The 72,089-nt window shown below is 42.0% G+C and overlaps 1 protein-coding gene across 1 annotated transcript; it reads right to left on the reverse strand.

Moving 5' to 3' along the window:
* Positions 1–23,954: 23,954 nt before the first annotated feature.
* Positions 23,955–56,840, reverse strand: LOC137357206 (golgin subfamily A member 7-like). The gene is made up of 6 exons (XM_068023364.1): positions 56,804–56,840; positions 47,426–47,551; positions 44,609–44,761; positions 43,000–43,101; positions 32,378–32,442; positions 23,955–28,450 (listed from the first exon to the last, which is right to left on the reverse strand). The coding sequence occupies exons 1-5, from the start codon at positions 56,810–56,812 to the stop codon at positions 32,395–32,397; spliced, it is 438 nt and encodes a 145-aa protein (XP_067879465.1). The 5' UTR covers positions 56,813–56,840; the 3' UTR covers positions 23,955–28,450; positions 32,378–32,394.
* Positions 56,841–72,089: the final 15,249 nt, after the last annotated feature.

The following is a 72,089-nucleotide window of genomic DNA, read 5'->3' on the forward strand; positions in this document are numbered from 1 at the left end:
ATTCTTATTCGTGCCATAATATGAGTCGAGAATCTCATTAATTTCAGAACAGTCCATACTACTGGGGTTTCGTGGACAACATTGGTTCGACACCACTTTGAAAGCACCTCGCCCCATCATGATGAGGGAAACATTTACTTCATCCTCATCTCCTATCTTATTTTCTTTCAGCCAGATGTGTAAGCTTGGTTTGTAATTAAACCAGTCCTCTTCGTTAGGGTTGAATTCACCATTATCCCAAAATATGTCTTCAGTGCTTTTTGTTTTTATTTTACTTACTGAAAGGGAGCCTGAGGACTGAAAAGTTTAGTATAAGTTGAATGAGAGACTTGGGCAAAAACACGCAAGGGTCTCGTTTATAGAAGAAACATAGGATGTCAGCAGTGAACATAAGGGTCATATGAAGTAACTCCTCCAAAAAACAAGAATGCAGAACTAAGATTAGCAGATGTCCTTAACAGCAAAGACACATAATGGAAGGGCAAAGGGCTATAGACAGGAGATGCTATAGAATGCTCATTCAGCAGAGACAGGACAATAAGACAATGTCTAGTCTGTATATATATAGAAAATAAGCACCGAAAAACAGGAGACATCTGATAAGTATTAACGAAGAACTAACCGTCATTACAGGAAACCGCGTACTAAAAGTTAACTCCCGACAGGATAAGTCCGATCTATTTTCAGAATTGTTTAACCACAATGTACGTCCACAGTGATTGAAGGATTGTAATTTTTGCAAGGAATGATGTAAACCAATCACCATGATTGGATATTGATAAGCCGATGTTTGTACCGGATTGATGAATAGAGTTTTAGCAATTTATTTCAATGTATACTTCAAACCATGTCTGTAAACGATCGGGGAACAGTTGGCAAGGTCTCTGACTGAGCTACTGTTCCCCTGCATATGCATGATTAAACCAGTCAAGGAAGAAACTTCTGTCTTGTCTGATTGCTGTGGGGCAGGGAGAACGAATTCTCCGCTTCACTTCCCATACTGCTGACTCACTCAGTTGTACCTAAACACAATCTGCACACATGGATCAATCTTTCAAATCACCCCAAACTTCCTCAAAATCAACTTTAGTTGTTCCAAAAAGTGTGTCAGTGTTCATCCAACCATAATTGCCCAAATAAAATGTAAAAAAGAATTCAATCCATTCTCATTGTCATCTTTCTGTTGTATACTGCACTGAGATAAACATGTGGACCTATGGCAAGCTGCTATTATTGAACTACTTTATTTACACCTCCCCAACAGAGAGGGCAGCACAACAAAATGCTCAGCTATTATAACATACTACAGATCATGTTAAAAGGAAAATACTGTAGATTCTGGAAGTTTATAAAAGCAGGAAATGCTGAAAGCAGGTGAGTCAACATTTGTGGAGAAACAGATCAATTGTTCTATTGTTACAGATCAGTCCAAAGCTGAAGAGGTTGATGGTCATTTAATACAATCAGAACAGGCACGGTGGAGAAAGAACAGTGAAATGTCAGTTCACATTTGCAAACATTTGCTGAGACCGACCAATGCTTTCAGTGTCAAACCACAATTACCACTATCCACATTGTTAACCCATGGTGTGGCCCGCAACTGTACACAAGCTGACTGGTCTTTGAGCTGATCTTTAATCCATGGTATGATCCTGAATTGTACACAAGGTACTGGTCTTTGAGTTGGTCACAGTTGTCCTGTGAGCACAAGGCTAATGGTGAATGGGGAAGCCTGCTCCTAATTGGTAAGTTGTGCTTGTGACTGAGAATGATGGGTGATAAAGGATTGGACTCAAATGACCTGTCCTCTCCCATTTGAATGTTTCACCAATATTTATCAATATATTTTAATGAAGGTTTAATACAAAGACTCAATGCTCAAAACAGCCAAGGAAAGATGGCGAGAAATTGGGATAGTGAAAGTGAGTGACACCAGTCACCACTTCTGGAAACCTGAAGGTTGTAGGAAGACAGCAGCCAATCGTACAGAGATGTTGGGGCAAGTCATTCATACAGTATCTCCAATTATCTCACCATGTCACAAAACAATTTACAACCAATGAAGTACTTTTGAAGTATAGTCACTGTTGTAATGTAGGAAATACACAGCAAGCTCCCACAAACAGCAAGAGATAATGACCAGATAATCTGTTTCAATGATATTGGTTAGTGGATAAATATTGGCCAGGACACCAGGGGGAATCTCCCCTGCTCTTTTTCCAATAATGTCACAGAATATTTTACATCCAGTTGGGAGGGCAGAAAAGGCCTTGGTATAACAACTCATATGAAGGCTGATACCTCCAACAGTGCAGTACTCCCTCAGTAATGTACTGCAATATCAGCCTTAATTACATACTCAGGTCCCTGTAGCGGGACAGGAACAAAAGATGTTTTGGAGTCCGGAACTGATCAATTCAGACAAGACCCGATGTCAAAAAAAGGTGATGCTAAGGAAATAGGACAGACACACCCATGTGGTTCAAGAGCACAAGAAAATCCTAGGTAAGCAGAGCATGCAGTATTCAACTCTGACCTCCTCACAAAAAGGTAAATCCTATGTCCTCTTCACAGGAATAGCTGCATTTCACACAGAATAGAGAACAGCTTTAGCAATGCAGGAGGAAATGAGAGATTCATATAATATGAAAGGTGTCGTGTATAAACATCAGGAGGTTTAGGGATGAGTGGAGGCCAGTGATCTGAGCAAGAAACAAAGTTGGGAAGAAGACAGATCCTTAGGAAACAATGGAATTCATGGGGGACTGAAGTGTACAAGTAGGAGTCATAAACACAGCAGAGGACCAGCGGAATAAATGAGAACCAAGCTTAGTTTTGGGGAAAGGTTATTGAATGGGGGCTGATTTGGAAATTCATTGCACCATATCTTGTCGAAAGATTCAAGGAGAAATCAAACACAATAACAAATGATTTACCCTCGTACAAAGGTCAGGATTAGCACTAATGCAATGATAGCCGAGAAGCCAAGAACGTTCAAAGGGATGAATTATTTGTGTGGAATATTTGAGAGTTATCAACGCCAGTAATACAAAATGCCCATGGAAGGACAACTTGACAGTGACAGGGCCATAGATGGAGAAAGGTTTCTGATTAAGTGAACACAGACCAACTTAGAAGTGTAGATTGGTAAATCCATGGTGCAGTACTGAAAGCATTGATGGGCTTCAGTAACCATTTGTAACTGTGAACTGAGATTCCATTGCTCATTCCCCGTCCTCCTGTTGTGATTGTATTAAATGACCATCTATCTCTTCAGCTTTGGTCTGATCTGCAACCAAAAGACCAACTGATCTTCTCCCCACAAATGCTGACTGACCTACTTCCAGCATTTCCCACCTCTTTTATAAACTTCTAGAATCTACAGTTTTTTCACTTTTAACCATATCCAGATTAGATGCTTCCAGAAACTGATAGTTCATGGTTTTTAAATGGTTAAGCAGAATTCCGTTTTATGTGAATCAAACTGTTATACCATCATTTCCCACTTGAGTGCAGCTGTGAGCACAGACCACCCCAGCAGCTGATAGCAAGGTGCAGATGGAGTCATTCTTGTTGAAAACAATATTAAACTGGATTAGAAACTTCATTATGTCAAGATTAGAAGCAACATTGACCTCTATGCAAATCTGAGTAATTATGTAAATGTAGCAGAAATGAAAATGGACAAGGAAATTCATTTAACACACCTGTCTTATCTCTCTCCAGATAGCTACAGAAGTCCACCACCACCACTCCCCCCCCCCCCCCCCCCCCACCCACACCTTCCCCACAACACAACCCCAGTCACAGTACCACAGTTCTGGTTAATGAGTGATTGCAGAGTTTTTCCTTCTATAACTCCATCCAGAAATCCAGTCGAGCAAATGATTGTTCATTATGACATTTGTTCCAAACCCTTACAATGAATCGCAGCCTCCAGTTGGCTGGCTGACTGTGAAACCAAATCCATCACTAGATTCACTGCTCCACAGTCTCTCCCTGACAATTATAAACTTCTAGAATCTATAGTTTTTTTCCCCTTTGAACCTTATCCAAATTGGCTGTTACCAGAAACTGATAGTTCGTGGTTTTAAAATGGTTAAGCAGAACTCAGTTTTATTTGAATCAAACTGCTATACCATCATTTCCCACTTGACGGCAGCTGTGAGAACAGACCACCACTGCAGCTGGTAGCAAGGTGCAGATGATGCAGTCATTCTTGTTGAAGAGAAATTACGTTTGACTACAAACTTCATTATGTTCGAATTAGAAGCCCTCTGTCCTATCACACACCTTCCCTTATGTTCTCTTCCCACCCCGCTTTACTTGCTTAAAACCTATTACATTTCTAACCTTTGCCAGTTCTGATGAAAGGTCACTGACCTGAAACGTTAAATCTGCTTCTCTCTCCACAAATGCTGCCAGACCTGCTGAGTATTTCCAGCACTTTCTGCTTTTATTTCAGATTTCCAGCATCCGTAGTATTTTGCTTTTATTCCAGGAATAACAGTGCCTGGCTATGCCGATGCAGTGTGTTACCAGGCCTTTTGGCTTTAACCTGGATGAAGAATCAGCTAACTGCATTACACAAGTTGGCAAATGGATTATGAAGAGAACTAACCTGGCATATATACAGACAGCAAAGCATTGTGTTACTACGAACAAAGCGCATTACACATTGTCATTTCGCTTTACAGCTGCAATGTCTCAATTTGGGGATAATGTGACCAAAATAACCTATTTGCCCCTTTGCCTTCATTTTAGCATGTTTCTGCATTTGTTTTATTCATCCTAGTAATCCCTTTGCTTTGGTTTGTAACATAGAATCATAGAATGATAAGCTCAGACTTACTGTTCTTGTTTTTTCACTTTAATCTGTGTGTTAATACAAAGGCTGCGTTTGCTGACAATGCTACCACTAGGTGGCGCTGCAGTGGCACATGCACAAATGCAGCATGTGCCACTAAAACATCACAGTCTGCGACTTCAGGCAGCTGCCAGGACTAAAGATGGTGCTGCTCAAATAATCACACGAAGGCAACCTAACAAACACATGGCAGCACACAACGGCGGGAGGGAGAGAGCAAGCGAGCCAGCCGGGGGATGTGGGGAGGGGGGAGCGGAGAGGTCTTGGAACGGTGGAGGGTAGCGAAGCGGGCCAGGGGTGGGGGGAAGCGGAGTGTACTGGGGCCGGGGTGGGGAGCGCAGCGGGCCGGGGACGGGGGTGGGGGGGAACGGAGCGGGATGGGGAGGGGGGGGGGTGGGGGGAGTGGAGCCGGCCGAGGATAGGGGTGAGCGAGTGTGCCGGGGATGGGGGGGGGGAACGGAGTGGCCGGAGAGAGCAGCCGGGGGTGGGGGAGGGGGAGCGGAGCGGCCAGAGAGAACAGTGAGGTGGGTGGGGGGGGGGGGGGGGGGGGGAAGTGGAGCGGCCGAAAAAGCGGAGCAGCCAGAGAGAGCAGCGAGGGGGGAGTGGAGCGGAGCTTGACGCATGCGTGAATTTCCATTGGTGTTGCATTGATGTACGCGTAAAGCGCATGCGCAGAGGCCGACCAGGCGCGTTGCCTGAAGATGCACACGTCATGCGATGACGTCATCGGCACACGTGCTAACCAGTCCTGGCAAGTCGGAACGCGGCGCATGCGCAGAGAGCAGGAGCCCATCTGCACACCTTGGCGTAGCCTGCTGACGTCAGTGGCCGGCTGCGTTGTCAGGAATCACTTTGTAATACAAATAGGGTCACATTTGTTTAGACTGTGCTTGTTGGTTTTAGGACTATATTTATTCTACATGTTCAGTATTCTTCCTTTAAAGGTATTCCACATTATCCCTGCTGAAGTTTTGTGCATCCAATGCATTTGTTCTTGTTGCTCTCTAATTCTTTTGAATTTAGCCCTTTAAGAATATAGGAACAAAAGAAATAAGAGCAGGAATAGGCCAGACAACTCCTTGAGCCGCCTCCACCATTCAATAACATCACGGCTGATCTTCGATCTCAATTCCACTTTCCCGCCCGATCTCCATCTCCCTTGATTGCCCTCGCGTCCAAAAATCTATCGATGCTGATCTTGAATATACTCAATGACTGAGCATCCGCACCCTCTGGGGTACAGAATTTCAAAGATTCACAAGCCTCCTCTGTAGTAAATGGCTATCCTCTTATCCTGAGACTATGACTCCAAGTTGCAGACTGTCCAGCCAGGGGAAAATGCCTTGCAGCATCTAAAAAGTATATTTGCTAAATCCCGGTGTGGGGTATTTCTGAATACCAAATCATTCTGATTGCAACATTAACAAATGCCGTGTCAAGATGAGAATTGCATTTAGTGGCTTCCATTCTACAGTTGCCCAATGACACCTTTACTACTCAATGGTTGAATGAATATTCACTCGTTTGCCCATAACTCAGCAGTGAATGCAGCTCAAGTCACCCTTTGCTCTAAGATAGTGGTTCTGACCATTTTGCTTCTGAGGCCCCCACTCATTTCACAGACGCCCTGCAATACAACACAAGTACATTTTCCATACAAAATTTAGTTATGCAATTAATTATATATATTATTTTCTATTTTATTATTGTGAATTGGGACCAATACTTTCAGTGCTTGGAAATACAGCATCATGATCCACAAGAAGCCTGAAATACCTGCTAGATCAGAGGGTGCACTGGAAAACAGATCCCCTCACTTGCACGGCTGAGCGCAAAGCACCCGTTGTTTTTCTGGCAATGCCTGCTCAGCCCAAAGCAATAACTCCTTCTCTCCCTCCTCCACCTCCACCCCACTTGCGACCCTTTGAAACCTCTCCCCTGGTTGAGAACCCTTGCTCGAAGAAAGGGTGGAGCTTCACCGTGGCGCCGACATTCAGCGTCCCACTGTTGCCGCGACCATCCTGGATCTAATGCTGTGCCTTAACTACACCAGCCTAAAATGGTAAATGTACACTGTTGCTGGAAACATTGACACAGATCAAATATAAAGTATCTTGCTTGTCAGACAGTTTCAAGGGCTTCAGCTGTGAAATGACTCACACACAAACAGCAGATGGCGGACAAAACCCGACAATGGCTCTATGTACCGAACAGTCCGTGAACACAGTGATGGAGCATAACGTCTAGGATACACAGTTAGAAACTTCCCATTTACCAAGTGGATTTTTTTTTTATTTAATGCGACTTCACGATTCTTATAATTTCTTGTGTTTAAGCAGAATGGCAGTCAGGGAACTTTATCACAGGACCAATTTCTATGTGATAGTCAATTCACACCGATGCTCTCATTGATTGTGCAACCCATCGGAATGAGGCCGAAGTGTCAGCTTGTTCACCCGCTGATAGAGAATATCAGCTGGGTTCAGACCATGTTGAGGCAGATTCCTTTCAGCCTCCTGATGGTGAGTTACTGCGAATACCAATCCGGGGTGCATGAGGCACTATGTCCAGAGACTGAACAAAACGTCCCACATCCTCACAGACTGTACAGGGAGCAAATGTCATTTGAGACTCTATCAGAGGAGTTGTGTGCGCAGACTGTGTTTCACCAGGGGAGCAGCTGCAACAGAAGCTGGGATGTTCTTAGAGCAGAGAAGATTAAAGGGAGATTTCATCGAATTCAAAATTATAAGGGGTTTTGATCGAGTCAATAGGAGAAAATGTTTCCACTGGCAAGGGGGTCAGTGACCAGAGGATACAGATCGAAGGTAATTAGCGAAAGAACCAGAGGGTACGATGAGAATTTATTTTATGCAGCAACTTGTTATGTTCTGGAATGTACTCCCTGAAAGGTGGAGGCAGATTTAACAGTGACTTTCAAAAGGAAATTAGATACATACTTGTGAAGGATAAATATGCAGTAAGTTAGTGAGACTCACTGAATAGCTCTTTCAAAAGAGCTGGTATAAACACGATGGGCCAAATGGTTTCTTTCTGTGCCATAAGATTCCATCGTTTTATAATCCTGTTCAGTTCAAAAGGAACCACTAAAAATCTATTTCAGCTGCAACAGACATCCCCCCTCCATTGAGCTCAGGTGAACCATGCTGCCAATCATTTCTCCTTAAATATTTTTCATGCACTGATGTACGCTACACAAACTTTCAGCATATTGAACCAAACAGCTCCTATTCTCAAACCATCTTCACTTGGACATATATCATCATTACTGATCCTGGAATCCCTTGCACCATTGTGCAGCCCCATCACTACAGGGGCTGCGCCGGATCAAGACTCCTTCAGAGATCGGAGTATAAAATCTAGGTTGGCACTTCTGCGAAATACTGTGCTGGATTTTTGGATGAGAAGCTAAACTGATGCCCTAACTGCCCTCTCAGGGAGATGGAAAAGATCACATAGCACTATTCCAAGGAAAGCAGCTCTGCCTGGTGACCTGGCCAGTATTTACCTCACAACAAAACACCTGAAACAGATCATCTGGGTCATTATCTCATTGCTATCTGTGGGAGCTTGCTGCACACAAATTTGTTGCTGCATTTTGTATACTACAAAAGTACTTAATTGACTGTAAAGCACTTTGGGGACATCTTGAGATTGTGAGATTGTAAGATCTAAGAAGTTCCAACTGGTTGTTCTTCAACTGTATATTGTAAATTTGATCTGGTAAGATAGTGGAATTGAGATGGATTTGACCAGTCACTCGTTAGACCAGCTCAAATGAAGTGCCCGTCTTAGTCCCAACCTGAAGTTGGTGGAGGGTCAATCGGCCCTCTTGTAAAGGGAGCTGATCATGCAGGAAGGTAGGCAGAAATGTTTGGAAATTGAGGTCAAGACTACAGGTGAGCCCCTGGGTTCACGCCCCATGAGAAATGGCAGATGGAGTTTAATCTGGACAAATGTGAGGTAATGCATTTTGGAAGGTCTAATGCAGGTGGGAGGTATACAGTAAATGGCAGAACCCTTAGGAGTATTGACAGGCAGAGAGATCTGGGCGTACAGGTCCACAGGACACTGAAAGTGGCAACGCAGGTGGATAAGGTAGTCAAGAAGGCATACGGCATGCTTGCCTTCATCGGTCGGGGCATAGAGTATAAAAATTGGCAAGTCATGCTGCAGCTGTACAGAACCTTAGTTAGGCAACACTTGGAATATTGCGTACAATTCTGGTCGCCACACTACCAGAAGGACGTGGAGGCTTTGGAGAGGGTACAGAAGAGGTTTACCAGGATGTTGCCTGGTCTGGAGGGCATTAGCTATGAGGAGAGGTTGGATAAACGTGGATTGTTTTCACTGGAATGACGGAGGTGGAGGGGCAACATGATAGAGGTTTACAAAGTTAGTGGCATGGACAGAGTGGATTGTCAGAAGCTTTTTCCCAGGGTGGAAGAGGCAGTTACTAGGGGACATAGGTTAAAAGTGAGAGGGGAAAAGTTTAGAGGGGATAAGTTTAGAGGGGATGTGCGAAGCAAGTTTTTTTTTTTACACAGAGGGTGCTGACTGCCTGGAACTTGCTGCCGGGGAAGGTGGTGAAAGCAGGTACGTCAGCGACGTTTAACAGTCATCTTGACAAATACTGAATAGGATGGGAATAGAGGGATACGGACCCCGGAAGTGCAGAAGGTTTTAGTTTAGACAGGCATCAAGATTGGCGCAGCCTTGGAGGGACGAATGGCCAGTTCCTGTGCTGTACTTCCTTTGTTCTTTGAGGTCTTGTTTGAAAACGACCTTTGCAGGAAGTCACATGCCTTAAGCTCAATGAACAACACAAACCTTGGTGACTAGGGGAGATGTTTACAGAGAAGTGAGATGCCATGATTTATGAGGGTCAGTAGCTTCTGACTTGCTGTTTGGTTTTACTTCTGAGATATTGTTTTGGTTCAGTTCGGTTGTGGACTGTGTTTGAAAGCAGTTGGAGATCAACCTGCCAAGAGAGAAACACCTAGCTTGTCTCCTTCCTCTTGTCTCTGTGAAATGCCACATTTCTCCTGAGCAGCTCTTGGAAAGCTTACCAGATTAATTGTTGACGCCGCCTGAAAAGATCATAGTGACTGTCTATGTGTACTCGGATGCCAGACTGTATGCCATTTTGAGACACAACATATCTCAGCTGTTTTCTTCAAGAATTAACAAGTATTTAGCCACAGTATTCCTTTTTTTTTTGTAAAAGAGCTCTGCAGAGCAAATCTCTATTGATCTGTTAACTGGTGTGTTTATGTGGGTTAGGGTCTTAGGTATAAAGGAAACTTTGATATTTCAATGTGTTAATGCTTTGCCTGCTTTAATTCGTTACTGGATAAGTCTGGTTTTACAACAAACTGATAATTTTGTTGTTTATTAAAGAAACCTGGTTGGTGTATTTTATTCGGGGGTAGAGTAGAGTATATGATTGACCATATCGGTAACTGGGTAAACATTAAAATATATGTTGTGACCTGTGTAGAAGTGGAACTAGCAAAGACAGTGCACTTCTCCTACACCACACAAGTGCCCACTCTTCCTGCATGTGGTGAAAATTTTCTGCCCAAGTGCCATGGCTTCGTAGAAGAAGCCAGAGAGAGGATCAAAATGCCAATCTCTGAACAGATCTGAGTGATCTATCATTTGCATCTCTTCTGATCATTTGACAAGGTTTGATAATCAAGAACAGAGAAACTCTTAAAAATGACTGGCCCCAGCGACTTCACCTTCACTGAAAGAAAAATTTGCATTTATATAGCGCCTTTCACAACCTCGGTACATCCCAAAACATTTTACAGCCAATGAAGTACCTTTGAAGTGTAGTCACTGTCGTAATGTCGGAAACACAACAGCCGAGCTGTTTCAGTGGTGTTGGTTGAGGGTTGAATATAGGCCAGGACAAAAAGGAGGGCTCCACTTTGAAATTGTGGCAGGGGAGCTTTTATGGCTACCTGGTAAGTCAGTCAGGGCCAGCCCAGATTTTGTGCTCAAGTCTCCAAAGTGGGACTTGAACCCATGACCTTATGAGTCACATGTGAGAATGCTACCACTGCGAAACAACCGAAGAGGAAGGTCAAAATTTAACTTTCTAATTGCCCAAAATGAGGATGATTCAAAAGGGGTTTTGATGGCTCTGTGTCACATGTCACCTGAACCCTTCAATTTGATTATTTCTCTGTGATCATTTCAAAGGTAGCTGTAATCTCTGTGATCCCACTGCTTTTCAGTAAGTCGGTTATAACACCCTCTCCTGCAGACTTGCGAGCAGCCATTGTTAATGTTTGATTCTGAGCTCTTACCTCCTTCCTTAAAGTTAGATCTCCCCTCCCCACTCCGTGTTTCCCTCCTCTCCTGAAAGTGCTGCCTCTCATAGAGATACATGTCCATACAGTCCATAGAATGAACAGCTCTCTGCTATTTCATCCAATTATCCACTCTTCAAGTATAAGTCTTCACAATGAGTTTCCAACAGGTTACACAAGTGCAGAGAAAACTACAGCAGGATATGTTCCTTCCCTCACCTGACTTGCACTTCTTTCCAGCAAGAAAGAAATCAGATGTGGGATTATTGGCTGATTTTCTCTTCCTGGCCTGGGAACATTGAAGCACAATCGAACTCCTTTCACCAGTGAACTGACTCAATCAGATAAGTCAACATTGACCTGAGATAAGACCTGGTGAACGCAGAAGCCCACGAAACAGCACACTTGCCCAATGAGCTCCCGGGCAATATTTTCTCTTTGCTATTGATTTCCTGAGGTCAAGAATGAGGATTAGGGTTAAACAACAAATCTAATAACACACACCCAAGCTCAGCGTTGTCCAAGAATGTCACCATGGCCAAGTGCTGCTGGAATGTGCTCTCTCCCCCTCTCAACATAAGAATTACAAATTCCAACATGCAAAGAAACCTGGAGTCCAAGATTCAGGGAGATTCCTTTGCTCCAGAATCCCAGAAAATATTCTTAGAACAAATGAAGTTTGCTGTAAATTTTCTTTAAATTCTCACCCCTACGTTTTCCAACAGTAATTCATTGCTGTGCATAGCTGCCATTAATCACACTTGAACATCAAACAATATCTTTGGCTTCCTTTATCTGTAGGGCAGTCCTCAACACACTATATTTTCAAAGTTCTCTACTGGTGATTAAAAATAATTGCTGCTGGCCTTGTCATTTTGCTTTCGGCTCAACGTGTCAGATCTCAGACAATAACATGATTCATAAGGGTGCTCTTGTGTCAGGATGACTTCATCGCATACAGACAATAACAATGTTAAGATTTCTAATCAGTATTAGGTTACGGTAACACCTTATAATCAAAGCTTTCTTCCCCCTTGACGTGACACTAATTGTATTGCTGCGCTTTGTCTCAAGTCAATGATAACTAAAAATAAATACCTCTGTCACAAACCTCCCTATTGCTCTGCTAATTTAACCATAACTGCTCCTCCTAAACCCAAAGTAACCTTTCCTAGAGTTGGTACTACTCTCAGTTCTGAGCCAGAACATTATGGGATGAAGCCCCACTCCTGGATTTAAGCACATTGTCTTGGCTGACATTTCAGTGTAGACTAAGGGAGTGGTGTACTGGAGGAGGTGGCACATTTCAGCCAGTGATGTTAAATTGAGGTCCCTGCTTGATCAGATGGACAAAAAACATTCCATGGCGGTATTCAAAGAGCAGGAAGCGTCCTCTGTCTGGTCAATATTCCTCCCTCAAAAACATCACCGAAAAGAGAGTTTCTGATCATCATTTTGCTGTTTGTGATACCTGACTGTATGCAAGTTATTTGCCGACCTAACAAGAGTGACTGAGCTTCACACACATAGTGTATGCAGTGTTCCTGATGCTAAGGCACTAAACAAATGTAAATTCCATCATGTTAATCTTCCTCTCTGAAGACTCACCATTTTGAAATCAAGACATGTCATCCTAACTCATTTTCAGGATATCAAAAAATTGCAACTCCTAACTTCATTCGGTCTTCACCTCTGAGAATTCACTGGTTTAAAAAGCAAGCTTGGTGTCACAGGACGACCTCTTGTCTATGTACATCCTCTTTTCAACCTTGATGGTGTCCTGCACCATGAGCCTTGTCCCTTGACTAAGTTTTCTCAAATAAAAATACAACCAACTGCAACTTTATCTGACATGTACACAGAACACAAGAAGCTGATCCCACTCAAACCTGACCATGGTATCTTGCTCTGTGTCCTTGCACTAGATGCCCACACTGCAAGCTTTACCTTAGGCTGCCTGGTGGCATGTGATGAGCATGGCTCTTGCAGATTACCTCTTTTATCTTCCATGTCCTCCTCTACAGGCAGTCAACCCTCTTACAATTTTTCTCATAGGGACCAGTGAGTGATAGATTGGTGCAGCACAGATGTTGCAGCCTCAGCAGCACTATAAGAGGAAACCAGAAATTTGCTGAAACATAGAACATAGAAGGTCGTTCCTCAGCACTGTCAGCTCAGGAATCAGACGTTATTAGAGTGGGTTCAGGTTGACTGTGAACCATATCAGTAAAGACCCATCACATTAGAGGGTACCAGATAAACAAGTACTATTCTACTGTAGGTTTAGCACCAAATTGTATGCCAGTCAGCTTCGTGCTCATGCTTTTCAACTCCTGCACTTAAAGATAAGAAGGGAACTGTAACCTTTTGCACATTTTGAAGAAAATCCTAAATTATCAAGACAGTAACAGAAAATCAGTTATCTTTATTCAAATGTGAAAAAGGCAAATTTCACTGGACTAAGAGAGCATCACAAATGCAGCTACTGATAAATATTTAATTCACCCTTGTGAGCACTTTGCTGCTGCTTTTTCCATCATTCTGCTTGACTGCATTCCACAATCTTTCAAAGTCTTGCTAAGGTGTGCTGTACAATGAAGACATTGATGCATAAAGCTCAGAAGTGGAGTGCTGCTTTCGAGAGCAATACTAAACTCATTGGCCTAGCATTCCAGCACACCAGTTGCCAACATGATTCGCTCTCACCTCATGCAGGTGGCTTTATTCAGATAAATTCCATCTGCAACAGGGGAGACTCGCAATATTAAGGCGGCAGCATTTCTTCCCTTTCTTGTAGCACCAGAGTCACGACAATGAATGGGGGAGGTGGACCGGTGTAGTAGTGAGACAGGATATTGAGCCCGCCTATTTGCAAAATGACCATCCGTTGAAGTGTTATGTTGCAAATTGCTGCCAAAACTGAGTGTTTAATTCAGATAGTTGGGATTTGCAGTGCAGGGTTCAAAGCTCTGGCACATTTACAATCGAGGAATGAGCATACATCGAACAAAAATAAGAATCACATCAATGAGAATGCACTTTTGAAAAAAGCCCAATATTTAAAATTTGATCCCAGATGTTGCCCCATACTCTTGCAAGAATCCCAACTGGAGGAGTAAAGAGCAAAAACTCATGCGCCACTCAACAGAAATGTTTGTGTTGCGTATGTTTATATGAAACTTTGACCTCCCTACTGTTGGCAAACAGAGAACATTAATGGATCAAACTCTACCTTTAACCTTGACATAAAACACAGTCTTAAAAAAACAATGGAGCAGCAGCAAATTCTCCACATTTCTGTGGTGAGCACAAGTCATCTGTGTTTTATTAGAGAAAAAAACCTTGCAAGAAAAATAAATATGCTGGTACATGATAATTAGTCAGAACGTGTCACAGCAAGGAGCAATTTATTCATCTTTTGGACACGAGATAAGGGTTTGGGCTGCGTCTTGCTGTTGCACATGCCTCCAATAAAATAGATAAAAGGAACAAACGTGATTATCACTGGAACATTTTGAATTGTACTCGCCCTTGTGGTAATTTTGCTTCAGAGCTGTGCAGAAATTGAGGGCAACATGCTGATTTAAGGACCTATTCAAGAATGACAGGCTTCTTCCAGTGGCCTTTGTACCTGTGGTTGCTTGGTCAACATTGTTTAGATTTCAATCCATTTTTCACATTTCTTTATCTCTTGCCAGACTTCAGGGCTGTTATGTCAATTGATTGCTGGGACCTGCCTGCTCAGCGCAAGCAGAGAGGGTTTTGTTTTTTTTAAATTGAGCAACTAAGGTGAAGGGCCAAGCCAAGAGTGCAAGATAACAGCAAGGCTAAAAGCAGATTAAAATAAGTCTGAAAGTGAAGGACGCTCAAGAAAGCCTGCAGTATGGAGGAGGAAGGAAGGACTGAGATAGGTGACAGGATCCAATTCTGAGGACTTAATAAAGAACAAATTTGAATACGAGACTTGATTCCAACATCATCAACTGGTATTTCTAAAGCATCTTTAACGTAATAAAATATTCCAAGGTGCTTCGAAGGAGTGTTATAAAGCCAAATAAGGAGATATCTGGTAGATGATCAAAAGTTTGGTCAAAGAAATAGATTTTAAGGAGTGTCTTAAAAGGAGGGGAGAGAAGCAGAAAGGCGGAGAGGTTCAGGAAGGGAATTCTAGAGCTTAGAGTCATCGTCATTGATGGCACAGAAGCTTAGGTCCCAAGCTGACAATGGTGGAGTGATTTAATTTAGGGGTGCTCAAGAGGCCAGAATTTGAGGAATACATAGATCTTGCAAGATTGTAGGGCTGGAGGAGATTACGAGACAGGGAGGGGGAAAAGCCATGGAAGGATTTGAAAACAGAGATGAGAATTTTAAAATCGAGGTGTTGCTTAACCGGAACCAATGTAACTCAGCAAGCACAGGCATGATGGGTGAACGGGACTTAATAACAGTAAGGACGTGGGCAGCAGAATTTAGGAGGACCTCAAGTTTACAGAGGGTAGAATGCAGGAGGCTAGCCAGGGGTACACTGAAATAGAGGGACAGCGCTGGGAAGAATGACTAAAACAATGTTGTCATACCTAAGTAACTAAGGAAAAGATTTAGAGTGCAGTGATGATAGTTGTCCATCAGTAAAATTGAGAGGTAAAGTTGTGCGAGAGGCAGTAAAGGCTGGAAGATAGAAAGATTGCCAAGGTACAGAATCTTGCAATTTACACTCCAGAATCCAACCACCTTTGCCTCCCCACCCTAGAAGAAAAAAAACAATTTTTCTACATTAGATCTTCAAAGGCTAATTTTTGCTCGCGTCCAATCATCATTTTATCCCATGTATTACCACCTGTATGACTAAATGTCACTAGATTCATGCTTTTTAAAATGCACTCAAATGCAGTGGTATTCTCAGCAATGCTATCTATTGGTGATGTAACTAGCCAGTGTTCTTCTCTATTTCTTTCCTTTCTCCCACCCAAAATGCAAATATCCCATCTAACATACCATTCCCATTTTCCATATAACTCATGGTGTTCGAGCTCAAACTCTGAACTCCTTCCCTCCTCAGTCTTGATTTCATTCTACCGTGCTACAAGTGTTTTAAAATTTACCAAGCTCACATCCTCTAAATGACTTTGTTTTCAGATTCCACCATGGAATTGAGAACTTAGCAGGAGCTACAGCTGGATACTGGAGCACTGATTATAATTGTGCAGTAGAATAGGCAGCCCCATAATGCAGCAAGGTTGATATTTGATTATACTTCCACAGCATGAAAGGCCTTGGCCCAGGCAGACACTTCCTTTCAAGGAGAATCTGAACCAGAATCAGCCAGGGCTGTTGCACACCTCTCGTAGTTGGATATACACAGACTGGCTGCACTCTCTGTGTTCCAGAGGAAGACCAAACCAGAGCAACAATGGGTTGTTGCTACACGATCTGGCAAAGGGCAAAGTATTAATGTTAAGGTCTTTCAGCATCTTTAAATCCTGAAGATGCTTCGGCCCAAAAAAATCGCTGACCTGCCATTTTATCCAGTGAATAATGTACAGGCCCTGGTGGGATAAAAAGACTTAATAATCATTCTGAACAATGGTACAGCAAGCTTACCGATATCATCCTTTTAACTGCACCATGACCAAGCGTTCATCACGGGCATGACCAGTTAAGCTAAGCATAAAAAAACAGTGACAGCAAAAAACAAACTGCAAATCAACATTGCTTGATATATTCAGAAGTCAAACACATCACCGAGGCTTGATGTCCATTATACTTATAGAAACCTTGTAATTTTTTTTCAATTCGTTCATGGGATGTGGGTGTCATTGGCTAGGCCAGCATTTATTACCCATCCCTAATTGTCTGCTCCCACGAGCCAACCTGAAGTTTTTGGAAAGGAAATGATCATTGGAAAAAGGCAAATTGTTTCACATACTAATGCTGGGCTGCTTGCTGTATCTCCCATATATTGCTGGGCATTTTTTATTCTATAAGAGCACAACTTGCACAATCTTCGAATCTGGTGTCCAATGCTTTTTACCTAGCAGTTGGCTTGCATCAATTACTGGAATGTTTGAAGTAATACCGCTTTATTTCAAACATGTGACAGATTGAACTATTCATCTAAATTGTTTGATTTCGTGAAATGATGCAGAACACCCTGGATATTCTCTACTCTTCCCTCACCCAGTCATAAACCCTTAATCCAAGTGCTCTTAAGTAAAACAGGTCAGTGTGGCGACCTGATGACTTAGTCAACCCCAAACTTAAACCAGTCTGCAACAGTCCCCAAATTCATTGACTGACTGATCCAGAGTCTGAGCTGCCCAGTACAGTTTGAGGCTGGGCTTCTATGTACAGCCAAGAAATGCTGCTCCTTCATATTTCAGATGGACTTTTAGAAGCAAATATATGACAACAACAATGAATGAACAACTTTTAATGGTGTAGATCTAGCTAGCAGTTGGGATATAATTATACTAATAGTGGAGCATGGCATATGCAAAAGGATCGATTGTGTCCAGTGGGACTATTTCTCATATTTATGATCTGCACCAAATGCCAATGGAACAGCATATGGATTTAAATGCATGCTAACACTGCCCTGTTGCTTAAAACTCAATATTTCAATTCAGCAGAAGATGGCTTTGCCTGAAATCAGATTCGACACCTTCAGTTCTGTTCAATGGACATACAACTTGCTTGGATAAAGCATTCTTAAATGAACATAAACAAGAAACGGAGATTGAAAATTCAAATAAAACTTGAATAAACCCCAACAGAACTTCAGATTATTAACCCAATGTAACGGCCCACACCACCCATTCCTGTCCTGTGAATTGCCCCACTTTGAATTTCAGCCGAACCATCCACCTTATTTATCAATCTTATAAACCTGATATGCACTTGCTCCCTTGAAGATGACTGCAACAGTCGTACCGTGTTGAGTTAATTTGCAGAAAAACCATACAAACCAATGCAACAAGTGTGGGCTCAGATTAGCCAGACATTGATAGAGTGAATCTGTCCATTGTGGAGAGTCCGGCAGCTGTTCAATAAATGCACACACTTATTTTCTACAGGCAGAAGCTATATAAACAGCTTTGGTGAATGATTTAAGTCATACGGTTTGCCACAAGCCTTCATCAGTCCAGCATAAAAGGTTACATCTGAATCAGTAACTTGCCCTTCTCCTTCGGATCCTGCTGGGCATTTGCAGCCTCTCATGTTTTTATTTCAGATTTCCAACATTCAAAGTCTTCTTTTTATGTCTAAGCAACGGTGGGACTTTTGAGAGTTTCTGGCTGCAACATAGTTCATGAGGCTATCAGATGAGCAAACCTCAAAAAATTGGTCAACACAAAAACTTACATTTATGTAGCACCTTTAATGTCGTAACATGCCTCAAAATACTCAACGGGAGTGGTATCAAACAAAACTTGACACTGAGCCAAGGGAGGTGACGAGAAGCTTGGTGAAAGTAGTAGGTTTTAGAGGAGCATCTTAAATGAGAGGTGGAGAGGATTAAGGAGGGAGTTCCAGATTTTAAGGCTGGATGGCTGAAGGCAGAGATTGGTGTCTTAAATTAACCATGTAATCTCCCTTTTGTGAAGATCACATGGGTAAGTTAAATCTTCACATCAACTTGGAAAGCCCACTATTGCACTGGAGCTCATGGCTATCTGACAACATCTACCACAATGGTCCTCAGAAGACTGCAGTGATCATTATTCTGGAGACAGGATGAGGTGCCTACCAGAGCAGTTATCCCCAAGGTTCTTCGATCGATCACATCCTCAGCCTGAAATGGTCACAAGGGAGCTGTGGTGCTCCAAGTTTAAACAACAGCAATATTCCCAGAGGAATTCTGTGCATAGGGAAACTAAAACTTTGAAGGGACTATTTTCCAAATCACAATTATTGCATTAAATTACCAATAACGAGTCAGAATTCTTAAATAAAAACAAGAAATGCTGGAAATACTCAGGTCTGGCAGCATCTGTGGAGAGAGAAGCAGAGTTAATGTTTTAGGTCAGAACTGAAGAAGGGTCACTGACCTGAAACGTTAACTCTGCTTCTCTCTCCACAGATGCTGCCAGACCTGCTGAGTATTTCCAGCATTTCTTGTTTTTATTTCAGATTTTCAGCATCTGCAGTGTTTTGCTTGTATTTGAATCAGAATTCTTGCTCTGAAGATTTTGTGCACCGATGATTTGAAAAAGCACAGATGAGGGCAGAAAATTGGAATAGGACTGAATGGCCACCTTTCGCTCTCCATTTTCTAACAGACCTCTTCCTGGAAAAGGATCCCAAATATGCATTATGCCAATCACAAAGATTTGGCTGGAGGAACATATTTAGCAAAATTAAAACAATCAAGTATGCATGACAATTGATATACTTGCCTTCAAACAGGGACTGAGAGGTCCTGGCAGACAGTCCCAAGTTTCTGGGGTGATGAACGAATGACACAAGCACAGGTTTGGAATGCCATTCCAGATGTGGTTCCATACAGATGTAGAGTTATGAGTGAACAAGAAGCTCCTGTTAACAACTGAAGGCTAATAAGGGAATTGGCATGCCAGGTGTTTAGTATGCTGTACACACAAACTGTATTTTATACATCATTGCTCCTAATCACACGTCTGAACAAAGATTCACTGATTTTTGAACACTTTGCTGAATTAAGTTGCAACTATGAGTTGTTCCAGTAAATTCAGTTGATGAATAATGCATCTCATGAAAATTTAGGCTCAACTTTAATTTGCTGTCAAATTGTGCCTCGGTTGAAGATAAACTGTAATTTCAACAAGTGCTCCAGAAGGAAATTTCATGGCAGGGCAATATATTCAATATGAATCAGCACTCATTGGTGGGCTAAACACTTTTACTTATTTTCCAGGAGCTGAGCGAGGCAGTTGCCAGCCACAGCTCAGTGGGCAGTACTCCTCCTTCGACATTAGAAGGCTGTAGGTTCAAATCCCACTCCAGGGACTTGAATACAAGTCGAAATTGGCACTCGAATACAGTACAAAGTGAAGGCTGCACTGTCAGAAGGTGCTGACTTTTTCATGAAATGTTAAATTGAGGCCACATCTGCTCTCTCCAATGGATGTTAAAGATCCCATGGTAATATTTTGAAGAAGAGCAAGAGTGTTATCCCCAGTGTCCTGGTAAAGATTTATCCCTCAAGCAACAGCACAAGAAACAGATTATTTGGTTATCATGTTGCTTTTTATGGGACCCGGCTGTGCACAAATTGGCTGCTTAACCTTTTCCATTGCAACAGTGACTACACTTCAAAAGCTTTTCATTGGTTGTGAAGCACTTTGGGACGTCCTCAGGTCAGATAAAGTGTTTTATAAAAGCAAGTCTTTAATTCTTTTGCAGAAGGGGGAACAAAAAGGAATAAGGTCAGAAATTGCAACAAATGATTTGATAGCTTTGAATCAATTTGAAAATAACATAACCTCAAACCAACAATAAAATGTAAATTGGAAATTTCCTTCGAAAATGACATTCTCCTTTGAACATGGTGATTGCTCAGCCAACCATTTGAACACTTCTGGCTGTCGTTGGAAATAGAGATGCTAAGGTCACTCCAACTCACTTATTTCAAACATTTCTTGAGAACTATTGTTGAATCCTGCTGAAGAGAGATCAGCTTGTTCTATGAAGTACTGCACTGTTTTTCCCACACAGTGAGAAGTAAAGCCTTAGCATCAAATCTTAGCTCTCAACAAAGGGCAGATTGAATTTCATAGTACCACAAAAAAAAATTAAACTTCTCAGATTTCTCCCTCTTGGTCAAGTCAAAATACGACAGTCACCTACTGTTGGCATTACGTCCAATTCTAGATCCTAGCATAAAGAAAGCTTTGCTCCTCAATGGTAAGGCTTTGTAAAGATAAAGGCTCCAGGTGAGCACGATCAGCCAGTGCAACTCATTAGCAAATACCTGCACTATTAAAGGGGCAGAATTATGCTGCAGTCAGGTAATTCAACCAATACCTCCAAAAAAAAATGTAATCTTCAAATGCAACAAAAAAATATCAGGGACATGTCAAATATGTTGGGAGGCACCAGAACAGGGTTATTCATTTAGGGATCTCAGAAAGGAGGAATTCTAAGAGCAAAAGAAATCTTGCCTGAATTTAGGTCTCCTTTTAACTCACGCAAGAATAAAAGGTGTGGCCATAACAGAAAGCTTTATGCAGATGACACAGTCATAGATACACTGTGGGCACATTTTTCTTCTGATATGGTGCTATTTTGCTTTCTATCTGCTTTTTCCCCCTGCTTCTTTACATTCTTTGCATCATTCACAATGTACCCAAAGGTGGTGGGAAGGTTACACTATAGCCTTGCACATGAACAAATTTTCATTTTTATAGCTCCTCACCACCAATGAAGTACAACCAATGAAGAAATTTTGATGCGTAGTCACTGTTATAATGTAGGGAATGTGACAACCAATTTTCACACAGTAATGAGGAAATGACCAGATGATCACTTGCTTGTCCAACACCCTGTAGTGGATCAGCAGAAATTTCCTCCAACTAAATATTGGGAAGACTGAAGCTATTGTCTTCGGCCCCTGTTATAAACACTGTACCCTAGTCACCAACCCCATCCCTCTGCCTCATAATTGTGAGGCTGAACCAGACTGCTAGCAACCTTGGTGTCATATTTGGCTACGAGATGACCACATAACTGCACACTCATTAAGTCTGTCCATTTCCACCTCCATAACATTGCCAGATTCCCGCCATGCCTCAACTCAACCGCTGCTGAAACCCTCACCCATGCCTTGATTACCTCTAGAATTAACTACTCCAACCCACTCCTGATCAGCCTCCTCCTTTCTACCCTCTGTAAACATGAGGTTATCCAAAACTCTGCTGCCCATTTCCTAAATCGCACCAAGTACCATTCACCTATCACCATGCACATTGAACTACATGGGCTCCTGGTGAAACAATACCTCAACTTTAAAATTCTCATCCATGGTTCCAAATTCCTCCATGCCCTCTCCATCTCCCCCAGCCCTACAACATTCATATCTGCACACAGGCAATTCTGGCCTCCTGAACTTCCACTATTTTAATCATTCCAGCACCAGCAGTCATGCCTTCACCAACAAGGCCCTCAAGCTCTGGAAGCACAGTGGCGCAGTGGTTAGCACCGCGACCTCACAGCTCCAGCGACCCGCGTTCAATTCTGGGTACTGCCTGTGTGGAGTTTGCAAGTTCTCCCTGTGTCTGCGTGGGTTTCCTCTGGGTGCTCCAGTTTCCTCCCACATGCCAAAGACTTGCAGGTTGATAGGTAAATTGGCCACTGTAAATTGCCCCTAGTGTAGGTAGGTGGTAGGAGAATGGTGGGGACGTGGTAGGGAATAGGGGATGAATGTAGGATTAGTATAAATGGGTGGTTGTTGGTCCGCACAAACTCAGTGGGCCGAAGGGCCTGTTTCAGTGCTGTATCTCTATGACTCTCTATGACTAATTCTCTCACTAAACCTCCTGACCTCTTCCCTTCTTCAAGATGCACCTTAAAAACTACATCTTTGACCAAGCAGTTAGTCATCGGTCGCGTGAGTAGCTCAGTTTCAAATTTTTGTTATGTTTCTGTCAAGCGCCTTGGAGCAGTTTACATTAAAGGCATCTAAAATATAAGCTGTTGTTGTAGTGATGTTGCATGAGTGATGAACATTGGCCAAGACACCAAGGAGAACCCACCTCCTCCTCTTTGAATAGTGCCATGGGATCTTTTATGTACAAGTTGGAGGACAGACAAGGCCTTTGGCATTACAGCACTCTCAGTACTGCACTGCAGTGGCAGCTGAGACTGCGTACTCAGGTCCCTGGAGTGGGACTGGCACCCACAACCTGTTGACTCAGAGCTGAAAGTGAGACCCGCTAAGTCACAGTTGACAACTGTCACATTACTGGTCTGTACGGACCAGTTTTATTTTGGCAAAAAAAAACTTAAGCAGCTTGATCACTGAGGAGGGACCACTCTTGTCCTGATGGATTCTGCCATCGATGCACAAAGTTAGATCAAACTCTCTCTCCACAAAATTCATAATTCCTGAATTTCAGGGGAGCTACAGAAAGTTGCCAAATCAAATGAAGAAGTTACCATCCCTTCAAGATTGGTAAGGTTTTTTTCTTGTGCAAATTTTGACAAACTCCTGCTTCTTATATCTTTTCAGATCCATTACATTTGGGAGCATGGGGTCATGAAATAGTTGAGGATCTCTGTCAATCACTAAGTATCTCTTTTGGGCCTCTCACAACGCATTCCAACCTCATGCAAGCATCATCCATGTACAGTCAAATTTAAAGAGAAATGCAGATGCATTTAACAATTTGCATATATTTACTAAATTGAGAAAGGAACACAGCAACGTTAGAAGTGTTCCTTCTCCCATGACTAGGATTCTCCTGAATGGGTCAGTTCCCGCTATAGAAATTCTCCATCTTTCTTTCTCTTCATTCCATGCAATGTTTAATGTCCAGCTGAATAGATAGGAGGGGGCTGGTACAAACATGTTCCAAACACACGAGAATTCAAATGATTCAGGAAACTAAAAATACCATTTTGAAATCGGGCAGTGAACAGCAGAAAATTGCAAACATTAAATTAGCTTTCGTCATAAGCTACCGTACACACCTCCTCCCCTCCCAACCCTTCAATCTTCAAAGTGTTGTTTGGGAGACATCCACTATCAAACACCTTCCGAAAGCACTAACTTGTAGAACCATTTTATTTATTTTATTCAGTAAAGATAGAAATCAAAAAACAATTAACAAGCAAATGAACTTGTATCAAAGGACAGGTTTTAAAAACCAGCACATCTGACTCCAGCATACAGTAATAAAATAGAATAAAAACATCTTAAGAGACAGGCACACAATATAAACAATGAGGTTCTTTTGCGTTATGGTAGGTTTCAGAAGGTACTGCACTAATTTCACCCAAGTCACAGAACAATTGTCGAAGATCTGAGAGGAGTGTTTTTCATACACAATACAGTTATTCTGCTTAAGAATCAAACTCAATGCCAATTACATCGTATAAATATGTACAGTTTTGCATACTTTTAATATAGGCTTCGTTCATTTAATTCTTCTTTTAAAAGCCTCAAAGCTTCATCTGACTTTTGCCTTGCCTGTGCAGTAGTACCACCAGATCAGGACTTCAAAACACAGCTGCATGCAAGAAAGTTGCTCCCCTATTTTACACTGGTTTTCATAAAAATTCCTAGAAATCTAGTCACATTAACTTAATGGATATAAAAAAATGCAACTAGCACACCTGGCTTGGTTGTGTAACTGAAATTTAAGTACTGTCTGCTTAGCATATTAATATTCGTGAAGGTCACCCTTTCATTGAAGCAAAATCAACTAGCTTGCAGTGTGGCTTATTTAAGGTACAGTAACTGTTTTCTTCAGTATAAAAAGCTGTGTACCCTACAAACCAGGTCAATGCAGTAAGCGTTCAAGTCCACTTCTAAAAGTAACCATATGAAATCAATAATTTACCCCATCCCCATGACAAGTCCAATGGATTCTGGTCAGTGCTACTATCCTGAAAATTAGGAAGACACAAAATCAGAACAGAGTCAAGAGTTAGAGATGTTTCAACATTCAGCCCACTGCTAGATCAGAAAAATAATTGTGAAGTTAGCCATTGCTGGACTTAATCCTTCCCAATATTTAAAATCAGAGTGCAGCTCAGACCTGTCAGATGCAGTGAAACTACTTGCATCATTTAACATCACACGTTCCCCTTGTACCTGACCCCACTGTGATGAAATGAGTTGCAAGCTATCTGAATTCTATTACCTTCCTAAATAACAAAGTTTGCCTTTTCTTTTGACTGACTCACTAATGCAGGGCAGAAAACCTTAATAAAAACGTCAACACCATAAAATGCAGCTGAGGTTCATGTTCCACAGCATCCAATGCCATCACTGGCATGTATGGTATTTAATTTTCATTTAAAGACTTCAGCATATTAGAAATGCAAAAAATAAAAGCTTCACATCATTTGACTCTGGATTTAACTACACTTTTCTCACCACCAAAAGAATTAAAAGTAGCGCCAAAAAAATCTCTCGGCCTTACTCATCTGGACTTCGTAAAGTACATCTTTCTTGAAAAATGATGTCTGAAACAATAACCAAACATCAGTTGTGCCATGACATTATTGCTTTATTTTCAGGTGAATTTTTTTCTGTGATAAGGAAGGTGGAAAAGATAGCAGTTTTGGGGAGTGACTTTGGTCTTCTGGCACCCAGGTACATCTCCAAAATGTTCCCAAATGAGGAAATGCACAAATAAGAGGTAGAGTACAGCCTTCTGACACATTAGCCACAAACAAGTTCCCACTACATCCACAGCAATGCAGACATTTCTACATCACATCACCTCTTCCCTCAGGGATAAGTAGCAAATTAAGTTTGTGTTGCAGATCAAATTCCACCCAACTCAAAATTGATAGCTCAAAAACTTTAAATCATTTTTAGAAATATCAAAATTTAAGGCCATTTCTGGAGCCTTGGAAATGTCCAATTTCAGAGGGAAAACATTTGGGGTTTGGACAGCTCAGTGGTCATCTCACAAATATTTGAAAATCCCATCTAAAGCTCAGCACAAACCTTGACTAACGTCAAAATTGACTTCAGAACCTGGATCTATTAAATTTAATGAGATCAGTGTGGTAAAATTCAAGTTTTTTGTGTCAACGCATTTGTTCTTTTAAAAGGTATAACATTTTTGAAAATAAGAGAGAATGTGGGAAAGAGCACACACCAATTGAGTTTAATTGAAAAGTCCTGCAGATTTTTGAAACAAAAATCTCCTGTTGATTTCTGCTGACCCTGCCTGTGGCCTCAGAGTGAGACTGCCCAATTAGTGCCAGTCAGATTACAGGCAGTTTTGTACGATGGACATGTGTCCACTGGGAACTGGCTTGACACCATCCCCCCTCCAGCCTACCCAGCATCCCCTTCACAGTTGCCCTGAGGAGTCCTTCAGTCTGCCAGTCTGAGCTGGATTGAAACCCAGGTTTGTGGAACTGAAAAGGTCAATGTTCTGTTCGTTCTACTCCACTGCACAACTCAAACCCCTTCCATTTTGCGCTCCTGAGGTCACACAAGGTCAGATTTAGTGTCAGACATGATTGACAGACAATTGTCTCAGACTCTGTTCAAATTATTTTCCCGGGATCAAGGTCAGGCTTTGTTCTTCAGATGCACTAACAAGCAGCAAATCTGCTAAGAACAGTCTACACAACACTGAACACAGTTTGGTTTGTGACAATGGACAACCAGCTATTTCTCACATTTTTCTTGTTTGAAAACCAAAACAAAGACAGTAAAACAAAAATTACAATATCAAAACTCTGCAGATCTAGAAGATGACATTAAAATTGTCAAAAACTACGATTTTTGTATTGCAAGTTACAAGAGAAACGCAAATAAGCAAAAATTTAAATGAGCTAATCTTAATGAGCCACCAAGTTCCCTGGGGGATAACCCCAAGTATCAAAAAGCTATAAGTGGTGACAGAGCACTGACAAGTTAGGAACCACTAAGAGTACTGAATGCTCCTTCCTAAGGCTTCTAAAGTGAATTTATGTGGTTGTGTAAATGCGCTTTGGCTCTTTTGATGTCAAAAATTCATTTTTTGTGGGTCTTGCAAACTGCCATTGGAATCCCTGGCTGTTTCAGGCTTGTATATGGTCTAGTGTGGGGGCAGGGTGGGGAGTGAATGGAGACGAGTAGGCACCAGAGGCCAGTGCAGCACCACTCTCCCGAATCTGACTCAGCAATGTAAAAGTACAACCCAAGCTTTTATGTAAGTAATTAAAATTGGAAAAAAATAATCTTTCTTGCAGAAACATTCAACTTTTAATTACACACACACACACAGAAAGAGCAAAAACTTCAGTAGAACACTTATTTCTCTGTTAAACCATCCTTTCCTTGTACTCTCTCCTAATCTACCATCTCAATGATGTAATGCAATAACCCCTTGTGGTTGTATTTGCATTCAGTGAGCATAGCAGTTGTGCATCAGTCAGGAATGCCAACAGTGAAACATTAATTGAGGAAGCTCCTAGAACTTTATTTGGAAAAAATCTGAATCGCTTGCTTTACTAAAAATGAAACCACAAATGGAATCTGCGCCAACACTTTCTCAGAGTTTGGTGACTGAAGAAATCGTTGTAAATTTAATTTTCATGTTTCGAGACGTCCCTTGAACACCACCACAGCTTTGAAGCATGCTCCTACCCAATCTTCAGTCCTCACTTAATCTATTGCGATAAGCCTCCCGGAGAACCCAAAGTTTTCCCTGCTAGTCCAGTCTCGGTTGCATCAGGAGCCATCTCCCACGCTCTCAGCTGGTTTGTCTTCATTTAGTTCACAGCACTTGTAACATTTTTCTTCTTCTTTCCAGCTTTTAACTTATGCTGGGCCACGGGCTCGCTGCTGGTTCAGCTAGTGATTGTCGAAAGGCGATACGGTGCCCAGTCACAGCCTGATCCTGTCCAAAACATCTACACCCAGTTCTATAAGGGACAATGAGCAGAAGCACAAACCAATTTGAACTTCCTGATATCTGGGACATTGGACAATTTCACTGCCCAATTTGCTGTCTCATCTGAGATTAGCCAGCTATCCTGGGTCTTTCTAGTTTTGACAGAAACATCTTAAACCTGGTACTGACCTCTCCTGCCAAACCAAATGGAGGCAGCTCCTTGGAATTAAAAATCAGTACTCTTCAGGTTAACTGCACCACACTGGCACACACTCACTTGTCCCAGTGCACTAGGAAAGAATAACATTTTCAATTAGTGTTGGACAAATATCCAAGGCTTCAGACAGCTATGAACTTGCACTACCAGACAGCATCATGACTGTACAACCAAACACTTCCTTAGACTCTCTTTGGACTTGCAGTGATGTTAATTTATAAATGCTTCTAATTTTTAAAGAAAACATTTCAGAAAAGAAAATTATAATTTGATCACAATAGTTATGGGCTTTCCTCCCACTTAGCCCACACATAGTATACATTATTTGAGGATACAGCAGATTGCAAAGCATCCAACTTTTAAAGTGGCACCAAGGTCCTCAAGAGTTTGTGGAATGATAGTCCAGAGACGAGGTAGGGTACGTGATCGGTGCAGAATCGATACCCAGCAGAAGTGACCCATATCCTTCGGTGCCTTGGTCCCACTAGTAAGCAAAGTAAATGAAATAAATGAGGATATGCCCACTCACAATACCATCCAGCCCCATATAAAAACATCTTTAGCACTCAGAGCAAGGAACATCCATTCCACTAAATGAAATGCTTCTCCGTCTCCAGCACTCAAGTGTCAGCATTGAGTACTGCCAGACCAGAGGCTGCCCAAACCCTACCAATACACATTAACTCCAATTTGATTGGGGTGAGAGGGATCCTTTCCAGGAAACAACATTTTTTTTTATAGTTTTTTAAAAAAACTACAAGCAATTACTCCCACAGTCAGATACAAATTCCAGTGCCTTTTGCACAATCTCAGCAACATTTCTTCACTCCCAACCTTGTTCAACCTTCTTCCCCAGGTCCATCTGCAGCCCTTGGGCTATGGCAATCCAGCTCTTCAAGCTCAGTCACATTTCCACCTAGAACCTAATTACTGCTTTGTTCTGTTTGAACTTTGTGGGTCTAGAGGTTTGGAGAAGACTGTTGCATCACTGAGAGATCGGTTAGGACAAGACTTGTTAGCTTCAGCAACTCAATAGAAATTGAAATCTCAAGTGTGGCCCAAGTCACGATGCGATACATCGAATCAGCAAAGGCAAAAGCTTGAACACCCTTGCCCTATTGCCCAAATGTGACAATCCCATTTCCCCCATGAGCAGTCCATGTAGCCTCACAGATCACCAACTGAGTGCTAAATTAGCCACTGCTACAAAGAACTTGTATTGAGACTGTCCAAGCACAGCTCATGTAGAACTTTTGCAGTCAGGGATGGATGAGAAATTAAAACAAACTCTCCCCATACCCAACCGTGTCTCCAATGAATTTAAGTGAAGATCAGAGAGGTGAAAGAACAGTCAGCTCACCAATTGGACCATCCAGTCCTGACAAACTTCAACAGTTACAGAAATGAGAAGGAAGTTTTTGTTAAGATTGGAAGGTCTGAAAATCGTAATCGAAGAAAACTTTTTGTTCAGTTTTTGACTGTTTGCCCATAGCTGGAAACAGCGACTGGTATTGTGCCGCATAACATGACTTTGGGAAGTTTCTCCCCCAAGGGACCACAATCCTGGTCCTGTCCTACACTGTAAGCCATCAGCTTCTTTTCGAAATATATCCCAAGACTTTCAACGCATATCTTGCTCTCCCTCACTCTACTTCCCCCACCTATCTTCAAACAACTTATTTTGAAAGTTCAAAGCTATACCTCATCAATGCTGCTTCCTCAGTCAACAGGCCAGGGTGTTGCAGATTCACAAAGGCCTTTTAAAGGCCCAGTTTTCCTCCTGGCTTTTAAACCCAGCTCAGATTAAATATATCCTGCCCGTTATGAAAGCCTCCAGTGGAAACATCAGTCAACAAATGTAATTAAGAGACCCCAAAGCTCCAGTATTTCAATTATTAGGTCTTCATTAATAGTTAAAAATCCTCATCCCAATCTCTGCAAGTAGTTGAACTCAAATAATTTCACACTAGGCCGACAACACATTGAAGATGCAGTCCCAATGCCAACAGCTGTTAACTCAAACCTCTGAAACTTGGCAACATAAACATAGAAGACATGCAGTAACAAAATTTCCAAATTCTGGAATGTCCAGGCCATTGAATGGTAAAACTTATCCACATTTTTTAAGACTTGAATTTTTTCTTGAGGGGAAGGAGGGGGCAGTGTTGAAGAGAGGAGAACAGACTTCATGTTAAGTCAAACAAGTAACATGAATTGGTGTCTGAAAGTTCTCTTTCACGTAAAATAATGATCAATACATAGAATGTACTTCTGGGAGAGGTAGATTTGTATGGAGCACAATCGCTGGCTTGGATACTGGGCTGAACGGCCTGTTTTTGTGCTGTAAATACTGTGCAAGACTATAAGATCCCCGAACGGCAGTGAAGTACCAGTTGGAGGCTACAATGGAGGTCTTTCTGAATGGATGGACTAAGATGAGAGGAATAGCCTTCCTCATCGATAATTATCCTGTGAAACTAACAGTCAATATTTCCATGAAGTGAAGAGACAAATCAAAACTGCACATCTACTTTGCTCAAAGTGCGATGCACATCGCCAACCTACAAATCTATAAGGCAATGCTCCTGAAAACAAGGCGTCATCTTTTAATACATTTACTGGATTTTAAAAATGCAATAACTTCATCAGGGAAGCGAACCTCATGGTGCAACTAAATAGAACTGCTCTAAACAGTCACAAAGATTTACTGGTGCTTGTTAAAGCAGGGAAAAGTTCATGTGAATATATTCCCAAATCAAACAATGAAACACATCAGAACGTGGGTTAAATCTGTAAAAAGAAAATCTATAACAGCAGATATAATCACAGCCATCAAGAAAATAGACTGGACAGAATTAACAGTGGTAGAGTGAGTCACTGCAATGTATTACAACCAAATATCGTAGATCCAGCTACAAATGAATCCAAATCCAAAAGCAGCAAGCAAATAAATTAATATTCTGTAGGTATGGTAATTACTTCTAAATTACATTGTCTGTTCATGCAATAAAAGGTGGAAAGCACATTTGATGGATCTCGACAAACATTGTATTTAATCTTTTGCAGTCCTCATTTCTTCTCGCTGTCCCACAGCCAAGTCCCCTGCATCTAAGCCACACTCCTCGACTGAAGGTGAGCTTAAACATTCAATGTCATGTTCCACCTTTTTTGAAAAAAAAATTGTTCATGGGATCCAGGCATTGCTGGCTATGCCAGCATTTACTGACTATCCCTGCAGCCCACACTGGTCCTCACTCAATCCTCGCAAAATGAGAGCGAATGCTTCAGGCTGCGGAGGAGGGAAGGATCTTCAGCCAAGTGAATTCACAATATGTAATGGAAAATGTCTAGAGATGCAGAAGGGCATCATCAGTCTTAAAGTTAACCTTTCACCTCCATGACGCAATTATCAACCCAGCACAAACTGATGGGATACAAACTTGGCATCTTTTGTAGTTACAAGGATTTTTCAGTCACACTCCCAACTCAGTGACTTCTCATTGCAGTTTTATACCATCAAGTCACACAACCTCGCAATGTCAGATGTCACAGGAATGACAGGAGTGGGAAACAACTGTCACACTGCTGGCAGAAGGGAATGCCCTTCCAAACCTGGGGCTAAGGAACATGACTGAGTATTGGAGAGAGGGAGACAGAGACAGAAATAGGAAAAAAGACAACCAAATGTTCTCACCTTGAACCCATATAAAAGCTCTCCATGTTAGAGAAGGGAGGTAAATACATTTGTCAAGCACAGACATCCAATCATCAAAAAGGAACACAAAGTGCTCAAGGTTCAATCATTTAAATCCCTGGCCATGCAAACTTCATACAAGGGTAAATTTGCTAAATCACTTAAGCCTTAGAAGTACATCCTAATGAAACCTAGAATGATGCGGTCAGTTAAAAAAAAATAGCTGGTCTCCAATTCTGCAAATTTTGAACAAATTTAACTCCATATCTACATTGGTGTTAAACCACATACTTCATAATGACACAAGTCACTTTTTCAAAATGACGATTTTTTTTTGCAGTTGCACACTGCAGATTCCTGGGGTTATTTACCAGCTGCCTTCCTGTGTATTGGATTCGGTCTGAATGATGCCATGAAGTTATTCTGGCTTCTGCCTGGAGTCACTCCAGATACCAGTCAGAATAACTTTAAACCATCAGGATGAATGGTGCTTAACAGGTGAAATCCTACTGATTCACCTGATGTGCAGCAGACCCACTGCATCAAGCTGCTTTTCAGAATATCAACAGTATGTAGCATACTTCATGAGATTCATGATGGCAATGTTCAGTCCAGCAGTTCAAAGGTGATGGTACTTCGGGAATCTTTAGTGTGAATATACTTCACTTTGTGTTTCTGCTCAAGACAAAGATGTGACCAGTCCTCTTAAGTTCATACCTTAGTTTTTCCACACTTCATCTTCCACTACTAAGACTTCTGTCTTCATAAATGGAGATCTCAATCTGCAGGAGCCAGGGTTAAGGAAACAAATGGGATATCTGAAGCATCACTGACATAGTACAATACAGCAGATTTCCTTTGGAGTCCATTGTAAATAACTGAAAATGTAAAGAGTGAAATTTTCTTGATACAGATTCTGATAAAGCTTGATCATTTTGTGCGTGTGCTAATTCTGATTCAGAAGTAACCAGCTGTCCTAATCACTGGCCTCAAAAAAGTCTTGAAATAAAAAAAGATCAAGTGCAATTGTTCCCCACCTCCCTCAAAACATTAACGATCAGCATAACTTTTTGGACCCACACCCCGCTAACATGACTTTAAAAAACCTCCAAACAGCACTGGAGGCAATACACCACTCAAGTGTAACTTGAAACCATGAACATCAGCAGGCCCCACAACCAGTGCCTGGTCGATAGTGAACGAGCTCACCTCCAGTCAGGCAGCAGTCGCACGACTTCCTGGCCTCAGCAGCAGAACAAAAATATCCAATGCTCCCAACAGGGAAAGTGAGCACGTGGGTATGCTGGGAGAGGACAAGGTTTTGTTGTGAAGACTTCCAGAATGGATTTCCCATTGGTCTATACAACAAGGAGCCATTTGAATAAAGCATCTAGGACTTTAGAGACTGAAGAACTGCATCTCAGCTCAGTCAGCACCTTCAGCGGTTAGAAAAAGTGAAAAACAAGGGGAATATTAAAGGCAAACAGACTCTACATATACAGGTGCGATGGTCAATGGGCTTCAAGCCTCTTTCTAACAAAGACCATCAGAAACATTTTCTGCAGAGAATGATTTATTCCTTCAGATCAGCAAACGTTCAAATGGTGAGGGCCATTGGCTGAAACCAAAAAAGATGCCAACAATATATTTCCCAGGAAATCAGGGTTGATCCAATCAGGCTTTATCCAAACAGACACAGAAAGTGAAAGAACATTTTCATTTTTCTGTGTCAATCCAGGTCAGGTCTGATTTCCCAAACAATTTTTCACTTGTATGGTTATTTCTGGCAGCTGCAGACAATCTGTAACCCATCAGGTTAGACCAAAGTAATTGATTAACTACCATGCCCTTCATCACAGATAGAAGGAAAGCCAAGAAATCCACCTGAGCACTTTGTGGATGCTGGAAATCTGAAATAAAAATAGAAGATAAGGGAACGACTCAGCGAGTCTGGCAGCATCTGTGGAGAGAGAAACAGAGTTAATGTTTCAGGTCAATGATCTTTCACCAGAACCTGAAACGTTAACTTTGTTTCTTGCTCCACAAATAGAAACATAGAAAATAGGAGCAGCCGAAGGCCATTTGGCCCTTCGAGGCTGCTCTGCCATTCATTGTGATCATGGCTGATCATCCAATTCAGTAACCTGTTCCCACTTTCTCCCCATACCCTTTGATCCCTTTCACCCCAAGAGCTATATCTAACTCCTCTTGAAAACATACAATGTTTTGGCCTCAGCTGCTTTCGAATTCCACAGGCTCACCACTCTCTAGGTGAAGAAATTTCTTCTCATCTCAGTCCTGAAAGGTTTACCCCATATCCTTAGACTATGATCCCTGGTTCTGGACTCCCCCACCATCGGGAACATCCTTCCTGCATCTACCCTGTCAAGTCCTGTTAGAATTTTATAGGTTTCTCGGAGATTCCCCCCTCTCTCTTCTGAACTCCAGCGAATATTATCCTAACTGACTCAATCTCCCCTCACACGTCAGACCCGTCATCCCAGGAATCAGTCTGGTAAACCTTCGCTGCAACCCCTCGAGAGCATGAACATCCTTCCTCAGATCAGGAGATCAAAACTGCACACAATATTCCAGGTGTGGCCTCACCAAGGCTCTGTATAATTGCAGCAAGTCATCCCTGCTCCTGTACTCGAATCCTCTCACTGTGAAGGCCAACATACCGTTTGCCCTTTTTACCACCTGCACCTGCATGCTTACCTTCAGCGACTGGTGTTTGAGAACACCCAGGTCTCACTGCATATTTCCCTCTCTCAGTTTATAGCCATTCAGATAATAATCTGCCTTCCTGTTTTTGCTTCCAAAGTGGATAACCTCACATTTATCCACATTATACTGCATCTGCCAAGCATTTGCCCACTCACTCAACTTGTCCAAATCACCATGAAGCCTTTCTACATCCTCTTCACAACTCACCCTCCCATCCAGTTTTGTCATCTGCAAATTTGGAGATATTACATTTAGTTCCCTCATCTAAATCATGAATATATATTGTGAATAGCTGGGGTCCTCGCACCGATCCCTGCGGTACCCCTCCAGTCACTGCCTGCCATTTGGAAAAAGCCCCGTTTATTCCTACTCTTGGCTTCCTGTCCGCCAACCAATTTTCTATCCATCGCAATACACTAACCCCAATACCATGCACTTGAATTTTACATGCTAATCTCTTATGTGGGACTTTGTAGAAAACCTTCTGAAAGTGCAAATGAACCACATCCACTGGCAGACCTGCTGAGCATTTCTAACATTTTCTGTTTCTAATCCAAGAAATCCACAATTGTGCAGCAGGGTTAAAAGAGTGAGTTTCACCTCAAAACCCTAAAAATAAAAAGCTAATCAAAATAGGAGTAATTCTGACGTGTTCTTTCTTCTGGTTTATTTTTCCCTTAAATACCTTGGGTAGTTGAACATGAATGATAAAACAAAAGGGAGCTTGGAGTTAGTGGCAGCCTAACAATCTGCAAAAGAGCATCAGCAAGAGACAGTGGGTGTCATGAAAATAAGCTGCTTCAGCCACTATCACTTGTAAATTTATCAACTTCAAGAAAGACCTGAGATTAAAAAAAGCACCTACCAACAACCCACAGGAAATTACAGACTTCGAACGGAATTTGATGAAGGAATACAGTTGCATATTCAAGTTTGCAGACACAGTAAGTTGTGCAGACGAGAGGAGAAAGTTACAATGAGAAACAAGCAGACTAGGTAAATGGACAAAACTGTAGCAGATGAGGGGAATTGTGAGTTTCACCTTTGATCTGACAAACACAAGTCAGAGTATTTTCTTAATGGCAAGAGATTAGGAGTAGCAGAAGAGCAAAGGGACTTAGTATGGAACACTCTTCCCCACACCCCCTCTCTGCTGATAGATTTTTCTTAGATAAGCGTATTCAAGGATATGGAGCAAAGGTAGGTAAGTGGATTGGAGGTGAATGGGGGAACAGGCTCAGGGGACAGAATGGTTATATTAACAGACTAGCACTCCAGATGTCCACAACAGCAAGTTATTAATGAGCATTCAATAAATTGAATTAACCAGGAAAAACCATCCAAAAAAGCTGCTGGATAGTCATAAAAACTCAGTGTTAAAAATTCTCCAATCTACACATGCACTTCTGTGTCACTGATTGAGTGCATATACGCTCCCCATAGGGACATGATCCAAGTCCAAAGACTGGCACGGCCAGGACTTAAGGATTCCTCATCTTCCACCAGGCAACACTCAAATTCAAAGAGCTAAAATCACACAAATTTTACTGAGTACTGAACTAGGCCATTGCTTTGAAGAGTTAGTGAAATACCAGCGGAAAGAATCTATGACCCCAGGTTGCACTCATGAACCAGGCTGGCTTGCCAATCACCAACGGTGCACTAGACCTCCTGCATTTGTTACCAGATCATCAATCTGACTTTCGGGGCTGAATTGGCTTTCAAATGACATCATGAGGGCCACCTCAACCCCACAGAGATCACACTTAAAGAACCCCGCATCCCACCCAATCCATAAAAAAAAACTTGCATTTATATAGCAGTCTTTCATAGCCTCAGGACATCTCAAAGTGCTTTACAGCCAATTATGTATCTCTGGAGTGTAGTCACTGTTGTAATGTAGGAAACACGACAATCAATTTGCACACAGCAAGCACCCACAAACAGCAATCTGATAATGACCAGATTATTTGTTTTTAAAGGTGTTGTTTGAGGGATAAACGCTAGCCAGGAAACAAGGGAGAACCTCTAAATGGTGCCATAAGACCTTTTATACGAGGTAGCAGATGGAAACTTGGTTTAATGTCTCAACTGAAAGACGACAGTACCTCTGTCAGTGCAACACTACCTCAGTACTGCACTGGAGTGCCAGCATAGATTTTGTGCTGAAGTCCCTGGATTGGGACTTGAATGCACAACCTTCTGACTCCAGCGTGAATGCTACGCACTAGGTCACTGCTGACACAAGCTACACAAGGAAGACAGTCAAGCTGAAGGAGCTGTACTTTTTGCACTGCCTCAGACAGCTGTTCATGATTCAAGGAAAGTTGGGACCTGGATGCCTGGGGTGCAAAGTTCTCCCCTTTTTATATTCAGTGCATCTACTGCCAACATCAATAAAATGCCAGTACCAATAAAATCAGTCTGCTGTGCTCTAAGGCTCTTCTTGCAAACTACACAGCTTTTCTGTTAGTCTCTCTCATATTCCTCCTGTATGCCTTACCGTACACGCCCATAACTCAAAACACACTACGTGAAAGAGCAGAGACCGTGAAATTGCTGTGGTATTTTTGTTAAATATTAAATAAGTACAATGTGTTGAACGTGTCCCAAGCATCAATCAGCCTGAGTCAACATCTGTGTGATGCACACATAACGCCTTTTCATATTCCGACAGCACAAGGCAGCCATTTGAATCTAAACCGCAAGATGATCCAATTGCTTCTGACACTTTCTTAACCGTGTCCAATTCAGGTCCAGAAAAATTAAAATTAAAATTCCTGTAGTTACAGGCACATTGCCATAAGTAATTGGCATATCTCGCCAAGACCAGAGGTTGCAGAAGTAACTAACCATATGAAATCCAGAAAGTCAATTCCACTGACAATATTTAGAACCACGTGCAAAAATCTGCCCTTTATAAAAACAATTAATCTGGATTCTCAGGGAGTAAGTGCATTCCTGAACCACAGAGATCAGAAAAAGTCCATCACATCATTCAGATAGCTGATCTGAACTGGAGCTTCAGAGCAGAAGGAAGGGAGATGGGATTCAAAGTGATTGCATGTGAACATTCTGTGAGGGCAGGATCAGGCTTCACAGAGATGCGCTCCACAGCTCAAAAGCATGCCAATACACATGAAAAAAAAGGTTAGTTAGCAGGAGTCCTGGAACCCTGCTGGCAACTGCAGAAAAGTACCAGAGCTCAAGTCAGCAGAAGTAGAAGAAGCAAGCTGTACCTAGTTTCTTTAAAATAAAATGTGATGGACAAGTTCTTGACTGGAACCTTGCAAAAGTACTCCCGTGGAGACACAGTGGCATAGTGGTAATGCCACAGCACTAGAAATCCAGAGGCCTAGGCCAATGCCCTGGGCGTTCAAATCCCACCATGGTAGCTGGTGGAATTTAAATTCAAATTAATTAATAAATGCAATTAATTAATAAAAATCTGGGATTGAAAGCTCCTCTCAGGAATGGTGCCATAAAATTATCAATGACATAAAAACCCACTAATGTCCTGGAGGGAAGAAAATCTGCCGTCCTTACTTGGTCTGGCCAACATGTGACTCCAGACCCACAACAATGTGGCTGACTCTTAATTGCTCTGAAATGGCCTAGCAAGCCAGCCACTCAGCTCAAGGATAATTATGGATGGCCAACAAATATTGGTCTGCCAGCAATGCCCACATCCCATGAAGTGAGCAGAGCCATCAGCATTCTTGGCCAACACTTGAGAACTCTTACCCCACATTGCTATCGTTTGCTATCTCTCTCCTTCACTTCAAAACCTCTCAGCAACTGTCCCATTGGTCTCCTCGCCTAATTTCACTCCAATTTCTGGTCAGGTCCATGTCCTTACTCCATATTGAAACAAAGGGGTTTTAACAAGGGGAAATCTTTCTTGAGGGAAGTGGTCCCACCATCTCTTTCTCAAGATTTGCTTGTGAAAATCGAAAAAGAAAATACTTTAAGAATTTGAGGTAAACGTAAATTGAACATTTCTCTACCATTCGCAGGTTTTTAAGCAAAATAAAGGGTATAATGTTCGAGGTAGAGGTTTAATGACGTTATGCTGCTGGCGCCCGAGGAGCCCATACCTCAACATGAGCCAACTGTACAAAGTGGGGCGAGGGGGTGTAAGAAAATAAAAGGTACATTCAACTTGAGGCCCATCCTCTCAAGCCCCCTGCTCCAATTATGGAACCTACAAAGATCACATCTTATGTTTTAAGTGGATGTTCACACATCAAACTGGAAATAGTCAACAATCTAGTATGACAGTAAGCATTTGTTTTGAAAATACCTATCTTTTGAGCTTTTTTTTTATTACTAAGGGACACAAATAGCACAATTAGCTCTACGTCTTTCTTTCATAGAGTTATACGGCACAGAAACAGGCCCTTCGGCCCATCGTGTCTGTGCCGGCCATCAAGCACCTAACTATTTTAATCCCATTCTCCAGCACTTGGCCCGTAGCCTTGTATGCTGTGGCATTTCACGTGCTCATCTGAATACTTCTTAAATGTTGTGAGGGTTCCTGCCTCTCCCACCACTTCAGGCAGTTCCAGATTCCAACCACTCTCTAGGTGAAAAAATGTTTCCTCAAATTCCCTCTAAACCTCCTGCACCTTACCTTAAATCTATTCCCCCTGATTCTTGACCCCTCCGCTTAGGGAAAAAGTTTCTTCCTATTTAACCTATCGATGCTCCTCATAATTTTGGATACCTTAATCATATCTCCCCTCAGCCTTCTCTGCTCCAGGGAAAACAACCCTAGCCTTTTCAGTCTCTCTTCATAGCTGAAATGCTCCAGCCCAGGCAACATCCTGGTGAATCTCCTCTGCACCCTCTCCAGTGCAATCACATCCTTCCTGCAGTGTGGTGACCAGAACTGTACAGTACTCCAGCTGTGGTCTAACTGGCGTTTTATAGAGCTCTAACATAACCTCCCTGCTCTTATATTCGATTCCTCGGCTAATAAAGGCAAGTATCCCATATGCCTTCCTAACCACCTTATCTACCTGTGCTGCTGCCTTCAGGGATCTATGAACAACTACACCACGGTCTCTCTGACCCTCTGTACTTCCTAGGGTCCTACCATCTATTGTATATTCCCTTGTTAGTCCTCCCAAAATGCATCACTTCACACTTCTCAGCATTAAATTCCATTTGCCACAGCTCCGCCCATCTTACCAGGCCATCTATATCGTCCTGTAATCAAGGATTTCCTCCTCACTATTTACGACACCACCAATTTTCATGTCATCTGCAAACTTATTGATCATACCTCCTATATTCACGTCTAAATCATTAATGTATACTACAAACAACAAGGGTCCCAGCACTGATCCCTGTGGTACACCACTGGTCACAGGCTTCCACTCGCAAAAACAACCCTTGACCATTACCCTCTGCCTCCTGCCACTCAGCCAATTCTGGATCCAATTTGCTAAATTGCCCCGGATCCCATGGGCTTTTACCTTTTTAACCAATCTCCCACGCGGGACCTTATCAAAAGCCTTACTGAAATCCATATAGGCTACATCAACTGCTTTACCCTCATCTACACATTTCGTCACCGCCTCAAAAATTTCAATCAAGTTTATTAGACATGATCTCCCCCTGACAAAGCCATGCTGACTATCCCTGATTAATCCCTGCCTCTCCAAGTGGAGATTAATCCTGCCCCTCAGAATTTTTTCCAACATTTTCCCTATCACTGATGTTAGACTCACTGGCCTGTAATTACCTGGTTTATCCCTGCTACCCTTCTTAAATAATGGTACCATATTCGCTATCCTCCAGTCCTCTGATACCTCTCCTGTGGCCAGAAAAGATTTGAAAATTCGTGTCAGAGGCCCTTTCATTAAGAAAGACCAATCAACATCAAGACAAATGAACTACACAATTGTTTTACTACCTTTATTGTTCACAGTAGGTATCATTTTGATAAATATATATATTTTTTAAAAATTCTATAGATAAGTGATTTTGCGATTATTCCCCAAGCCTGGGGATCTTAACTTCTTCCACATCATTTGGACTGACAGGTCTACCTGTGTCATTATCTGCAGTTTAAGGTCCCAGATTGTCAGGAACCAAGGATGCACCACCATCCATGAAATACTAGGAGTGCCACTCTTGTAATTAACAGCTCCTTCAGAGAAGCAATACATTTCCACAATAAATCAGGCACCACAGGAGAGTTTATCACAGAACGTCCATTTTAATTAGCATCAATTGCCTGCCGACAATGGATATCATGGACTACAGCAGACCAGCTGAAATCTCCTGTGTTACTTATTGACATGACTATGAAGAACGATGGATTCAGGAACCTGTCAGAAAAGTCGGCTCAAGCTCAGATAAGTGGAGTCGTCAAAGCCACCTGGGCTTTGGAATTCGCTTACGAAAGCAGGATACTGTGAAACTCCCAGTGCCATCACAGTTATCCCCAGACAACACTCACAACACGACACAACTGAATAAATTCTACCAGTCATTAATTTAAGTAAAAATAAATTCAGCACAAGTATTTTATAACCAAGGCAGATTTTTTCCAAAAAATTTACCAGAAGGAATTTCACCGCTCAACTGACCAAACCGGACGAGTGCTCAGGATGAATTTTCTGACCACTTATCAAACCAAGGATATTTGTGAGACAAACAGGTTGTCTCTAACTGAGTTCTGGCTTATAATGGGTCATTGTATTCAGGCACATTGAAAGGAATTTGATAATTTATTCTTTAAAGGCTGCCAAGAAAGTAACCTACTTTGATTCTCCAATTAAAAGGTTATTCAAGACATCAAGAGAGGTTAAAATTGGAGCAGCCTGAGAATTTCACATACAATTCCTTCAGCGTGCCAAATTTTTACAGCAGTGCTTTATCATTTCAATGAACTTCCAAATACTAGATGAAGCAGACTCATTTTGGAGCTATACATTACAGCTTGGTATCTAGACTATTGAGGCGCAAACCTTACAGTTTGCTCCTGGGTGGGCTTACTTTTGCAAGCAAAAAAGCAATGTGATACAATGTATTTTATTTAATGTAAGGAAAGAAGATACAAACAGAACAGGTCTACAAAAGATACAAGTAGATGCAGTAACTGAAAGAAAAAAGATCAAAAGGCAATTTGTGCAAAGACGGAGTCCAGACCTCCACCCACCATACTCGTTTCTCAACTGAAGGCTCAACATCTTCTACATCCTAATCAGCAGCCTCCAAACTCAAGCCTAACTCATCCAGAACTCAGCAGCTTGTAACCTACTCAGTACCAAGTCCTTTGCACCAATCACATTTTCACAAATCTCTTCAATCCCTTCTTCATATACAAATTCTTATTTTCAAATTGAATGCATATTCTTTCTCTGTCCAGCCACATACTCATGGCTTCACTCCAATCTACACCCTCAAAGTTTTCCATATTAATTCAAATCTCCCACTCTTCTGATTTGGGCTGAACGTGCATTCAACTATCCCTTACTTCTGTTAAATTGTTGCTAGCCAGACGTTCAGCTGCCACACCATGGCACTCTGGAACACGGGTCCCAGCCTCCTCCACTTCACAACCTCTATATGCACCTTCAGAAGTCTCCTGATAATATATTTCTTGAACTGTGTCTTCAGCCATGTAAATGACTTATGATGCCTTGTAAAGCACTTCATTAGGTTTAACACATAAAAGGTGCTGCAGTCATTGTCAGATCACTTTACATGAAAAGGAGGCAGCGAGAGTTTAATTAAGAACTCTCCAGCACCTTCAAACTGCAATTCAACAGCAAAGACCAGTGCTGGAGACCCAGGACAGGGATGGAAGAAAGCCCCTTTAAGAACACAAGAACATAACAAATAGGAATAGGAGTAGGTCAAACAGTCCCTCAAGCCTGCTCCACCATGCAAAAAGGGCTAAACCTCCACCTCAACTCCCCTTTCCCACTCTATCGATCTCCATCTTGAATACAGTCATCGACAGTATCTCAGCTCTCTGGGGTAGAGAATTCCAAATATTCACCACCATCCAAGGGCCTTATCCAGAAAATGATCCCTCGTATAGGCCTTCCAGCCAGGGGAAGCAGCCTCTCAGCATCTACCCTGGCAAGCCCTCTCAGAATTTTATACATTTCAATGTGATAAAGGGAAAAAGGAGATGACATCGCTGTGAATCTAGCAGGAGGTTGCTCGCTTGCCCTTTAGAGATAATGAAATGTGAGATGCAGGGGAGCTTAAGTAGGGATTGGGAAAAAAAAATTAGGAAAGAGAAAATAAATTTACGCTTGACTACCAGAATTACATTAGCTTCCCAAATCTCCAGTTTCCCTCTTCAAAAACAGAGGCTTATTGCATTATTTCAGAAGATTGTGGAGATTTTTTTTTTAAACTTCAACCATCTCGGTTACATGTAAAAGAGGGAGTGCTTTTGTCAAAGTTTGACATCAGAATAGGAAATGCAGTAATTCTGTGCTTCAAACATGCAAGGAGCAGCACCATAATAACATTATAAAACCTCCTTATATACGGCTACATAAAGAAGATCAAAAGCATTCAAAAGAAGTCAGCAAAAAGATTAAGGAACAGCATATGTGAACCAGTAAAACCAAAAAGGATACAACTCTCAATCCTCTTTCAATTGGATCGACGATGACAAGGCCTCGCGGTGCATATGTCTTCTCATTCTGTTCCTGGATGTATTTGGCGATCTTTTTCAACACCTACAGACAATAAAAACTGCATCAGTAAGACAACACAGGAAATACATTAAAAATCAATTCTGGATGTGGATCTGTGTCAGCAGCATCTATCAAAAAAGTGGCTTACACAAGACTACTGAAAAGATGGAGACAGAAGGAGCAGAGAGCTGGGATCAGGTTATTGGCCCATCCTCTCCATCACGGAAGAGCATCATGATTGGGGAAGTGGAATGACAGGGTGTGGGAGAAAGAGGAAAGCTGAATTTGAATCCAGTTACACATTCTTAGTACTTTCTTTCGAGATCCACAAAATATAATGGATTGCACAAATCACCTAACTCATAACATGGCTCAATGCATCTATTCTTGGGGAGTTTGTTCGTGAGGACAGGGGTGCAGAAAGTGAGGGCTGGTGGGCTCTGGTTTCTTTAGGTGTGAGGACTAAGTATGCCTCTGCTAACTTATAATGTGCATTATCTATTCATCGATACTGCTGTCCGTCATTCTGACAATGAATGACACAAAGGTAGCCAGGCTGCCTGAAGTCACTTCAATCTTCTATTCTCCATAGCTGTGAAGCTGGACCATTTTGCAAAACCAATAAATTTGTGACACATATTCTCACTGGAAAGATTGTGCGACCAGTACTCTCTTACCGGCTTATAAAGGGAGCCCTTCATACTTTAATTAAACCCCTGCATATTATTTCAAGTCACAAGAAAGTTACAAAATGATCCAATCAGCGGATAGATTTGATTCTGCTTGGTCAATCCCTGCAGTCTGAATCCAAGTTTCCATAACATATTGCGTGGAAGTCTAACCATTTCCACATATTTAGCAAGGGATTAAAAAAAAACTAATGTTTCCACAGATCTTCCACTTATTAAGGATAAGCGTCAGAAATGCTTCAAATGGCTAACTTAACATTCTCCAGAAAAAGGCTGTTTGGGAGTCATCCAAAACTCTTATTATTACCAGGAAGGTTAGTAACAAGAGGGCCAGTATAGCATTGATGTGTGAAGGATTTTTCAGAGCTAAAAATGGCAGATGGTTCCCTTCAGTGTATTTGGAAACAGCCAACAAGAAATGGTTTCATTCAAGTCACGGTCCAAAGTCGTAGGCCTCTCAACAGCCCCACGCTTGACAGTAGGGTGCATAAGTTTGGGAACAAGTTACCCACCCACCTGTTTTAACACTGCTTGTCCAAACAATAAAAAAAGTTAATCCATTATGTTCCCAAGGAACATATTACAAGAACAGTTACATGCCTAACATCCTTACCAGAAAATCAAATATAACCAGATTCCAAATCCTAAAATTATTCAACTCACTCTCCCAGCCCCAGCTATTACGGAACATTATTTTCAAGATAATTTACAACCATTTTCAGATGTTTGGGTGGGAAAAGTTTCCAGGTTACAACTATCCTATTGGCATTCCAATTGCTGGAGTAACAAAGTACTGTATTTGGCTTGCAGCAGTCCTATCCATTTACTTAACTTGATAGCCATGCAGAAAACTGACTCACCTTCTCATAATGGGTCTCCATGCACAAGAAGATGGTGTATGCAGTCAAGCATGCCAAGCAGCCCTCCACGTAGGACTGTCCCCCAACCTTCTCAGCCTCTGCATAAAGGTTGTTTAGTACCCTGATGGTTTCTTCAAACTGCTGCCTGTCAATCTGAGGAGAGTACAGTATTCACACAGGAATCACAAGGATATCAAAAAGGCACCTTTTATCCAAGCTCTGCTCTCAAACAAACAGGCTATTGTTCACTGGGAACTGACTAAAGCAAAGTTCGTAGGTTTGTGCCTCAAACTTACCTCCCAAGTAAAACCATAAATAGAAGGGGGGGGGGGGGAAATCTACTGAAGTCCTGATGTAGAAAATAACCATGAAAATCAAAACCAGTCATATATGCAGATTACCTCACTGAATGTTTTTTGTGTGGTTCTGGAAGCTTAGGGGAGAAAAAAACCCCTCACCAGCTCAGCAGTTTGCAATCACCATAGTCTGGGTGAGAGCTTACATTGCCGAATAAAAGCTACTTCCACATTGTAACCAGGGAGGCAAGGCCAGACAGCCACTGAAAGCACCAATAGCATACAGCAGAAGAGCCACACATAGTTAGACCTGCTATGTGGAGGTGCTTTCACTTTCAACATTCAGATAGTGGGAGAGTGACCATGTTCGGTGCTGGCAAATTTGAAATGCCAGTTCATCATATCATTATTAAAGCTAGTTCCCAATCCCAGTGCAGAATTTTGGACCCTAGAAAACTAAGGTTCTCTACTGTCGATTAGAATGGGGAAGCCAGATTCAGCATTCAGAACCAGCATACTGTTGCTCTTAAACTATCCCAATTACAAGAATACTAAATGTAAAAGCAGTTTAGCATGCAGTCCTCTCAAATGACTTGCAACAGCAATCCTTGACACTATTTTCCCCAATCATTCTATTTGCCATGGAGAGACTAATCCTAAAAGTTGATAGTTATCCTGAACCCAATGTATCCACCCCTCTTAAAATAGGAACCGAAGAAGCATCAAAGCCTGTGCTTGAAATAGTCTGAACTAAAAACTTTGTGGCAGAATCATGTTCGGTGCTGGCAAATGTAATATATGTAACAGGACCAAACACCATCACTTGGCTTCAACATCAGTAAAAAGCAAGTCAGCACAGTAAGCCTACCTAACGGTGGGATAGCTGACTTCAGTTTCCGCAAATGGCACTTCAGCCAGCTGAGAAGCAGCTCTGTTTGCGCACAAGCCCAGCAACTGACTGAAAAAAACAACAGCAAAATATTGCAGATGTTGGCAATCTGAAATAAAAACAGAAAATGCTGGAAGTACTCAGCAGGAGTTCTGACGAAAGGTCATGGACTTGAAACTTTCTCTCGTGTCTCTCCACAGATTCTGTCAGAGCTGCAGAGTATTTCCAGCATTTTCTATTTGCATAACTGACTGAGAAGGTGGGGAAGTTATGGAAATGAGTAGGGCAGTACGAACAAAACCCAAGACTCAGCTGTTATACTGCCGTATTACAGCCAAGTTTCACAACTGACTCAAGTGTCCAATTCCTGACAGCAATCCTCCCGCTCGAGTGGATGCACTTGATTGAGCTGCTTTATTACACCAGCAGGGTCAGTCCACAAGAAATCCCAGTTTTCCTATAATAGACATAAGAAATAGGAGCAAGAGTAGGCCATTCAGCCCCTCAAGCCTGCCCCACCATTCAATAAGATCACAGCTGATCTGCCCCAGACCTCAACTCTTCATCCGTGCCCTCAACTCCTCGATATTTCAAAAACCTATCTACCTCCTCTTTAAATACTTTCAGTGATCTCGCCTCCACAATGCTCTGGAGTAGAGAATTCCAGACGTTCACTACCCTCAGAGAAGAAATTCCTTTGCATCTCAGTTTTAAATGAATGTCCCCTTATTCTGTAACTATGTCCCCTAGTTCGAGATTTCCCCACTAGTGGAAATATCTTCTCAACAACTACCCTGTCAAGCCCCCTCAGAATCCTGCACATTTCATAACCAGCTTAGTAGCTTCTTACTGCAGTTTTGCAGATAAAATTTCCAGCAATTGACAGTCATTGAACCAAAAGACACTGACCCTTTAACTGAATAGTTTCTCTGATTTGTCAGCTGTACCACATTTATAGCCAACTAGTCACCCGTTATAGAAGTAGTTGTATGGATTGTACCAAAGCTCATATTAAGCAGTAACAGCAAGTTCAATCAAAGCACTATGCAACTAAAGCCAAATCTGTTGATGCAATCAGCTGTAATTGCGTATTCCTGGGAGCAAAGGCAAAAGTGTTTGGAGCCACACATGACACACGATGCATATCAGATTTAAATACAAACAGTGTTCAGATTGAAATTTTGAGATTCAGTACATTCTACCATCCACCTTTCTTCCAACAGAAGATGGTTTTCAGCCTTCTACATGCAGCAGAGAGCGAGAAGTAAAGATGACTGATGCAAAATGTTTAGCATGAAGAGAAGTGACAATCTTGAAATAGACACATCAGTCACAAGGAGAAAAGATTCAGGTACCAGGGACAATAAATTAGGAATGACAGGATTTAGACAGAACTTTCTCCAAAGAGCATTTGGCTTTTCGGACAAGTTAGCAGGAAACACAGCTTCAACACAGTGTAAAATAATCAGAGACAACAGTACTTCAGGAAAGAGGAAGCAGTGAAAAGTATGACAATGAATGAAAAGGTGCGGCTTTGATACATTATCAAGTACTGGATTTAAAGCGGCCAGCGGCCACTGCCTATACCTAAACGTTCCAATTTCATCAAACAATGCTGTAGTTCCATCTTACCCTGGTCTCCAACTCGGAGGGGAATTTCGTCTGAAACTGGCACACTGTTCCACTGGAGTAGTCTCTCTGAATGAAGACTTTAGATGTCAATGCTGTGTTCTGTCTCAGGTCTTGCAAGCAATGTGTCTACAAAGCAGTGAACATGAAATTAAGACACAGAACAGAAAACTCCAAATGTCAGTCACATCTAAAACAGGACGAGGTACAGACAAAAATTTCACAAATCTTCCACAAAATTATTGGTTATTATATCGCCAAAATTTTGATAATTATCACAGGAGCAGAGATACGAAGGGTCTTCCCCAGCACCAAACAGACCATTTTTGCTTCACTATTGCCATCTCTGTATCCGGTAGCTGTGGTGTGCTGGATAATCCAACGACCAAGATGGTCACAGAGCATGTTTGGTGTCGCCACAAAAAGGGGATGTATTGAAAATGATGGACCTTGCTCTGAATGGTGCATGTGGATGTATGAAAAAGCAAAACAACATGAAGCTAATTCCATCATAGTGAATTCAGCAGCACTAGTGAAGGTTGAATTTTCAAGCAGGTGCAGCCCAAACCACCGCACAAACTGCACAAAACGCAATACATCTAAGAAATATTCATCATCTCGTATACATAGATTAAATGTAAACCCATAATTTGCACAATACTTGGAAAGGTCCATGGGTTGATGATCACAGTCACCTGCCAACCTGCATGATGGAAAAAAGATAATTTTGTTCATCTGGGCACTGTTTAAAGGTAAGGGAAATTTGACAGTTTTTTGTCAACAAGCAGGGGAAAGAAACTGCATTTCTACAGTCAACTAATTCAGAAGTACAGGATGCAAGTCCATTTGTCACACCCAAAATGTCCAGCAAAGGCAGATAAGGTAAGTTATGGTATGGCCAGAAGCCAAGTAAAGTTTGTGGCATCGCACCTTAATCTACCTATTGTCAAATGCACCCTTCTAACACTTCAACTTTAAGTGCATCCGTAAGTTTGTACCAAATAATCACCAACTGGATTGTGAACTTGCGCCCACTTGAAATTCATTTGCAGTTATCCAAACACATTTCACACTAGATTCTTACAGCCAACAAAAGGATAAGATTTCCAGCCCATCATTTTGCTCTGGACTCAAATGCAGGTTTCGGAGTTGAAACAAAAATATTTGAGCCCAATGCACGCCCACAAGAATTACTCATTCCTTTTTTAATCATATGGCAAACATATTAATTTTACAAGCTCACTGTCAAATTCTGCAGAAAATAAAACCCCAGATGGATTAAAAATGTCGGGTCAGTACAACCCTTGGTCTGAGAGCAAGAGACTTGGAAATTGAAAACGTTGTTTCACCAGCTGTCCCTTCGGGACCACTTGCCTATGGAGGCAGAAAAGGCTTCAGGGAAGCTGCTTTCCTACTATAGGACTTCAGCCCCCAGGGAGCAATGCGTGCACAAATAGCCCTTTTTCCGCTCATTAGTTAAAAAGAGAGCCCTGTCCTGAACACAACTGTACTCCACGTGAAAGTTACTCAATTTAGAACACTGGCTGAGATAACTGAACATGAAGTTTTAGAAAAACAGAAATCCCAGCAGTTCACAACACCCTAATCTTCTTAAAAGCAATCATTTAGAAGGAACTTTGTTAAATAGTTAAGTCAATTAGAGGAAAATAAAAGAGGGAGCGCAAAGCACTGGTAGAAAACTTTTCTGAAATTAAGATATCATAGAAATAAATATCTCAGAGAGCAAAGCTGGGCAGAACACAAATGAATCACTTGGCAAAGTATCACAGGGTTGGCTATACCCGTGGGACCATAACCCAACATGAATCAATACCCTCGGGCAAAGATCAAAATATACTGTATTCAATGTGTGTTGAATTATTCGCACTTGGATTGCAACTGCAAGATAAGGTGACTGTTGTGTGACATGGGTTCAGAATGTATATCAGCTATCCTCAAACAAATGCTCAAAGAAAAAATAATTCCAATCACAGGAATATGATACAAACTTCACAAAAGATGGAAATCACAAGATACTGGCAAATACAAGTTGAGTATATCCAAAGCAGATGATCTACAAACAACTCGTGCCACAAGTGAGAAATTAGTCAATAACTAATAGGTCATCTCTTCTCCAGCAAATCTGCATTCTTTAGCAATAAGTAAAACTAAATTCATTTGTGAATTTTAAACACAAAATACATAATACAGACTGGTTTCTTTGACACTCTTCTCTTGCAGTGTCACATTCAATTAAAAATTCAGCTCCATTTGAAGAAATAAAATGGAATCACCTGCTGACTCTGAGGGGGAATTGGGTGGGTATTGGTCAGGTGGGATGTGAAAATGTTAAAAAATCTCACACCCAACCCCAACCACTTCCAGTTTTAACAAAGGTAAGACAAGTTGTTCCCAGGAGGCAGGTTTGTTGTTGAAATATTATAATGAGAATGCATGCCTCCAATTTAATCTCCATTTTAAATTTCGCTCTGGCTGGCTGGGTTTTTTGGTCTTCTGGAAACCAGGCAGCTAAAGGAAAGCCTTTCCACTTAGCTGCTGGCTTCAGCTTAACTGCTTCTGCACCTGGCAACCCCCAACCCATGATCATACACTAATCCCCCAGCCACAATCTCCCACCAACCCTACCTGACCCTTCTAATATCTCCACACAGCCACCTCTATGCTTCAGACACACACCCTCACCCCCAGATACACTATCTCTTCCTCCCTGTGCTCCACTCACTGGCTGTGGCCTAATGCCACAGGTATCCCTACACGCCCAGACAGCTACCTAGCCTCCAACATGACTGGCTGCGCCTGGGAAACAAAGGAAAAATGTTAACCAGTTCCTGCCATTACATTTGGCAGTACCCGAGGGTACCTTCCTGGTTTCCCGACCACAAAACAGTATCCCCTACCCCTAACTCCCTCCGAGTTAATATCAGGGCCTGTGTTTGACCTCCGGAATAAGGGTCATTTGGTTGTGGCACAGTCCCAGAGGGCTACTATTACCTGTGGAAGCACATTACAGAAAGAGACAGCCCTCTGGATTGGATACAAGGGCATCTCATGGCAAAACACACCTAATTAGGTACTCACCCAAGAGTCAAAACAACCACTGTGTGGCCTGCGTACACGAACTACATTTTTAAAAAAATATGCAGTGAAATTCTACTGCCCAGGCTTCAAACATGCAACCCCAAAAGGTTCTGATAATCAATTTGGACTGACAGAAATCACCACACAAAAAAAAGGTTGAAACTACTATGGTGAAACCAGACTTAAAGTGATCTTGTTCCAGTTTGCACAGCCAATTGAACAACCCTGCAGAATGGCCTCTAGTTTTGACCAAGCTATTATGTGCAGTTTCAAGCTAGATTTAGCAAATTAATTTCTGATGAAACTCCCACAGTAAACAGGCTGACAATGTTAGCATGAAAACAACAGGTCAACATCAGCAGTCTTCCAGCCAATTTTATTCCTCTTGCCCTGAACACGTCCAAACGTGATGGAATCAGATTCCAGATGTGCCCTCTGGTACCGCACAGACTACTGGAACATGCTGAGGTGGGGGCGGGGGGGGATCACAGGCAATGGCTTGATTTTTTTCCCCCTAGAGTGGTCACTGGCTGATGATCAGGAATCCCATCCCTGGCCTATTTTCAACTCCGAACTGTACCGTTCCATCGACTGCCTCAGTTGAGCTCAGATGACTGAGCATAGGCCAAGAATCAAGCCTGGGGCCTTCTCGTCTGTACGGCTGCATTACACACTGCCTTTTGCCAATTTTCATATCCTAGGAGCCCAAGCCAATACAAATACTTCCCTGCTGTATGTTTAATTTTAAAAAGACGCAAGCTTTGGATCCGCTATCAGTATTTTCTGTTCACAGCACTGAAATGAGTGCTCACCGTCATGAGAGACAGAGTATTTTCATACTGCAAAGGCAGAGATACATAATCCTGCAAAAGAAACAGAAAATGCTGGAGCTACTCAGCAGATCAGAAAGCATCTGTCGAGAAAGATACAGATGACTTTGTCAGAACCTGAAAAGTTAGAGACGCAACAGGTTTTAAGCAATTTCAGAGGCAGAGAAAGGGAGTGGGGGTGCAGAGAAAAAAAAGGGAAGGTCTGTAATGGATAGCAGCATGAGGTGGGAGAGATTAAATGACAAAAGGGATGATTGTGCAAGGCAAAGGAGATGGTAATGGAAAAAGTAAAGAAACAAAAGATGGGTCTAGAGATATAAATACCAACAACAGATTAACAGCAATGGTCCAAAAACAATGGGAGCAGTGGTTATGATCTGAAATTGTTGAACTCAGTATGGAGTCCAGAAGGCTGTAATGTGCCTAATCGAAAGATAAGGTGCTGTTCCGAGAGTGTACATCGAGCTTCATTGAAACAGTATAGGAGGCAGAGGTCAGAGCAGTAAAATGACAGGCAACTGGAAGCGTAAGGTTATCCTTGCAGACTGAATGGAAATGCTCTTCAATGTGGTCACCCAATCTGTATTTGGTCTCCCCAATGTACAGTAGACTGTATCAGCAGCGAATACAGTACATAAAAGTAGAAGTAAACAGGAGTTTCACCTGAAAAGGTGGGAAGGAAAGGGGGTAACATGGCAGATGTTGCATCTCCTTCACTTGCATGGTAAGGGAAGGAGGTATTGGGGGTGACTGAGGAGCGGAGGGGAAGATATGCTTGCTTTTATACATTATCCTGTATTCAGTGGGAATGCCCCAGAAGAATTTGGTGCCTTTTGGTTGAGGAAGCACAGAATTGTGAAGATGCATTTCCCTTTCATCAACGCAGAGGGTTTTCCTCCTAACTGCCATGTGATCACCTCAATCAGCGGACGAAGAAATCAATAGACAGAATGAAACACTCCTCTTTGAACATATCTCAAAAAACCTTCAGAGTATGTGAAATTAGAAGCTTCAAGAAGTTATTGTGCAACTGAACAGCTGGGCTTTTCATTTTGATTTTTGTAGCAGCTTCAAGCAATGGTTCACATTGGTGACAGATTCCTTTTGCAAAACTTCACGAGAACTAGTTTGTTCTGGAAATATATCATTTTACCCCTTTGCTGAACCCTCCCCTTCCAACACACTTGAGGACATTAACTTCTTCCTTGCTCCATCAAAAGCCAAAACAACCCGTTCGCAAGCTTTTGTCAGCAGCTGCTGATTTTGCCAGAGATGACTTCCCTGCCATAAAGAAAAACAAACACCCCAGCAAGGAGCAGCACCTTCAAAAGGGAAAAAAAGAAACAAAATGTTTTTTCAAGGAAGACCAGATCAATGAAAGAACTCTACACTCTGAGCTAGAAGGTGTGGGTTCAAACCCGGCTGCAGTCCTTCAGCACACAATCTAGGCTGAGACTTGATGTTAAGGAAGTTCTGCAGTGTTGGAGGTGCAGTCTTTCAGGCGAGTTATTAATTCAAGGCCTTTCCTTCCTGTTCAGTTAACATAATAAGATCCCTTGACACTACTGCAACAGCAAAGGAGTGCTCACTGTGTCCTGGTCAACATTGGGCGGCACAGTGGCGCAGTGGTTAGCACCGCAGCCTCACAGCTCCAGCAACCCGGGTTCAATTCTGGGTACTGCCTGTGTGGAGTTTGCAAGTTCTCCCTATGTCTGCGTGGGTTTCCTCCGGGTACTCCGGTTTCCTCCCACATGCCAAAGACTAGGTAACCAACAGCTGCTTATATTTATAAAAGCAAAATACTGCGGATGCTGGAAATCTGAAACAAAAACAAGAAATGCTGGAATCACTCAGCAGGTCTGGCAGCATCTGTGGAAAGAGAAGCAGAGTTAACATTTCGGGTCAGTGACCCCCTTTCCTTCCCACCGTTTCAGGTGAAACTCCTGTTTACTTCTACGTACTGTATTCGCTGCCGATACAGTTCCGAAGAAGGGTCACTGACCCGAAACGTTAACTCTGCTTCTCTTTCCACAGATGCTGCCAGACCTGCTGAGTGATTCCAGCATTTCTTGTTTTTGCTTATATTTATATGTTGGTTGATAGGTAAATGGGCCATTAGCAATTGCCCCTAGTATAGGTAGGTGGTAGGGAAATATAGGGACAGGTGGGGATGTGGTAGGAATATGGAATTTGTGTAGGATTAGTATAAATAGGTGGTTGATGGTTGGCACAGACTAGGTGGGCCGAAGGGCCTGTTTCAGTGCTGTATCTCTAAACTAAACATTTATTCCTCAACTAATTGCACAAAAAAGGTCACTTTTCTCCTTGCTGTTTGTGGAGAACTTGGCTCTGCACATTTCCTACAAAAACAGTGGCTACCCATTAAAAGTACTGTGTTCTCAGTAAAGTGCTTTGAGGCATCTCTTGCTTTATTTCTGTATTAAATTGTAATATAAATTTCCAATAAAGGATGGCCCAAGTGTTTTCAAACGACACCTGCGTGACAACTTGAACTCCTGTGACATAACAGATTACTCCAAAGCTACCTTTTCAAATTAAAAAAAAAAAATCAGGTTTAATTTGAACAAGATAAGGCTGACAGTGGACATAAGCCAGTAGCTCAGTCAAGCCTGTCAGATGACATCACAATCTTCAACAGCAAAACCTGAGTAGTTTGTGAATATCTGTGGAACACCATAGAAAGATTCTAAAAGCACTAAAAAGCAAACTTTATAAAATAAAAAGACTCTTTGATCCAAGTTTTCTTACTACAGCAGCCATGGACTGCAAGGAAGGAGACATTACTGTGGGCAAACTGAAAGGTGAGTGAAAGGGCAGTAAAAGTACTTGACATCACACGCAGCACACAGTGCATGCACTGGAGTATCCAAGGAATGCTTATGAGTCAAGATGGGATCAGAAGATGGGAAAATAATGATGCATTGTGACTTCAAAACGCTTATTGATCTGGTTATTTAGTAGAATTCGAATGGAATTTGAGGTAAGAGCTGGTATTTTATTTTAACAGTACTTGATTAAATTTTCACTTGAAATAAACTGATAGGGTGTCAGATGATTTGAAGTGGTACCAGATTTTACGGTTATCCTGAAGAGGCAACAAAGCGTATACAGGTAACCAACAGCTGCTTATATTGATATGTTGGCTTTAACATGCAGCAAAACATATCATTATGCTTCACAGAAGCATTATCAAACAAAATGTGACACCGAGCCACATAAGGAGATATTAGGTTAAGGACCAAAAGCTTGGTCAAAGAGCTAGGTTTCAGGATCGTCCTAAAGGAAGAGATGCAGAGAGGTGGAAGGGCTTAGGGAGGGAATTACACAGAGTTTAGCGCCAAGGCAGCTGAAAGTATGGTGCCAATGGTGGAGTGATTAAAATAAGAGATTCACAAAAGGACAGTACTGGAGCAGCACCGAGATCTGAGGGCTTTCAGGCCCTGTGGTAACATTGCCCTCACTCTCAGTGTGAAACACCAGGCTTCCCATCACAAGATGTCACAGAACTGAGCAGACAACCAAAATAAATCCACAGTAAAAATTCATCAGTCACAAAGGCTGTTTTTTAATACAGCACGCAATCAACTGTTTCAATACTAAGCCATGGCTAGACAGTTGATGATAAAATCTTGCAAATCTGACACCAAATGTTTCCGCAGATGCCAAGCAATGTTTGGGAGCTTCATACTCATAGAACTGATGGCATTGAAGGTATGGACTCAGCTTCGAAAAATGGTACGGTGACACAGTACAGAAAGGGTCATGAATAAATGTGATAACTGCATAGGTAAGGGTTTCAGCAGCATATGTGAAGGGCAGGGGCATTTGAAAGTGGTTGCATCTTTATTAATCACATTTTCAGATGATGAGAGACCTTTTGAGCCTTGCAGTTCTTGAGGTCAGCGAAAGCATTCATTCAGTTTCTAGCCTGGAACTCGTTCTCACGTGAAAACAAAATCAACTGACTACCAAAGAAGCTTCAAGACCATGTCGACTTTGAAGAGCCATATACTTGCTAGTTACCACATCTCCAATGAAGGTTCCAGCAATGAATCAGCAAAAAAAAAAGTCCCTTCGATTTTTTTTCAACAGTGTACTGACAATACAATAAGATATGACATGACATACTGCCAGCACCATGAAACCATACCCAAACATAAATTGCTGCCTTAAGAGTGGGGTGGAGAAGAAGGGAATTAATTATTGACAAGGAGACTTGCAATCTCACATCCTCTGGCCAAATTGCAATGTGTAATTCAGTTGCCAGCTGCAAAACAGCCTTCAAAACAGGGTGTATTGGACTTGAAGTCATGCATTGAGTGGAAACTAAACATGTCACTCAAATCAAAAGTAGAAGCTAAGAGTCCAGTTGTGTTAAGAGTGCACAAGTCTAAGTAATGAAAAAAAAAATCAGTATTTGAAAAAGCATACCCTCCAACATGAAACACCGCACCCTTAGATATAAAACAAGATTACACACATCATTTCATTTGCCAAAAATATTGCACACTTGAAAGGGGAATAAAGGATGGGAGGGGAAAAAAGTCTACTCTCACATAAAAGAACTGAATTAAATATCAGTAACCTGGGACCAACTGACCATTAGTTTACTTTAAAATCAGGTGAAAAGTCAAGACTGGTTTTTGGGGAAAACTTCCTTGTCTGCTCTTCCTTCTGGTACTCCTATTTTTAAATTTAAATCTTTTGAAATGACACCCAAAAAGTATCAGAAATGATACACCCTTCACATGATAACTGCATACAAAACAGAGGAAGTTACTGATTTAAAGACAAACTTGAATTTACCTAACACCTTTCACGACCTCAGAACAGCTCAAAGTGCTTCACAGTAAATGAAGGGCTTTTGAAGTGTAGTCAGCGTTGTAATGTGTGAAACACAGTGACCAAGCTCCCACAAACAGTAATGTGATAATGATCAGAAAATCTGTTTTAAAGTGATGTTGATTGAGGAATAAATATTGGCCAGGATACCAGAGGGAGAAGTCCCCTTCTCTTCTGCGAAATAGTGTCATAGGATCTCTTACATCTGCTTCAGAGGGCATACCTCTGTTTAATGCCTCATCCAAAAGAGTGAAAAGTATTAACGATCATTTTATAATGATTGACCACCACCCTGTTTCTGGGAGGCTGCTGAATTTGTTGAAATGGCAGCAGCGTTTCACAAGGCGCCTGTCAGTAAAATCACAGCAGAGGCTGGGGGAGTGAAGCCACGGAGCAGTTTTACGACAACACCCAAGGATTACTGTCCAACGACGCGTCCCCTGGGACAAACACTCGCCTTACACCAACCACAAGCTCCGGCCAGTGCTCCCCTCCCCCTCCTCATCATCATCTCCAGACGTCCCGGAGCTGCAAACACCCGCCTTCACCCTCCCTTCCCAGCCATTCTACCCGATCACTATCCTCTCACCTCCGCCATCTTCAGCCGCCGCCTATTTCCGGGTTGGTGTGTCCCACCTTCAGAGTTCCGACCGGCCAGCGGCGAAACGAAAGGGCCGCCCTCTAACCCTATACTGCCAGTCTGGAAACAAGCAACACTGCTGCTTCAAATAGTCTCTTATACTTAACATTATATTGAAATATTTTTACATCATGTTTCTTTATATTATTCATGTTTAACCTGATTTTTTTTGTATTTATTACATAGGAAAGTAATTTGGAGTAGGAATATAACAAGGAACTTTCGGAATCTCTACTCAGGAGGAAAATTTTGCATATATTAGGATTTATTGCAGATTTTATCATTAATATTGCTATCAATATTTGGAACTTATATATAAAAATGTTCATATTAATATATTTTAATACATGAAGAATAACTTACATAGAATTACCTAGAATATACACCACAGAAACAGGCTGGTCTGTACTGGTACATATACCCCCCCACGCATCTCCTCCCACTCGATCTACCTCATTTCAGCCTTTCCGCATATCTTTCTATCTCCTTTTCTCTCATGTACTCATCTAGTTTCCTTTTGCTATTTGCCTCAACTACTTCCTGGTAGCGAGTTCCACATTCTAACCACTCTCTCAGTAAAGAAATTTCTCCTTTCCTTCCTATTGGATTTATTAGTAACTATCTTGTATTTATGGCCCCTAGTTTTGGATTTGCCCACAAGTTCTCTCCACATCTATCCTGTTCAACCCATTCGTAATTTTAAAGACTTCTATCACATCTCCTCTAAGTCTTAACTTTTCAAATTGAAAAGGCCCCAGCTGTTCAATTTTCCTGGGAGCTGTAACCTCTCAGTCAGGAACTATCCTTGCAAATCATTTTTCACTTTCTCCAGTGCTTCTATGCCCTTTCTATCATATGGAGACCAGAACTATGCACCACCGTACTCTAAGTGCAGTCTGACTAGGGTCATATCCAAGTTTAACATCATTTCACTACTTTTGAATTCCATTCCTAGAAATAAATCCCAGTGCTTTGTTTGCATTTTAAATTGCTTTGCTGACCTCAGATGCTGCTTTTAATGATTTGCTTACCCACATCCTTTTACTTTTCTACCCCATTCAGTTTCTTATTGTCGAAAGTGGATGTGATGGTCTGTTTTTCCTACCAAAGTGCATCACCTCACATTTATCTATATTAAAGGTGATTGACCTGCCGAGTCTGCAAGTTTTCTAATGTTTTCCTGTATTGTGTTGCATTCTTCCTCAGTATTAGCTGTACCCCCAGTTTGGTATCCATCTGCAAATTTTGATATTGAGCTACTTCTACCGAAGTCCAAGTCAGTAATGTAAGTTGTGAGTAAATGTGGTCCCAGCACTGATCCTTGTGCAACACTGCTTTCTATCTTCCCCTAATCTGAATAACAATCCTTTACCCCTCTTCTCTGCTTTAGTTTTTAGCCAATTTGCTATCCATTCAGCTATTATCCCCTGACTCCACATGCCCTAACTTTTCTCATGTGCCTATTTCAGTTTTGCAAATGTTATCAATTATTTTCTCCCTTTCTATCCTGACTGTATTAATATTCTTTTAAAGCTCATCCTCCAGTATAATATCTATTCAATTATCTTTAATACAAACTTCTGCAATTTCTCTGTCAATACCCATGAGTTAATCTTGCTCATCCTTTAGTGGTCCTATCCCTACTTTAATTTTCCTTTTTATTATTTATGTGTTTGTAGAACACATTATTATTTCTTTTCAAATTCTTTGATAATTTGATTTTGTAATTTCTCTTTGCCTTCTTGATGGTTTTTAAAACTTCTCTCCTAAATTCCTTATATTCCCTTTTGATCCCTTTCCTTTAGTGTCAAAGTACTTCTTGCATGTCTTTTTCTTCAGATTCAATTTTCCCTTAAGTTCTTTGCTCATTATTCATCCATGGTGCGTTTAATTTGCTTGCTTGTTTTTGGCCTTTAGAGAAATATATTTCTCTTGAAGGCTATTAGTTACCATATTCAAGTTTTTCTACTGGTTTCTGTCTCTTTATTTTCCAAGATTACTGCTGCACAGTGGCAGCAGTTTGTACCATCTACAAGATGCGCTGCAGCAACGCACCAAGGCTCCTCAGACAGCACCTTCCAAACCCGAGACCTCTACCAACTCGAAAGATAAGGGCAGAAAAAGCATGGGAACACCACCACCTGCAAGTTCCCCTCCAAGTCACACACCATCCTGACTTAGAACTATATCACCATTCCTTCACTGTCGCTGGGTCAAAATCATGGAACTCCCTTCCTAACAGTACCGTGGGTGTATCTATCTCACATGGACTGCAGCGGTTCAAGAAGGCAGCTCACCACCACCACCTTCTCAAGAGCAATTCGGGATAGGCAATAAATGCTGGACTAGCCAGCGATGCCCACAGCCCATGATTAAATTTTTAAAAAATTCTCTCTGTTTACTTTCTTTGGTTGCACCTTCATTTCCTCATAATGTTCTCTTTTCCAATCCATTACCTTCGTTTATGTATACTTCAGTCACTCTTAATCCTAATCTTGAATCTTACTACATTGCGATCACTACATGTCTATATACAACTTCTTTAACATAGAAAAATGCCTGAAGGCACTTCACAGAGTTAATATATAAAACAGTTTTCCTGTAAAAATGAGAGGCCCCGAATTTGCAAAGAGTGGCGAAGGAATGGGGCTTGCTGTTAATTACACGTACAGCTATTCACAGACGTTTTGCAGGATTTTGAGTGGCAACGTAGAGTATTGAGAGCTCCTTTCCAGTGTAGTACACTTGAAATGAGAACTTGGACCTGTGTGAGCAGGGCAAGCAATCGTGTCTGTCCTCAACAAATTAAATTAAAGAATCCTCACTGAGCCACCAAGTGTTTAAACCAGAAAGTGTGAATTAGAATATTTAATTCAATGTAAAATCAAGTACAGAAGTCAAATAAAGAGAAGGAAAGATACGTGGGATTAAAAGCGAGAGATAAATGAGAAGAAATAATCTTTTAAAATGTTTGTTTTAATTTTTAACTTTTTAAAATTTCCAACAATAAGTAAATATGAAAGGAATGAGATTCCACGCTTATAAAATTAAATTTGCAGTGCCAAAGAAGTTATTGGGCAGTATTTAAGACTTATCACACCTTAAAAATTCATTTACACCTGTCGGCATGAGCCCTAACTTTTCCTGGCATCTTAATGGGTAATTAGAGGGTAAGTACCACAACATTCCACCCTCAATGTATTTTAATCCGGAATCTATCAACAAGGTACCAGTAAAGCAAAGCTGATGGAAGAGCAGGGCAAAGTAGACAGCAACTTCCTTTCTACCTTTAAATGCACATGTATGATGCTAGAGGTTGCTGTCCGATTTACTCTATCACAATAGTGAGAACTGACAGTCTCACCATTATCCTTACCACAAAATCTGGGCGTTTGTGCTTTACTCATCAATGAAAAGTTTTGTTGCATTGCTTGAATCCTAAAATCTGACAGCACAAAAGGATGCCATTCGGCCTTTTGTGCCTCTTTGAGAGATCTATCCCATCAGTCCCACTCTTTCCCCATAGCTCTGCAAGTTTTTCCTTTTCAAGTATATATCCAATTCCCTCTTGAAAGAGTTCCCTGGGGTGGGAAAATCAGTACCAAATTGGGCTTAGCACAACAAAAAATATTTATGCTTTTCCTTTGTAGAATGACATTTTTTAATTCACTCTCAGGATGTGGACAATGACATCATTTACTGCCAATCCATAATTGCCCTTGAGAAGGTAGTAGTTGAATACAACTGAGTGTCTTGCCCGACCATTTCAGAGAGCAGTTAAGAGTCAACCACATTTCTATGGATTGAGAGTCACATGTGGACCACACCAGGTAAGGATGCCAGATTTCCTTCCCAAAAGGACATTTTGTGAATTTGATGGGGTTTTAACAACAATCTGCTAGTTTCATGGTCATCATCACTGATACTAGCTTTTTGTTCAATTAATTGTGTTTCAGTTTCCTAGCTGCTTTGGTGAGATTTGAACTCATATCTCTGTGTTATTCATCTCGGCTTTTGGATTTGTTTAGTAACATAACCACTATGCTACCATTAAACCACCCCATTCCCCAACTCCCTAACACACTTTAGTAACTGGTATTAAGATATACAAAAAAGACAATATTGGGCACTTAAAAATACATTTTCAGATGCCAGGAGACATACAGTGAGTGCATGCCTCAGAATGTGATGTTACTTTGTGTGTGAACAAAAAATTGAACAATGGAATAATTTGGATTAAATCATTTAAGATACACAACAAAATACAAAAGATTAAATTCTGAGGAAGTTTGAGGTATATCTTTGAATTAATAACAGGAAATTGTATCTCAAGTCAATGGAATTAAAGTAGGTATTAAATACAGAGCATAATAACAAAGTCTTGCTGTAAAGAACTGCCATGTGTTAATGGTGGCTTGAGATTGATTGCTGACTGATACTCATCAGGTTAAACAAACCATCTTATGATCAACTCCATGAATTCAGAGTTGACAGTTCCTCATGGAGAATGAGTGAAGTATATTTTCTCTTGCATAAATGGTAGCGTTACTTTCCACACTAAGAACAGCTTATGTGTTCTTCTTCACACAAAGGGTGGCTGAAGTGTGGAACTCTCCCCCACAACAGACCGCAGATGTTAGCTCAATGATTCATTTTAAACTTACCTCGATAGATTTTTGCTGGACAAGTATATAAGAAGAAAAAGAGCCAAGTCTGGTAGTTGGAGTTAAGATATGGATCAGCCCTAATCTCATTGAGTGGTGGAACAGGCTCGAGGAGCTGAATGGCCTACTCTTGTTCCTATGTGTATATATACGGTTATATGCTTCAAAGGTAGCTCAGGATTGTTAATATGCCTGCCAGATCTGCAGTCGAGTTAACCTATATTGCACTGACTGATTATATGGTGAAAAAATTACTTTATGGTCTGGCTGTAAAGCAGTCTCAAAGGCCTTTAAATGAGCAGAATAACCCAAGGGTACAGACACCAGTATTGATAACAATTCACAGTCTGAAAAGAACTGACGTTATATTGCTGCTGGGGTCAGACTGACCACTGCACCTGCTGCAATTGTGCACCTTGTGATCTGATAAATGACAAGAGTCCTGATAAATATGCCCCAAGCCTCTCTCACAGAGTTTGGAAAAGCAATACCTTTGATCAAATAAGTAAATTGATATGCTGTAAAAATCCATAATTTTGAAATTGAGCTTTTAATTAAGGTGATAAGGCTCTCTGTAATAATCACTGAATATTTTGGAGTTTTACACTGTCAAATCTTATGAGAAACTGTATCTGCTGGAATCAGGACCCTGGAAAGGAAGAATTTTGAGGGGGTGGGAGTAAGTCTACAGGTAAGCACAGAACTTGGTCAAGTACACACCTGAAACTGTATACCGCATTGCCATTAATTTATTAATCCCCAGTAGTTAGGTGTGTATAAAAGAGCATTTGAAGAGATTTCTGGAGATTATAGTTGATTCTGCATGTGCTTGAACAGGTATAGTTATAAGTCAACATCAATCCCAAACTATGACCTGTGGAGGCCATGAGTTATCAATCTTATATGTCTGAAAGCCAAATGGTAAAGGATAGAACTGGAGCCCATCTTTACACACATTTATAAACATTTATTTACAGAGATACACAATACAAACATGTACTTCCTAACCCAACCACTACAGTTTCAGTCTGTTCCTATTTATAGGGGCACGATCATCAATTAACGCCCATCACCTGCATACAATTAATATACTGTTAACAGCAGGTCACAACAAGCCATGAATGGCTGCAGAGAGGTCTTGACAGGCTGGACAACAAAGGATTCCAGGCAGACCCAGGAATCACATAGCAAGGCAAATCCCCACATTTCTCCTAGTTTGGCCAATAGGTTCCACAGTGTAGCAAATATCCCAGATCCATCCCCAGATGCAAGAAAAGCCCAGTCGAGCCCCCTCATTATGGTTAAAGCCCTCCAACCTGCAACATGTCATTTACCATCATGCCATGTGCCCCGGATGAAAAAGAAGTTTAGGTAACCTATACATTTTCTACATTACAAGAAGGACTGCACTTGCTGTGGAAAAAGAGCAGGGGAGTGGGACTAATTACTAACTCGATTAGAGCTGACACAGGCATGGACTAAATGGCCTTCTGTATTGTATGATTCTATGACAACACTTGAAAAAGAACTTCATTGAGTACAAAGCCCTTTGGGATGTCCTCAGTCCATGAAAGTATGATATAAATCCGTCCTTCTTTCCAAATACATAAAGGAGCATATATTAATCAACAGCATTGGTTTAAAGTTTTCATGGACAACTTAAAATTCCTGGAATTTGATCCCTCAAGATTGGTACAGATTCCTGGGCATATGTAATAAAACCCAAATGTCTGATTCAGTCATCATGAATCAGTACTTCTGATAATACATTGCATGTGACCTGACACAATACCCTGTTGTTATAAAACAGCAAGTCCTCCAGGGCCACTTGAACTCCTGGTGGGAGCAGACGATAATCATGTACAGGAACCATTGTCAAAGTCCCAGCAGATCCTCGTAGCTAAATAATAACAGATAGTTCATTTGTGTTTACCGAGAGATTAAAAAGGATAAATTGCTCTGATACAGCGTGGAATAGCCAGGATGTTTCATAGGTCTGTACTCCAAAAACAGCAATGCTGCTGACATTACAGAGATCAGGGATGTTCAAGCTGTGGCCTCTAGCCCACAAAGCTCAGTCCTGTTTGTGGCTGTATATTTTAGTTTGTGCTGTTTCAATTTCATAGAGCTTTGGAAAGGGCTCTCCCTCACTCTGTTGTCTCGGATTAATCGAAATCTGTTAAAATCATCAAATCCAAGAATAGTACAGCACAGAAGGAAGCCATTCAGCCCATTGAGTCTGTACGGGTTCTTTTGAAGAGTAATCCCATTAATCGTATACAAGTGGGCCATCTGACAGCGCTGACCTGGTTTGCACTGGACTGCTGACTTGGGTTGCATTAGAGTGTTAAAGTGGAAGTTTGGTGACTGAGGATCATTAAGGGTTAATTTTATCTTAAGTCTAGTCTGTCTTTTATTTAGCAGATTAAATTAACAGTTGCTGTTTGGGTTGGAGAAGGTGAGTTTTTTAGACCAGCTTTAAACAAAGTTCACTCAGGCTCTGCTTGCAGCTGCACCTTGTTAATTAGAGAGTTGGCTTAAACCAGTTTTCAGGGGCTAGAGTCAGTCAGTGTAAAAGGGGGCCATCTTACAGTGCTGACCTAGTTTGCACTGGAGTGCTGACTTGGGTTGCATTAGAGTGTTAAAGTGGAAGTTTGGTGACTGAGGAAGTTCAGTGAGGAGGGAGCGAGGAGCTCCTTTCATTTCCTACCTGTCCTCAGAGTGAGGGGAGCCGAGAGTTCCAAAGAGCACAGCTGACTGGTGAGTAAGTCCTGGTGGGTATTTTTCAAAGCGGATTACAAAGAACAAAGAACAAAGAAAATTACAGCACAGGAACAGGCCCTTCAGCCCTCCAAGCCTACGCCGATCCAAATCCTCTATCTAAACCTGTCGCCTATTTTCTAAGGGTCTGTATCTCTTTACTTCCTGCCCATTCTATGTATCTGTCTAGATACATCTTAAAAGACGCTATCGTGCCCACGTCTACCACCTCCGCTGGCAAAGCGTTCCATGCACCCACCACCCTCTGCGTAAAGAAATTTCCACGCATATCCCCCCTAAACTTTTCCCCTTTCACTTTGAACTCGTGTCCCCTTGTAATTGAATCCCCCACTCTGGGAAAAAGCTTCTTGCTATCCACTCTGTCTATACCTCTCATGATTTTGTACACCTCAATCAGGTCCCCCCTCAACCTCCGTCTTTCTAATGAAAATAATCCTAATTTACTCAACCTCTCTTCATAGCTAGCACCCTCCATACCAGGCAACATCCTGGTGAATCTCCTCTGCACCCTCTCCAAAGCATCCACATCCTTTTGGTAATGTGGCGACCAGAACTGCACGCAGTATTCCAAATGTGGCCGAACCAAAGTCCTATACAACTGTAACATGACCTGCCAACTCTTGTACTCAATACCCCGTCCGATGAAGGAAAGCATCCCGTATGCCTTCTTGACCACTCTATTGACCTGCGTTGCCACCTTCAGGGAACAATGGACCTGAACACCCAAATCTCTCCGTACATCAATTTTCCCCAGGACTTTTCCATTTACTGTATAGTTCACTCTTGAATTGGATCTTCCAAAATGCATCACCTCGCATTTGCCCTGATTGAACTCCATCTGCCATTTCTCTGCCCAACTCTCCAGTCTATCTATATTCTGCTGTATTCTCTGACAGTCCCCTTCAGTATCTGCTACTCCACCAATCTTAGTGTCGTCTGAAAACTTGCTAATCAGACCACCTATACTTTCCTCCAAATCATTTATGTATATCACAAACAACAGTGGTCCCAGCACGGATCCCTGTGGAACACCACTGGTCACACGTCTCCATTTTGAGAAACTCCCTTCCACTGCTACTCTCTGTCTCCTGTTCCCCAGCCAGTTCTTTATCCATCTAGCTAGTACACCTTGGACCCCATGCGCCTTCACTTTCTCCATCAGCCTACCATGGGGAACCTTATCAAACGCCTTACTGAAGTCCATGTATATGACATCTACAGCTCTTCCCTCATCAATCAACTTTGTCACTTCCTCAAAGAATTCTATTAAGTTGGTAAGACATGACCTTCCCTGCACAAAACCATGTTGCCTATCACTGATAAGCCCATTTTCTTCCAGATGGGAATAGATCCTATCCCTCAGTATCTTCTCCAGCAGCTTCCCTACCACTGATGTCAGGCTCACCGGTCTATAATTACCTGGATTATCCCTGCTACCCTTCTTAAACAAGGGGACAACATTAGCAATTCTCCAGTCCTCCGGGACCTCACCCGTGTTTAAGGATGTTGCAAAGATATCTGTTAAGGCCCCAACTATTTCATCTCTCGCTTCCCACAGTAACCTGGGATAGATTCCATCCGGACCTGGGGACTTGTCCACCTTAATGCCTTTTAGAATACCCAACACTTCCTCCCTCCTTATGCCGACTTGACCTAGAGTAATCAAACATCTGTCCCTAACCTCAACATCCGTCATGTCCCTCTCCTCGGTGAATACCGATGCAAAGTACTCGTTTAGAATCTCACCCATTTTCTCTGACTCCACGCATAACTTTCCTCCTTTGTCCTTGAGTGGGCCAATCCTTTCTCTAGTTACCCTCTTGCTCCTTATATATGAATAAAAGGCTTTGGGATTTTCCTTAACCCTGTTTGCTAAAGATATTTCATGACCCCTTTTAGCCCTCTAAATTAGGATTGAATTAGCCTTACAATTAGGATTGAATTGTAAGTCATTGTTTTAGCAAGACTTAGTTGTTTTTTAAAAATTATAATCTTCTAAAGTTTTTAAATTTAAAGGGTTTAGTCATGGCAGGAGAGCTTGAAGCCGTGGTTTGCTCCTCTTGCTGCATGTGGGAATCCGGGAACATTTCCAGTCCCCGGGACCAGTATGTGTGTCTAGCTGCAGCTCCTGGAAACTTGGGTTTCAGAGCTGGAACGGTGGCTGGAAACACTGTGGAGCATCCGCGAGTCTGAAAGCATCGTGGGTAGCACGTAGAGAGAGGAGGTCACACCGCAGCTGAAGGGACTTGAGGAAGGAAGGGAATGAGTGACCATCATGCAGTCCAAGATAATCAGGCAGGGAGTTCAGGAGTCCCCTGGGGTCCCGCTTACAAATCGATATTCCATTTTGGAGGCTGATGAGGCTGGTTCCTCCAGGGAGAGCAGACAGAGCCAAGCTTCTGGCACCGCAAGCAGCCTGTCTGCACAGGAAGGGGGAAAGAGAGGAAGAGCAATAGTAATAGGGGATTCTATAGTCAGGAGAACAGATAGGTGCTACTGTGGCTGTCAACGTGACTCCAGGATGGTGTGTTGCCTCCCTGATGCCAGGGTCTGGGATGTCACTGAACGGCTGCAGGGCATCCTGAAGGGGGAGGGTGATAAGGCAGAGGTCATGGTACATGTTGGTACCAATGACATAGGTAGAAAGAGGGATGAGGTCTTGCATCAAGAATTCAGGGAGTTAGGCAGTTGACTAAAAAGCAGGACCTCTCGGGTTGTAATCTCTGGATTACTCCCAGTGCCACGTGCTAGCGAGTATAGAAATAGGAGAATAGCACAGATGAATGCGTGGCTTAAGAGTTGGTGCAGGAGGGAGGGTTTTCGATTCCTGGACTACTGGGACCGTTTCTGGGGAAGGTGGGACCTGTACAAGTGGGACGGTCTACATCTGAACCAGAGGGATCTAACATCCTGGCTGGCGGATTTGCGAGTGCTGTTGGGAGGAGTTTAAACTAATTTGGCAGGGGGAGGGGTTGCAGACTCCTGGCAGAAAAGGGGCACAGCTAAACACAGGAAAATGAACAAGTCAGAGGGAATACAGCGGAAGTAAGTTTCAAGGGAGTAAGACCAGGATGGAAGGCCTCTACTTTAATGCCAGGAGTATTGCAGGTAAAACGGATGAGTTAAGGGCAATGATTGACACGTGGAATTGTGATATAGTAGCCATCACGGAGACGTGGTTGAGGGAGGGGTAGGATTGGCAGCTCTATCCCGGGATATAGAATCTTCAGGCGAGACAGAGGAGGGGGTAAAAGAGGAGGGGGCATTGCAATATTAGTTAAGGGGTCAGTTACTGTAGTAAGGAGAGATGATTTCTTGGAGGGGGCATCAAATGAAGCTTTATGGGTAGAGTTTAGGAATAAAAAAGGGACAGCCACATTGCTAGGTGTTTATTATAGACCCCCAGATAGTCAGCGGGAAATTGAGGAGCAAATATGTGCGCAATTTGCAGAGGTGTGTAAAAATAATAGGGTAATTATATTGGGTGATTTCAACTTTCCCAACATTAATTGGGATAGTCATCGTGTTAAGGACTTAGATGGAGTGGAGTTCTTAAAATGTATAAAGCAGAAATTTTTAGCTCAATTATGGAGAGGATCCAACAAGGGAGGGTGCAGTGCTGGACCTAATTCTGGGGAATGAAGCCGGACAGGTGGTTGATGTGTTGGTGGGGAAGCATTTTGGTGATAGTGACCATAACATGGTACAATTTAAGCTTGTTATGGAGAAAGAAATAGACAAGTTGCAAAAAACGGTTTTGGATTGCGGGAGAGCGAATTTCAGTAAAATAAGGCAGGATCTGGCCAAGGTAGACTGGAAAGAGTTACTTGTTGGGAAATATACAGAAGAGCAGTGGGGGGCATTCAAAAAGGAAATGGGGAGGGTACAGGCCCAACATGTTCCCTCTAGGGTAATAGGTAGGAGCAACAAGCCCAGAGAACCATGGATGACCAGAAACATTCCAGGTATGATGAGAAGGAAAAGAGAGGCTTTTAGAAAATATAAGGAGAGCAAATCAATGGAAGCATTGGTGGAATACAGAAAGTGTAGGATGGAGCTTAAAAAAGCAATTAGAGGGGCAAAGATGGGATATGAGAAAGCTCTGGCTGGCAGAAGTAGGGAAAATCCCAAGATATTCTATAAGTATATCAATGGGAAGAGGATAACCAGGGAAAGAGTAGGACCCATTAGGGACCAAGGGGGAAATCTGTGGGTGGAGCCAGAGGACATTGGTAGGGTGTTGAACGAATACTTCACATTTGTCTTCACCCAAGAGAATGAGGATGTAGATATGGAACTCAGAGAGACTGTGAGGTTCTTGAGCAAATTGTCATAGGGAGTGACAAGGTATTGGAGGTTTTGGCAGGCTTAAAAGTGGACAAATCTCCAGGTCCGGACAATATGTGTCCCAGGATGCTGTGGGAGGCGAGGGTGGAGATTGCAGGGGCTCTGACCCTAATTTTTAATTCCTCTCTGGCCACGGGGGAGGTGCCAGAGGACTGGAGAACAGCTAATGTGGTCCCACTATTTAAGAAAGGTTGTAGAGATAAGCCAGGGAACTACAGACCAGTGAGTCTCACGTCAGTGGTAGGGAAACTATTGGAAAAAATTCTGAAGGAGAGAATCTATCTCCACTTGGAGAGGCAAAATTTGATTAGGAATAGTCAGCATGGCTATGTTAGAGGGAGGTCATGCCTAACAAATTTGATTGAATTTTTTGAGCATGTGACCAGGTGTGTAGATGAGGGTAGTGCAGTTGATGTAGTTTACATGGATTTCAGCAAAGCCTTTGACAAGGTCCCACATAAGAGACTTATCAAGAAAGCAAATACACATGGGATACAAGGTAACTCGATAAGGTGGATTCAAAATTGGCTTAGCTGCAGGAGACAGAGAGTGATGACAGTTTTAGTGACTGGAAGCCAGTGTCCAGTGGCGTACCACAGGGATCTGTGCTGGGTACCCTATTGTTTGTCATTCATATCAACGACATAGATGACTATGTGGGGGGTAGGATCAGTAAGTTCACGGATGACACAAAGATTGGCCGAGTGGTTAACAGTGAGGTGAAGTGTCTTAGGTTACAGGAAGATATAGACGGGATGGTCAAATGGGCAGAAAAGTGGCAGATGGAATTTAACCCTGAAAAGTGTGAGGTGATACACTTTGGAAGAAGTAATGTGACACAGAAGTATTCAATGAATGGCCTGACACTGGGAAGTTCTGAGGAACAAAGGGACCTTGCCGTGTTTGTCCATAGATCTCTGAAGGCAGAAGGGCAGGTTAATAGGGTGGTGAAAAAGGCATATGGGACACTTGCCTTTATCATTCGAGGCATAGATTACAAAAGCAGGGAGGTCATGTTGGAGTTGTACAGAACTTTGGTAAGGCCACAGCTGGAGTACTGTGTGCAATTCTGGTCGCCACATTATAGGAAGGATGTGATTGCATTGGAGGGGGTGCAGAGGCGATTCACCAGGATGTTGCCTGGGATGGAACATTTAAGCTATGAAGAGAGGTTGGATAGGCTTGGGTTGTTTTCACTGGAGCAGAGAAGACTGAGGGGTGACCTGATCGAAGTGTACAAGATTATGAGGGGCATGGACAGGGTGGATAGGAAGCAGCTGTTCCCCTTAGTTGAAGGGTCAGTTACGAGGAGTCACAAGTTTAAGGTGAGGGGCGGGAGGTTTAATGGGGATTTGAGGAAGAACTTTTTTACCCAGAGGGTGGTGACAGTCTGGAATGCCCTGCCTGGGAGGGTGGTAGAGGCAGGTTGCCTCACACCCTTTAAAAAGTACCTGGATGTGCACTTGGCACGTTGTAACATTCAAGGCTATGGGCCAAGTGCTGGCAAATGGGATTAGGTAGAAAGGTCAAGTGTTTTTAATGCATCGGTACAGACTCGATGGGCCGAAGGGCCTCTTCTGCACTGTATTATTCTGTGATTCTGTGAATCCCAACTCCCCCTCTCTTTCCCCATATCCCTGCAACTTTTTCTTCAGTAAGTATTTATCCAATTCCCTTTTGGAGGCAACTATTGCATCTTTAACCACCGCCCTATCAGGCAGAGCATTCCAAATCCTAAACACTTGTTGCAGGAAAAAAAGTTTCTCCACGTGTTGCTTCTGGTTTATTTGCCAATCACCGTAAATCTGTGCCCTCTGATTATTGAACTTTCAGCAATTGGAAACAGTTTCTCTTTATTTACCGATCTAAACCCTTTATGACTTTAAACATATGCAAAGAAATACATGCAAATTGTTGAGAAGATTTCTGAAAACTTTATTGCCTGATGGAAAACAGGCATTGAGGTGGTGGGGGGTGTAGTTGATGGCAGTTATAATGGAGCAGGGGATCTTATTCACCCCTTTCCCACCTCAATCTAGCTGACTGCAATTTTAAGTTTCACGCAGCAAGGGCACTCACTCCAAGCTTCCTTCGTCCTCTTTATAGATGCAGGTCGGGCTGTGATGACAACATTAGTGCCTGATCCGCAATTTCAACCCAAGGCTTGAATTTTGGCTTTCCCGCCAGGCCAGACCTGCCAGCAGTTGAATTGAGGGTCAGAAGAGGCCCAGCAAGTTAAGTTCCTTTTAATAAGTTTCCTTGCTGGGTCAGGAGGAACAGAAGTTCAAAGATTTACATTTTGTTTTAAATGGTGGGCTCTGCAATGAAACCTTGTGTCTCTCCTGCCCCAGGCTTCACCGCCCCTTTCCCCAATTGGAATTTCCTTCCCCAAGACTTACCCAATGGCTGCAGAGTGTTTGGAAGGTCCCTGGCAGGCAGCATCTGCCGCTCAAATTCCCATTCCCACCTGCCGGACTTGGCAATGATTCCTGCTGGGTCCGGGTGGTGGTGAGAGTTGTGGGGGTGTGGGTGGATGTCAACGCCTGCATATGGAAATGAGCCTGGGAGTCAAAATGTCTCTAGGCCTCGGCCTACACATTTGTCATTCGCACCAGCCACCTCACATGGCCTAAAACCAAGGCGTAGACAAGTACACTGAGGCTCTATTTACTACATCTATGCCCAGGGTTGCTTTTGTTAAAAAACAAGTCTTACTTTGAATATTTAAGTGTAAACTTTTGAGGAGACTTATAAATAGGCGAAGTTGAACAGGCACACTGAAAATAAAGAGCTCATTGACTGATAGTTGTCAGACCAAGCAAGTCCCAAGTGATAATTGCACTCGCTGGAGCTGACAAAGGAGCATTGATGGCTTCAAATAGCATCATAATTCATTGTGAAAACTCTTCCACCAGCATTTGTTTTTTTATTATTATTATTCTCCTCACTAAAGAATCAACTGGTTTTCTACCAGCACTGCAAAACTTCTTGCAGTCGTACCATTCAGGGAAGCCGTCCACACAGCAGAGTAAAAGAAGCCTGGCTGACCCGTGCCCCCACTGTCTATTCACCAAGTGACTAAGGGCTTGACTGACCCTGGTAGTCAGGGCACTGCAGTTCCCACGGCACCGGTGGGGCCGTGGCGGAGAGCATGTGTCGTCCAGTCTGCTTTTCTTTGTGAATGTAGACTTTTAGATATTTTTCAAAAAAAAGGTAAAGTTACTGTGCATCTCAATTTTATCAAAAGTATTATGATCTGCATCTGATCATTTAATCTGTTACCCACATCTGTGCAGTTAAAACTCTTCATATAACCGTAGGGCAGAAGACTAGTGAAGCAGATAAGCAATAACAGAAAAGTGGGGGATTCAATTTCTTTTGTGTACGAGTGAGGCCTCAACAGCAACAAATCACAATTATATTGCACTTTTAATGCAGCATTA

Source organism: Heterodontus francisci, chromosome 47, assembly GCF_036365525.1.
Source record: "Heterodontus francisci isolate sHetFra1 chromosome 47, sHetFra1.hap1, whole genome shotgun sequence".
In the NCBI taxonomy this organism is placed as follows: Eukaryota; Metazoa; Chordata; class Chondrichthyes; order Heterodontiformes; family Heterodontidae; genus Heterodontus; species Heterodontus francisci.

Excerpts from the sequence above, each read along its gene's own strand:
- LOC137357206 (XM_068023364.1), bottom strand. Across the intron at positions 44,762-47,425 it reads CCTCCGAGTTGGAGACCAGG|ATTGACAGGCAGCAGTTTGA; the intron begins GTAAGATGGAAC and ends TACTCTCCTCAG. Across the intron at positions 43,102-44,608 it reads TGGAGACCCATTATGAGAAG|GTGTTGAAAAAGATCGCCAA; the intron begins GTGAGTCAGTTT and ends TATTGTCTGTAG.